Here is a 59875-nt window from a genome sequence, read left to right as displayed (position 1 = left end):
AGGAGCTGGCCTGGAGCTCTCCTCCCTCCTTAGCAGGTGGTACGCTGCCAGCTCCCCTTTCCTGGGAACGCTGCCCCTCGTCCGGCTGGGTCTCGATCCAGTCAACCCTCTGTGGGTTTGGTCTGCTCAGTCTGTCCCTGAGCCTGAGGCACTGGGCCCGTATGTGACCTCTTTGGCCACAGTGATAGCAGCCCATGTCCCGTGGGCCCCCACGAGCGGGTCGGATGGACCTGATGCTGGATGTTCCCCTTTGGTGGGGGTTCTCCGTATTTCCCCGCTGGGAGGTCCCATGGTGACTCTCTCTCTGCGTTGTGGTGGGACTGTTCCTTTGGGACTCCTCCCGGTTATCCCCTGCCCGGCTGTTCACAAACTAGTCGGCCAGCTGGCCTGCGTGCTGCAGGTTCTCCGGCTTTTGGTCCATCAACCATCGCCTCAGGTCGGATGGGCACTGCTCATACACGTGCTCCAGTACGAATAGGTCAAGCAGGTCTTCTTTAGTTTGGGCCCCAGCTGTCCACTTGCGGGCATACGCCTGAGCCCGGTTGGCTAGTTGTAGGTATGTGACCTCGCGGGTTTTACGCTGACTCCGGAACCTTTTCCGGTACATCTCAGGAGTCAGCCCAAACTCGCGGAGCAGGGCCTTTTTGAACAGTTCGTAGTCCCCTGTCTCCGCCCCTTTCAGTCGGCTGTACACCTCCACGGCTGTGGAGTCCAGTGAGGGGATGAGAAACTGGAGCCTGTCTGCAGGGTCAACCTGGAGCAGCTCGCAGGTATTCTCAAAGGCCGTCAGGAAGGTATCCATGTCCTCCCCCTCCTTACGCGGGGCCAGGAAGCACTTATCAAAGTGCTCTGCAGCCTTGGGTCCCCCCTCACTCACTGCAGCCGGGGCCCCACTGCTCCTCAGTCTGGCCAGTTCCCGCTCCTGCTAATGTTGTTTCTCCTTCTCTTCCCGCTCCTGCTTCAGTTCTTGTTGCCTTAACTCGAGCTCTTTCAGTCTCAGCTCCCTGTCATATTCCAGTAGCATCCGCTCCCGGGACGGAGAGCTCCGCCGGGACGATCCCCTGCTGGCCGCCGGGGTCAGGGCGCCCTCGGTATTCGCTGGGCTTCCCCCACCCCTCCCCTAGGTATAGGTAGGCAGGGTCTCGGGATCTCCTCGGCGACAGTCTGACCCCTCCCAGCCAGGTCAGGCCCCGGGGCCCATGCTGCATCCGCCGGGCGGCTTCTCTCAGGGACAGGGCTCGGTTCATCCAAGCGATCCCTCTCCTCCAGCCGGGCAATGAGCTGTTCTTTGGTGAACCTCCCAACGCGCAGCCCCCTCTGCCTGCACAGCTCCACCAGGTCGCTCTTAAGGCGTTTAGCATCCATCCTCCTGCTGGCCACTCGCCGGCCTGTGCTCTCCGCTTTCCACCGTTCCAGGGGGAACCCGAGTGTGCCAGCCCTTCTTCAGGTCACCACCTCTCTGCCAGGGTCGAGCTGCAGACTCCTCCGCCCCGGGACCACTCGCTGCGATCCCCCCGGGGGACCCTGTTACTGCAAAAGTCCTTCTCGCTGGTCACACACTCCCAGGGGTAATAACCGTCTCTCTCTCACTCTTCAGCACGCCTGGTCCCCGTCAATCCCCCTTCGTTTTACTGCTCCCCAGTCACTTACTGCAGGAAGTGCCGTCCACGGAGTGCAGTATATCCCACCTCTGCCACCAGTTGTCACGGAGTGTGGGGGGGACACAAGGCCCTGCACCCCCGGCTTCCTGCGATTCACTATGACTCTCAGCCAGCCAGTAAAGCAGAAGGTTTATTTAGATGACAGGAATACAGTCCAAGACAGGTCTTGCGGGCACAGACAACAGGACCCCCTCAGTTAGGTCCATCTTGGGGTCCCAGGGCGCCCCAGCCCCCTTGGGAGGTCAGAGCCCCGTCTGCCTCCCAGCCATGTCACCAGCCAGCTCTGAACTCTCTCTCTAGCCTTTGTTCAGTTTCCCGGGGAAAGGTGTCACCTGGCCTCTAACCCCTTCCTGGGTTCTCATGTTACACGCTCAGGTATCCTCCGTCGGTCAGTCTCCCATTCCCCAATGCAGACCATCCTAGCCACACTCCCCTGTCAGCATTCACAGACCACAGTAAGAACAGTCCCAGTTCGTCACAGGAAGGGTTCGGAAAAGAGCTCCAGGGATGACTCAAGGGCTGGAAAAGCTGCCTTGTAGTGAGCGAGTCAAGAGGAATCTAATCCATTATCTACTTAGAGGCTATAATCAACCTCCAGTCTCCGGCGTTTCCCACTCCGAACACAAACATGCTTTGGTCTTTTCCTATTGACCAATACCAACTTGTCTAGTTCCCGGTCTCCCTTCAGTCTTTAATCTCATCAAACGCACTGTCTACAATCGCTGTCTGGAGCTCCTTTCTTCCAGGTCCATCTGAGACCATCTCCAACTCAGCTCCCATCTTGACATTCAACTGAAATCGTTCCTGTAAAGTCTCCAACAACCTCTTCCTATCACAGCTCAGAATCCATTCGCCAGCCTCATCCTCTGTGACCTGTCAGATGCCTTCGGTCAGGGCCGGCTCCAGCTTTTCTGCCTCCCCAAGCGGTGAAGCAGGAAAAAAAAATAATAAAGCCAATCGGCGGCAGCTCAATCGTGCCGCTTCATTCTTCGGCGGCAATTCGGTGGCGGGTCCTTCGCTCCTTTTCTTCCTCTTCGGTGGCAGCTCTAAGAGGAAGAGAGGAACTGCAGGACCCGCCGCCGAATTGCCGCAGAAGACCCGGACGCGCCGCCCTTTCCATTGGCTGCCCCAAGCATCTGCTTCCTGCGCTGGTGCCTGGAGCCGGCCCTGCCTTCGACATCATCAGATACGCTCTTCTGCTCTAACGGGTCACACGTTGGATGGGAGCCAGCCGACGGTACGATACAGAAGTGACACAGGCTGGGCTGTATTAACAGGAGCGTCACGCATACGACATGGAAGAGAATGGTTCTGCTCTACCCAGCACTGCGGAGGCCTCTGCTGCAGGACTGTGTCCAGGGTTGGGTGCCGCACCTTAGGAAAGATGTGCACAAACTGGAGGGAGTCCAGAGAGCAACACCAAATGATGAAAGGTTTGGAAAACCTGCCCTGTGAGGAAAGGTTAAACACCTGGGCATGTTTAGTCTCGAGTAAAGACGACTGAGGGGGGACCTGAAAATGGCCTTCAGATCTGTTCAGGGCTGTTACAAAGAGGCTTTGATCAATTGTTCTCCATCTCCACTGAAGGTAGGATGAGAAGTAATGGGCTTAACCTGCAACAAGGGAGATGGAGGTCAGGTATTAGGAAAAACTTCTTAACTCTTTGGGTAGTTAAACTCTGGAACAGGCTGTGTGGGGAACCCCCGTCACTGGAGGGTTTTAAGAAGAGGTTGGACAGACCCTAGTGTTCCTTGGTGCTGCCTCAGCGCAGGGTGATGGACCAGGTGGTCTCTCAAGGTTCCTTCCAGCCTGACATTTCTAAGATTTTACAAAAATCTTGTCCTCCCCTGGGCTCCGTCCTCTCCTGGTTCTCCTCCAACCTCTCCGATCGCTCCTTCAGCATGTCCTTTGGAGGGTCCTACTCAACTTCCCTCCAGCTTTGTGGGGGGAGGGAGGGGAAGGTTTCCAATGGACTCTGGCCTTGATCCCCTTCTCATTTTGATTTGGAAATGCTGCCATGATGCCTCATGGAAGTTGTAATGCAGTTTTCTCATGTCCCTATTCGCCTCTGTGGGTCAAACTCCCAGGGACACAGAGGCCCAGTGGTAGATTGCAACTCTTGTCAAGTCTGACACGCTTACTACACCTCACACATTGTTGTCATGATATGGACCCAATAGATACCATGTGACATAGGAGAGCTGATAACACATTGGTCACTAATATTCTTGTGTGACATATGTACGGAGTGTGTACAAAGAGTTAGGGATATGGGCTAGAATTATAGTCTTAAAATGTGTTTGGTAGGCAATGCCTAAGCCCCAGACAAGGGAAGGTGTGTTTGTTGGTCTGTCCAGCCTGGCCACCAGGCAGAGACGGTGAAACATCCAGTTACATAAAAGGTAAATGAAGCCATCAAGCTAACAAGGGGAGGAGGCAACGTCTTAGCTATCACGAGGGGGGGAGGAACCAGCATGAGGCCTTCACCAGAGAGGAGAAAAGGAGTTTTATCTAAGAATACATTCCAAAGGTTTACAGGTCTATAAAAACGGAGCTCTGAACCCCAAAGAATAAACAGCTGAGTGTATACAATAAAGTGTTTTGAGTAAGCTCTCTTATGAAAGCCTGTGGCACCCCACTGACCCTAGAGGAGAATGGGGACATGAGAATATCAATACAGACACGTCACGGGGATATTAACACCATGTGAGGGATTATGGTGACTCACTAACATTAGGCTTTACGGTCTGACCGAACAAAGGGAGAAACGGGTTTTCTCAGACACGAGGAGGGGGGCTGAGAGCCATTGAACCAAACTGTAACCCCTGGATATAATGGAAACCGCTTCAAGCCCGGGGGTGCTGCAGCCCCCAGCACCCCAGTTCCAGCACTTATGGACACGAGGGAAGGTAACATGGTGGAGTCAAAACGACGGAAGCCCCGTTTACACAGAACTCAGCCGAGGGTGGGAAGTCCGCAGGATGGGAAGGACAGCACGAGGTCCTAGTGCCTCTTAAAACAGGGTCAGTGAACCCTGAGAGATACAAGGGAAGACTGAGAAGCAGCCGTTGGGGCATCTTTCCCCTCGGAGGCCAAGGGAAAGCAGCACTCTGTATGTCTGTGGAAGTTCCTGACAGAGGGAGAGCCAGTCACGGCTGAATGGGGCGAATGTGCCGTGACCCAAGGCCGTAGCGTGGGAAGTCAGGCTTTGTAATGGCTGAACCGTATTTTTACTGTCGTCATCTGTAACCACTTAGGTTTTCAGTGAGTTCAAAGACAAGGGAAAAAGACCGTTCTCGTTTTGATTCTCTTTTTTGATGAACTAAACGTGTTTTACTTTAAATCTAACCCCACCCAGTGCGTCGAACTGAGAATCGAAGCGATTGGTAGCTCCAGTTAACATAACAAGCTGGGCTGGGCTTTGTCTCTGTAAAGGAGCAACGCACCAGATAATACCCCTCTGAGCTGTCCGGGGGGGGGCAGGGCACCTCAGGGCAGATGGGTTTGGGAAGGAAGATTTGGGAGGGGGTGTTGGGGTCACCCTGTGAGTAGTCACCCAGGCTGGTGGAGACCAGGGTGGGGCTGTTGTGTTGTAGGCAGGCTGCTGACTGGGGGCTGCACATCACAGATTCAGGGTACTGCACGCTTGGTTGCTAGGATCTGGGCTGTGAGCCGCAGCCGCAGAGCATGAAGACACTCAGCATTACAGAGCAGGCAGTGACACGACCTCTCACTGGTCTGCTTGAACCCCAGCTCGTCACAGCTACATCTCCCAGAATGCACCATGGTCAGGCACTTCCACGATATACTGCTTTCACAATTCCACAGGCTTGGTGCTCTCGCACGGCTCTGTCACAGCCCATGGGAGGACCCCTTTGGTCTGTCAGCCCCCCTAGGGTCACACGCTGTCACTGGGGTCAGCCCCTCGGCTTCACCGCCTGCGGGGACCGACCCTCAGAGCCCTCAGCCCCCCTGGGTCACGCCGTGAGCTCCCTGCAGCGAGTCCACCCGGATTGGACCCTGGAGTCTTAAACCCCCAAAAGGAGCAATCCACTTTAAACAAGTTGGAGTGCAGTGACTGCCATCCCGCGGGGTAATGCAAGGGGGTTATTAGGTGTCTGGAACTCAGCGTAGAGGGTCCTTCGCTAACACAGAGATGGGAAAGTTACAGCAAAGTCCAGCTGGGTCGGTCCAGAGCCCAGAAGAATGAGGGGGGATTTGATAGCAGCCTTCAACTACCTGAAGGGGGTTCCAAAGAGGATGAATCTAGACTGTTCTCAGTGGTACCAGATGACAGAACAAGGAGCAATGGTCTCAAGTTGCAGTTGGGGAGGTCTAGGTTGGATATCAGGAAACACTATTTCAGGAGGAGGGTGGTGAAGCACTGGAATGGGTTCCCTAGGGAGGTGGTGGAATCTGCTTCCTTAGAGGTTTTTAAGGCCCGGCTTGACAAAGCCCTGGCTGGGATGATTTAGTTGGGGGTTGGTCCTGCTTTGAGCAGGGGGTTGGACTAGATACCTCCTGAGGTCCCTTCCAGCCCTGAGATTCTAGGATTCTCTGACCCCTCTCTAGTCCCAGTCCAGAAGCTTCCCTCCAGCTTTCAGCCACCCACATGTAACAAGCCCTAGGGCCCCTCCTTAGTTCTTATTTCTGGGAAACCTGGTCACCGCCGCCTCCTCCTCAGCCCTTTGTTCTCCAGCTCCTCACCGGCTGGCTTCCTGCCGAGAGTCAGTGAGTTGCTAGGAACCAAAGGTCTGGGTAATCGGAGCGGCCATTGTCTCTGCCGGGCTCTCCATGGGTCCAGGCCCCAGACAGCCTGGCGTCAGTCACACCTGGCTCTCTGCAGAGTATACAACCGCCCCTCCCCCCAGTTAACCCTGCCTCTCATAGGGGAAACTGAGGCACACAGTGCTCATCCAGAATACTATGAAAAATCCCCCCCCCACAACTGCCTCTGCTCTCCAAGGGGGAACCACAGTGCTTCATGGGAAATGTAGTTGTCCCAAGGAGCCTGATCTATAGCGGAGAACTGAAGCTAGAGGCACCTGAACTACAGCTCCCATGAGCTATGCGGCTGCACTTCCAAATCAAAACAGTTTGGTTTGTGGTGAAGTATTTTGGTTTTTGAATGTCTGTGGAACTGAAAAGGTCCATGGACACCCTCCCCCCCCCCCCACCCGTTTTTCAACCAGCAATAATGTCGCCCCCTTTTGCATCCCTACACTGGCTCCTCTTTCTCCAGCCCATCAAACACACACACACTACCTGTATTCACTCTCATGGCGTGACCCTCGCTCCCTATCGCCTCATACGCTGTCATGATGTCAGCTCCCGCCTTTGCTGCCCAGGGCCATCAGCCTCCATCGCCCACTTGTTATGTTCCAACAAGCCCCGTCATGCCTGCCTCCCCCGTGCTCAGGCGGAGCGCCCTGTGTCAGCGGCAGAACAGCCCCGTCCTCCTTCAGATCCGCCTCAAGACTCTCCTTCGCCAGGAGGCTTCACAATCTAGACCTCGCTCAGGCTGTGCCAATATCACCACCTGGCACAGCACTGCCACCCTCCCGAGATCAACCATCACAAGTGGGACCCCTTCAGAGATTCAAAATCACGAGACAGACCAAAATACTGAGATCCATAAACCCTCCAGTCCTGTCTTTTCATCTGGCTTTTGCCTTTGCCACTCCTCTGCCAGCCGGGGGGAGACGTTCAGGTTGAAATGCCAACTGCCCATGCCCACAGCCGTGCCCGTCTCTCCCCCCGGCCAGCTGGCACCTCCGCTTACCCTCTCCCAGGCCGGAGCCAGGGGAGCTGCCGGCCGTCTCCCAGCACTGGCCGGCCTTCCCCTCCCGCTTAGTCCTGTGATAAGAGCCGGGCTGGACGGTAACTAGCTGGGAACCGCCAGCCTCCTGCCGCAGCACCACGGCCCTGGCCATGGCCCTCAGGGCACCGGGCGGGCGAGTCACACACACGGCACAGGAGGTAACGTGCCCCTCAGCGCCAGTGCCACAGAAGAGCTGCCGTGGGGCTGGGCTGGCCTTTGGCAAGAAGCAACGTTCCCCGACACCCGCTGCTAAGCGGCACCTCCCACTTTGTGCCCTACCCCACTGCTCCAGGCCCCCTTCCCCTCCATCCTGCCCCCACTGCTCCGGGCCCCCTGCCCCTCCATCCTGCCCCCACTGCTCCGGGCCCCCTGCCCATCCATCCTGCCCCCACTGCTCCGGGCCCCTACTCCTCTCCTCCTCTCCCCAACCCCTGTGCTGCCCCCAGTGCTCTGGATCTCCCCTCCTCACCCTACCCTTGCTCCAGACCCCCCTTCCCCTCCATCCTGCCCCCACTGCTCCGGGCCCCTACTCCTCTCCTCCTCTCCCCAACCCCTGTGCTGCCCCCAGTGCTCTGGATCTCCCCTCCCCACCCTACCCTTGCTCCAGACCCCCCTTCCCCTCCATCTTGCCCCCACTGCTCCACACCCCCCTCTACTCCTCTCCCTTCCCTGCCCCAGCCTGTCCCCCTTTCTCCAGACCTCCTAGTAGTGCAGAGAGAGCCTGGAGCACTGGGCCTGGGGCAAGGCCTGAGGCCTGAACCAAAGTCAGCAAAAGCCAGGCCCTGCCATAAAGCAAACGCCTGCTCACAAGGTTACTGTCCGGCACATGAACTTGGCAAAGGCTTGGAGAGCATGGCTAGAACACAGGCACTCCCGGTATAGTAGGATTTTATGTTTTTTTGTATAACTTAGGATAAAGGATAATAATATAGTATGTATTAAATGTATTGATGTATGATATGATTTGATTGCATTCTGCCGGTCACTCTGACTGGATAGCAGGAAGGAACAACCCTGGGTCATTGGAAAAAATGCATCAGACAGGCTGCTGTGTCTGAACTGATGTTAAGGCAGGAACAGACCAGAACAGTCCTTATGGCTGATTATGGGCACCTTTTGTTTTAGGATAAGTTTTCATTACAGTGGACCATATGAACTGGAACCATAAACTCACTGAATGTTAAACCTCACCAGATGCGGGTCAATCAATCCTCATCATCAATCATACTCCACACCTGAACATAGCCATTCTAGGAACATACCCTCATATCTTAATGTCTGCACTTTGACCCGTTAACCTTTTACCCCCAATCGGGGATATTGCAGATTATTATATTCCTTATGCCACCTGCTCTTAAACCGAATTTCGCACCCCTTGATAATCTATATGTTATTCCCTGATAACCAGAAACTCCTATGCTTAAACTCTGTACCGTTCACTTTTTTTAAACATCAGCTTAATAAAATTTTTGCTATAGGTCTTGTTTCTTATCTGCATTGCAAACAAAGTTGTGTAAGGTTCTTTTGTAATCCCTTTAGTAACCACATAACCCGTTCTAAAATGTAATCCTGTCCAAAATTCTCTGTACAATTGTTTGGGGTGAGTAAAGGATGTGTGCATGGTTAAGGATGAGTGTGAAAGCCATCCCAAATGTCCAGATGGTCAAGAAGAAGTGAGAGACGTGGAGAGACAGCAGGAAACATCCATTGATGCTAAACGAGTTAGCAGCATCGACAACCTCAGAGTTGAGGCATAAACCCCCGAAGGCGAGACAACAAAGAAGAGATAACAGCGGAAAACCTCAAGATTAATGCCACGTAAGGACTAACGATCACAGAATGACACTGCAAAATCCATAAACTAAGGTGGGAATTGACAAGTATAAAGCTGGGGTGTTTTGCCACAGAACTCTGGGTTCAGTCCTGCAAAGCCTCGGAGCATCGGCTCGCGACCGACAGAGCCCAGCTCCTCAGTCGTGCTCAGTCTAACTGGCCATTAGATTGACCCGAGGTACGACAGACTGGGAACTATAATCTGCAGGATGTGTGTGTGTGATTGAATGCATATGCTAACTGCTGTATTTTCAATAAACGCAGTGTCTTGCCTTTCCCCCTGAAAAAGATCCCATGTGCTTCTTATAAGTGTAACACCGGGAAGTCCTAGGCACTGGGTAGTCCCGTAACCACATTCCAGGGAGCTGGCCCAGGGCCACCCCAGCACAGCGGTACGGCATAGACCCAGTCCGGGGAGCTGGCCCAGGAACACACTGACCCCAAGATGCAAGGACGAGGGGACAGGATGATGGATGGGGATGTTTTGTTCAAAGCAGCAGGTGCAGGGTCGGTAACTAACCAGGGCAGGAGCAGGACACGTAACTAGAAGGAGAAGTCACTGGAGGGGCCCTTGTGTCCAGCCGAGGGGGCAGCAGAAAGTCCCGCTGCTGGCTGAGCTGGGCCATTGTGGCGGGCACACGTGTGTTGTGTACCTGTAACCATGGAGCCAGGGTGCCAGGACTGAGCTTTGTGCAATAGGCCTGTCCGAGCGCCTTCGCCACTGACCCGAGTCTGGTCCGTCTGGGTAGTGCTAGCGGGGCTCTGCTGAGCCAGCAATCTGCGCGGGGCTGGGCCAGTGCGTGGAGAGAACACACACGCCAATGACAACACCCCTCCCTCCCCTCCTCTCCCCCTCCCCTGCACTGCCCTGGACCCCCTCCCCTCTCCTCCCCCTCCCCTGCACTGCCCTGGATCCCCTCCCCTCTCCCTCTCCTGCACTGCCCTGGACCCCCTCCCCTCTCCTCCCCCTCCCTGCACTGCCCTGGATCCCCTCTCCTCCCCCTCCCCTGCACTGCCATGGACCCCCTCTCCTCCCCCTCCCCTGCACTGCCCTGGACCCCCTCCCCTCTCCTCCCCCTCCCCTGCACTGCCCTGGACCCCCTCCCCTCTCCTCCCCCTCCCCTGCACTGCCTCCACTGCTCCAGACCCCCTCCCCTCGGTACCCCTGCACTGCCCCCACTGCTCCAGACCCCCTCTCCTCCCCCTCCCCTGCACTGCCCCCACTGCTCCAGACCCCCTCCCCTCAGTACCCCCTGCACTGCCCCCACTGCTCTGGACCCCCTCTCCTCCCCCTCCCCTGCACTGCCCCCACTGCTCCAGACCCCCTCCCCTTGCTACCCCCTGCACTGCCCCCACTGCTCCGGACCCCTCCCCAGGCCTGGGGTCACTGGCTGAGGGTCTCTGGGCTGCATGGTGCAGGGGGAAGGCTGGGTTACCAGAATGGTCCCTTCTGGCTTCATCTATGGCATCTTTTGCCCGACCACAGTTCCCGAGAGCCAACTCCTCAGGGCCAGCTGCAGCCGGTGCACTCAGAGCCACAGCCCTGGGATTTTAGGGTGCCACATTTAATATGCGAGTGGGAACAGAGGCGCCCCGGGAAATACTGCCAGCTCTTTGATGTGTTCCATGCCCCTAGAGGAAGGTGAAAATCCCTTGGACACGGTACAAGGTCTCTGGCCCCATTGCATGCTGCTCCCAGATGCAAGGTTGCAATCCACCAGGTGTCTACATGGAAAGACAGGTCGGGGGGGGGGGGTTGGGAGCTTTCCTGCTTCCTCTCTTCCAAACCCCTCCCCTCTTGCCCAGCTGCGGCCCATACACAAGTGCACCCGGGCACCCAGCATCGCTGCTTGGGGTCTAGGAAGAGCCCCAGCAAGGAATGGGGAGTTGGACCCAAACTCAAAGCTTTAGACCCAAGGTGACAAAAGCCGCCCTGCCTGGAAGAGCGGCCAGTGCGGGAGTGAAATAGACGAGAGGCGCTTGCGACAGACACGAGGGCAGCAGGTAACATGGAGGCAGTTGTGAGCTAAGGGGGGAGGGGGGTGGCAGCTCCCTCTCGGGGTCTGCCCTGGCTGCAGTACCTGAGCTCTTCCCACTGGCAACAGAAGTCCCTGGTGGAGTCTTTGGCTCATCCCCCTTGGACTTAGCCAGAAATACCCAGCAAGGCAGGTGGGCAGGGTGAGACTCAGCTCCCCCGATCCCTAGTGACGAGCTGGGGGAGGACGCCAGGAGCAGCCTGTGTTCACACACACTCGCCTACTCTGCCTAGGGGCGCAGCACGTGGGGCTGCCTCACCAGACTGGTCCGTTTGGGTGCAAATCACACGGATATTGAGTGCCGGGGTAATGCAGCGTTGGGATCCTCACCGTACAGTGATGGGACTGGCTCTCCCTGGAGCCCTCACATGCCACCCGCTAGTGAATTATTCTGCATGCAACTGAGCCCAGGGATCCCTGTGGGACAAAGTGGGAATTTTCTGTACCATTTGATGATGCGTGTGTGTGCCTCGGTTTCCCCTATATTTAGGGTGATCAGACAGCAAGTGTGAAAAATCGGGACAGGGGGTGGGGGGTAATAGGAGCCTATATAAGAGAAAGACCCAAAAATCAGGACTGTCCCTATAAAATCGGGACATCTGGTCACCCGACCTATATTTCACAGGTTACCCAGTGGGGAAGGGGGAAGGACTGTTTGCTCTCAGGGCAGGCTAAGAGACCTGGCTATGAATGTCATTGGGCTGTCTGAGCCGGGATGGGCCACCGGAAAGGACTGGCCCAGCTGACCCCATATCAGTGGAGGACTCGAGAAGACAATGGCAAAGCCAATCACCGGGACACTGACGCCTGTCACCCCAGGTGGGGGAGGGTGAGGGGTTTCCCCACCTCTGCAGGGAGGCTGAGCTCCCCGGGGGGGAATGATTTCAGGACAGCATTTGTCCCAGATTCCCTGCGACGCTGCTCAGCCCCCCCGCCACGAGGCCTCGCCCCCTGCTCCTCTGCTGCCCGCTAAGGCCCTGCCCCTGGCCAGGCCATGCTAAGAGCCACCCAGGGAACCCAGGCTGCTGTGGGTAGCCCCAAACCCTCCGCCTGCCCTGAGCAGCATGTCCCGGCGGTGGGGACACAGGCTGGGGGCTGCTCGCGGGCGCCCCACCCTCCCACCCACGGCTTGGCTCTGGCTTCCAGCCTGGGATCAGGGCCTGGGGGGAAGAGGAGGAGCAGGGGTGTTAACTATCAGCTCTGTGTTCTTGGGAACCAGGGCGCAGCACCCAGCCTGGCTGACTCACAAAAGACCTTCCCCCGCCCTCTGCTTGAACCAAAGCTGATTAGCAGAAAGACTCACAAAAGGCCTTTGCTAGCAGGACCAAGTACTGATTTTGCCCCAGATCCCCAAGTGGCCCCCTCAAGGATTGAACTCACAACCCTGGGTTTAGCAGGGCAATGCTCAACCCACTGAGCTAGCCCTCCCCCATGGTTATTATCAGGCAATAAATAACTTTCATGGCTAAGCTGGTTGCTTCTCTCTCTCCCACTCCACCCCCGTGGGTGTTTTTTGGTTTCCTCATTTGCTCTGCAGCGACGCTCCTTGTACCGAAGCTAAAGATCCCTGCAGCGCCCCAAAATCCCATGGGGTTTGCTCATCACGTGGGTTACTGCCCGAACAATTGTAACGTGACAGTGGGGACAGGGACGTGCTGAACCTGGGACATACGAGGGTGGCAGAGTGGAAGTGCGGCTCGACCCAGACTACTGAGTCCAGGGACATATAAGGGGTCACCTTGGGAGTGCTGATTGACCTGGTCCACCCAGTGTCTGTGTGTGTGTGTTCATCCGGGTCTGGGGCTGGAGGAACCCAACCCTGGGGGACCTAGGTCCTGCAGGATCGCTCCATTGGGAGGGGACTTGCAGAAGGGAGAAGTAGAGCTCCGTATGAGAACACAAGTGACACAAGCAGTCCATTGATAGAATTACAGCCCCCCCTCCCCAAGAATAACCCTAATAAATGAGTGTACCCCAAAGTAACGGGCAAATCTGGTAACAGGGGGTGGGACCAAAGAGAGGAACCAGGGTCTCGTTTTCCCCCCACAAACTTCTACTGAGGTTCCAGCACTTCTGATATCACCCCTGCAGCCGACCCTCTGCCCAACCTGTCACCAAAGGGGGCGTGTGGGGTCCCTCCCAAAAGTGAGGAACTCGCTGGTCGTCATGGCGATTGCATGGGGAAACTGTAGCGTTACCTGACACAGAACACCGGGTTCCAAGTCTCCGGGAGGTGAAACGTCACATGGGGTGGGGTGGTCTCGGGCTGGCTCAGTCGCCATGGAGAACAGCGGAGATCTGTCAGCACAGCCCCATGGTTACAGCCTGACGAGACGCCGGCGAGAGCGCTGCCAGAGAGGAACGGCGCCAAGGACGGAGTCTGGACAGGGCCCAGCAGGGCTGAGCTGAAGTTGATGAAATGCCCCACTCATGAAAAGGGACAAAAGCCTGGGACTGAGAGAGAAGACTGGCTGGCATCCATTCCGGCAGAGATCCTCTGCCAGCCGTGGGGGATTCAGCCCCACATTCTGCCAGGCCTTTCCCCGCCGAGGCACTATGCCCCTTTGCAGGTTCCTCCTGCTGCCTGCCGGCTCTGATAGCTGAATTCGGTGTCTTCAGTGAGTATTTTAAATACTAAACTTTACTAAAGAAATGAGAGTAAACCCATAAGCACTGGAGCGCTGGGGGTCAGGCAGAGTCAGTGGGACAACCACAACCAGCCAGATGGCTAAAGAATTGGTAACAAGATACAAAAGATGTACATTATCAATGGACCAATCGATGCAGAGAAACAGGTGACCAGCTCAAAATCTGTTGCCGGGAAAGGTAAGAAACTGGTGCTAGGTAGGGTTGCCAACTTTCTAATGGCACAAAACCAAACCCCGGTCCCGCCCCTTCTCCGAGGGTCCACCCCCACTCACTCTGTCCCCCTTCCCTCTGGCGCTTGCCCTCCCCCACCCTCACTCACTTTCACTGGGCTGGAGCGGGGGTTGGGGTGTGGGCTCCAGCTGGGGGTGCGAGTTCTGGGGTGGGGCCGGGGGATGAGGGGTTTGGGGTGAAGGAGGGGGCTCAGGGCTGGGACAGACTGTTGGGAGGGGGATGAGGACTCCGGCTGGGAGTGTGGGCTCCAGGAGGGAGTTTGAGTGGGGACACCATCCTGAGGCAGGGGATTGGGGTGTGGGCTCCGGTTTGCGTGGAGGAGGGGACACCATCCTGGGGCAGGGGGTTGGGGTGTGGGCTCCGGTTTGCGTGGAGGAGGGGACACCATCCTGGGGCAGGGGGTTGGGCGTGGTGCAGGCTCCGGGAGGGAGTTTGGGTGGAGGAGGGGACACCATCCTGGGGCAGGGGGTTGGGGTGTGGGAGTGGGTTCAGGGTGCAGGGTCCCAGCAGCATTTACCACAGCTCCCAAGAAGCAGCCACCAGGTCCCTGCAGCCCCTAGGTGCATGGGCAGCCAGGGAGGCTCCATGCGCTGCCCTGCTGCCCACAGGCGCCGTCCCCGCAGCTCCCATTGGTCACGGTTCATGGCCAATGGGACCTGCAGGGGCGGTGGCAGCACGTGAAGCCTCCTTGGCCACCCATGTGCCTAGGGGCTGCAAGGACCTGGCGGCTGCTTCCAGGATCTGCGCAAAGTTAGGGCAGGCAGGGAGGCTCCCTTAGCCTGGGCCCCCGCTGTGCCACCGACTGGACCTCTAATGAGCCGGTCCAAGCCGCCAGGCGTTGCGCTCGAAAACCGGACACCTGGTCACCCTAGTGCTAGGCGGAGGACTAGCAACCTTCACCTGAGTCCCAATCACACCAGGAGCTGTCGTGCGCTCCTCAGGCCAGGAGGCCTTTCTGTACATGTGCAGAGCCACAAAGGTCCCCCCCAGACACCTTGATTGACAGCCCCTAGGCCGCCCTGTGCTGTTAGCTCAGCCTCCGTTCCACAGCCGTGTTTGCTGTTAGAGCCAGCGCCTAGGCCTGTCTTAGGTTGTCCCTGTCTTTCCAGGGATCTTACCCGTCTTTGGCTCCTGCGTCCTCAAGGGGTTTCCCAGCTGGGAATGTGTCACAGGAGGGTCCTGTCTACAATCCGCCCCACAAATTCATTTCAAGTCCCTTTTAATAAGCCCATTTCAGTTTCCAACTTGTCCTGGACTAATCCTAAGGTAGCGTTTTCCTGGGGCCACGCCACAGGGCTACCCCCAGTCACACCCAGTTTGTATCTACCCAGCACGGTGCGACGTGACATTTAGCAGCCAAGTAGCAGTAGGCGAGCTCCCCAGTCATAGCTCCCACCGACTGTGGGACCTGCTTTTTGGATGACCTCAACTGTTTTTATAAATCTCCTCTTAACAATTTCCAGTTTGACTCTAATGGCTCCCGCTTGTTTTTCCAATGGAGTGAGAATTTGTCTGGTTGTGGTTATTACACAATAGTAAAGTTTGTAAATGTGTAATAATAAAATACATGAACCTATACAGCTCCCAGCGCGGAGAGCTCCTGGAGCGCCGCCCCCGGCAGCGCACACTGGGAGCGACTGGCCCTTCGCTCCAGGATTGAGGGAGCTTCACAGTCTCCTGTAGCTCGGCGGCGCCTCTGTGGGGTGGGAGACCCCGGTTCAACTCTTCCCTCCCCTCTGGCAGCGAGCAGGGATTGACCCAAGGGCTCCCACCCTCCCCTAACCACTGGGGACAAAGCTCTAAGGTGTGTGGCACCGGCAGCTCCTCCTCCGCCTGGATTCTGAATGGGACCCCATCCGGTCAGTGCCAGCCCTGCACGCCTGTTGGGTCGGGCCCTGCACGCACCATGGGCGCTGCTCTTCCCTGGGTTGTGGCTCACGCTAGTGCTTGGCTGGGTATGTGTCCAGGTGCCCAGAGGGCAGCAGCCATGCCCGGGGCAGAGTCAGAGGCGCTAGGAGAACTTTTACCCTGAACACTGAGGTGCCGGGTGTGCTTAGGCGCCCACAGGTGTCAGTCGGTGTTTTGTGGATCCCTGTCACAGGGAGATGCAGTGTTACTGCCGGCGCCGGCACCCCCAGGCCTACAGCTCCATGACCCGGATCATTCTGGTGAGCCGGGCACCTCGCCAGAGATTCACTGCAGAAGTTAGGGGCATGTAACAGGGTGGGCACCCCCCATCACAAGCACCCCCTTAGTCGAGTGCATGTGCCTGCCACTCCTTGGTTTCTTCAGCGGGTCCTCAGCAAGTCAGCCCTCCAGCCGAGTCACACACTGTCTGTAGATAGAACAGAACAAACCCCTTCCAGGGTAAATAGCCTTTACCTTGTCCTGGCGCTGGTATGGGGCTTCCTCTCTGGGGAGGCGATCTTCCTGCAGCCCTCTGTGAGCCCAGTCCTGGCTCACTCCCTGCAGCCAGCCAGGAGCTCCTTCTTAGCTCCCCCAGCCCCTGTCCGCACTGAGCTGTTCGCAATCCTGTTGCTCTCTCAGCTGGCTGAGAGCACAGTCCTCCCTCTTCCAGCTCCAGGGGGCAACTGACTGACTTTGCTGCTGCTGCTGCTTCTTATATGGCCCTCCTGGCCCCTGATTGGCCACTCCTGCAGCCCCTCTGATTGGCTGCTTCCCCTGCAGCCACTCTAGGCCACTTGGAGGACTTATCTTCTGCTCCTCTCTGAGACGGGGTGTGGCAGGACTCTGAGACCTCCAGGAGGGGGCCTCTGGGCCTAGTCCACCCTGTCACAGGGAGGCTGCCCCTCGAGAAAGGGATGACGGGGTGTGCAGGGGGTGGCTGCCCTGTGGGGATAGGGATGCGGGAGTTGATTCTTCCCACACCCCTGGGGGGGGGTAATGCCCCAATGAGCCCCATTACAGGGGCCCAGGTAGGATGTAGCCCCCAGTTCTCTGCCCTCCCAGGGACCCGTCTCCTCTCACCCTTTTGTTAAGTGTTGGGGAGGGGCGTGGCCCAGCTGTGGAACCCAGAGGACCCTCCATAGGGCTGGGAGGGCTGGGCAATGGCCCTGCAGGACCCAGGGACACACTGGCCTGGGCCTGAGCTTGCATCTGCAGGCAGGCTTCAGCTCCCACTGTGGGGAGGAGCCAGTGCCCCCTGCCCCTGATCTGTGGGGCCCAGGTGCAGCTGGAATAGGGGGTGACAAGGGGGCACCCAGGGCTCCAGAAAAGGGGCCTCTGACCTGACATGGGGGCCTGGATGTGACTGTGGACAGTAGGGGCCTGACCTGACCCAATGGGGTGGGCCTCTGGGGTATTGAGGGGGTCCAGTGCTGGGGCGCGGCCCAGGCCCAAACCCCACAACCAGTGCTGCCTGGCCTTGCCCCCCCTCCCCATCTCCTAGCCGGACTGCAAGGTTGTGCATCTCTGGGGTGGTGGGGGGCAGAGCCCTGGGTGGGGAGAGGAGCTCTGGTTGTCAGGGGGATAGTTGCTGTGGGGGAACTGGTTGCTGGGGCAGTGGGGGGGTGATGTTACACTCCATATGATTTTATGAAAAGATGCTAATGAGTGTAAATATAATGTAACTGGAATATGCTTCATGCAAAAGGTCTCTTGTAAGGTATCATTACAAAGCTTATAATCTCCTGAGTGTGTTCATCCTATTTGTATAAATGTACCACTCTTGAAACTAGAACTATGAACTCTAATTCTGAGGGTCTATTGTAATTATGCAAAGTGTGGGCCATTAATGGTGATTTGGAATCTTGATGGCTCCCATCAACTAGGACAATTGGTTGTAAATGGCTCTGTTTACTTGCAAGCCTTCCTGTGAGTCAGGCCAGGGAGAATGGAGGCTAGGGTCTCACCACGGCCGGCTCCAGGCAGGGGCGGCACGTCCAGGTATTCGGCGGCAATTCGGCGGATGGTCCCTCACTCCGCCTGGGAGCGAAGGACCTCCTGCCGAATTGCCGCCGCAGATCGCGATTGCGGCTTTTTTTGTTGTTGTTTTTTGTTGTTGCTGCTTGGGGCGGCAAAACCCTGGAGCCGGCCCTGGGTCTCATAGGACATGTGACCATGTCACCTGGTACTGGAATCCATCTTAAACCTGGTGCTTTTCCAGTTAGACGGAGGGATGGGGATCCAGAGAGACAAAGGGTTCCCGCCTTGGGCCAAAGCTATATAAGGGGGCGGAACAGAACAAAGGAGGTTCCAGTCATGAGAAATCCCCTAGTTACCACCTGAGCTGGAGCTAACAAGGTCTGTACAAGGGGAAAGGATTGGGTGCAGACTAGGAAGGATTCTAGTCTGTGAAAGAAGCTTATTGGAAAATCTGAGGGTGAGATTTTATCTGTAATCAGTTTCTTAATGTATTCGGCTTAGACCTGCGTGTTTCGTTTAATTTTGCTTAGTAACTTACTTTGTTCTGTCTGTTATTACTTGAAACCACTTAAATCCTACTTTTTATACTTAATAAAATCACTTTTTGCTTATTAATTAACCCAGAGTAAGTAATTAATTCCTGGGGGAGCAAACAGCATATCTCTCTCTCAGTGTTATAGAGGGCAGACAATTTATGACTTTACCCTGTATAAGCTGTATACAGAGTAAAATGGATGTATTTGGGGTTTGGATCCCATTGGGAGCTGGGTGTCTGGGTGCTAGAGACAGAAGCACTTCTTAAGCTGTTTTCAGTTAAGTTTGCAGCTTTGGGGACGTGGTTCAGACCTGGGTTTGTGTGTGCAGTAGGTTTGTGTCTCTGGCTCAACAAGACAGGGCACTGAAGTCCCAAGCTGGCAGGGAAAATGGGCTCAGAGGTATTCTCAGCACATCGGGGGCAGTCCTAAGGGGGTCTCTGTAACAGAACCCATCACAGGGGGATGGTTGCGGGGTCAGGTTGCTGGGAGATGGGGAGCATACAGTAAGTGCTGCCTGACCAAAGCTGCTGCTCCCCCATTATGGCCCCCTCCCCCATTTGTCAAACATGTAACCCCCTGGGCTCCTGTCCCCCCACAGCTCCAGCACCTCAGAGCCCAGCACATGAGGGGAGTTGGACTGCAGGGGGGCTGGGCAATTGGTAGGTCTGACCCCACCCACTGCCTGACCCCCAATACCTTGTCTGTCCTGCTCACCTTCCTCTGTTTGCCCCCCACATTCTCCCCACATACCCTGCCCGTCCCCCTGTGACCAGGGTCCCAAGGGGGCCACACTGAGGGCTTGTCTACACTATCGCGTGGGGTTGAGCTAAGATAAGGAACTTCAGCTACATGAATAGCGTAGCTGAAGCCAACCTACTTAGATCTACTTACCGCGGTGTCTTCACTGCGGTAAGTCAACAGCTGATGCTCTCACGTCGACTCCGCTTGCGCTCCTTGTTCTGGTGGAGTACCAGAGTCGAAGGGAGAGCGCTCAGTGCTCAATTTATTATGTCTATACTAGATGCAATAAATTGACCCCCGCTGGATCAATCGGTGCCCACCGATCCGGCAGGTAGTGTAGACAAGCCCTGAGATTACACAATCAGGGCAAACTGTAAAGAATGGGGCAGACGAACCCCAAACTGGTGGGTTATTCTAATACTTAGATTCACCCAGCCAGCAACAAAACAGCTTCTACAATATCTTACTGGTGATCCAGGAGCCAGCACACACTTCCCCTAGAGCGACCCAGCCTTGGGTTCCCCCCCAGCCATGTCAGATAGGATGAGGATTGCTGAAAATCTTATTCATCATATAAAAAGTTCTACCAATCCCAAAGAGTCGGACACATCACCTCCCAGGTTAATGACTAGTTCAGATCTTATCCAAATACACGCTACAGCCAGTTCTTGTTAACAACACTAACATTTATTGAAGAAAAGAGAGTCTTGGTTCAAAGATCATTCTACATACAGGCAAGAATCGAGTTCTTAGCAAAGCTGGTGAGCTCAGAGGTGCACAGAGTCCTTTCCGAACTAGACCATAGGTTCAGCCCAATGTCCAATATCAGGGGGAACCAGACTGGAGCTGGGGACCTCAGTCTTGCGAGGCGTAAGCAGATCTGAGACCCAGGATCAGGGCCCCCGAGTTCTTTTCATAGTTCTCTGGCAGGCTATTCACGCCCTTGACAGAAGGCAGTCCTTGGGCGAAGCCTTGTGGCTTTGAAGTAGAATTACCTATTTCCTATGTATGCAGCGGTGACCAGTTGCATTCACCAGCACAAAGTAATTCTCCAGTGAGCAGTTCATTGACAGTTTACTACAAACTTCAAAGAGAAACGTAGACCATGAAATGATTACACCCAACTGTTCCCTTTTTGATCCCTGACTCAATAGAATATTGTGACAGACAGGAACCGTCTGTTCGCCTGGGTAACATCTAACACATACAATTAGTATTATCTCTAATTCTCTAGCAATACAGGTCTGCATTTCCACGCCCTAGTCTGTTCCCCACGGCTCTGTTGCTATTTATAAGGAATAGCCACAATTACCATTTACATACTTCTCTAACACGTCTTTAAAGGTTAAATTTGGGTCATTTCGTCTGCTAGTTACTTAACCCTTTCTGGCTCAATCTCACCCCCCTATATCCCCTGCCTGGCCCCCACCTCCCCTGCCCCAGACAGCCCGGTGTCAGTCACACCTGGATTTCTGCAAAGAGTAAACAACCTTTTCCCCTGTCGGGCCAAAAGGGGGGCTCGGATACACTCAATGAAGCCGCACCAGGTGTAGAAGTCTAACCGGTTTTATTGCCAAAGTATAATAAGCGTCCCAGCCTTCACGCGTTACTAAATACCTGCTTTCCAGCAAGCAAGCAAGAATCAATGCTTACGCCCCTTCTGCTACTGACAGTCCCAGACCAACCCGCCTGGTCCTTGAGGGCTCGTAGCAGGCGCTGCTCCAGCGTGGGGAGTTCCTGGGCACCCACAAGGTCCGCAGGTGAGACTGGTCGTCTAAAGCAATTCTCACGGCCGTTTTTATCCTCATCTCTTTCTCAGGGGGTGTTTTCAGCCACAAGCAGGCTCTGACAGGAAACACTACTGCTTTCTATTCCCACACGTAACACTCCTAGGCCCAGCTTCTCTCTTTACTTGTTTAGCCAGTCAGCGATCAAAGTCAGTTCACTACTAGCTCCACGCAGACCATCCTGTAATAACAGGCCAAGGTATCTGGTGGTCAGCCCCAACATCCCCCCCACCTAGTTAACCCTGCCCCACATAGGGGAAACTGAGGTGGCTCCACACCCCAGTGATCCCCCACAGGTCCCGAGCCCAGACCCATGGGTGCTGGGCCTCACCGGCCCGAGGGGGCGCAGTGGACAAGCATATCTCCTGTCCTGGGCCTCCTGGACAGCACAGACCAACCTCCCATAGGACCAGCGGAGCCCCTGGAGGCGACTCTAGCCCCACCCTAACTCTAGTCCTTTGGTCCAGCCAGCGCCAGCCAGCCAAGGGCTTCGCAGACTGTCCGAGTCGGGGGAAGTGGCACAGGGAGGGCCCTGCCCAACCCCACCATAACGAGGACTCTCCATCGACCTTTTGCCCCGGACACCGGGGTTCACACTCGCTGCTGTCACTGCGGCGCAGGGTTCAGGAGCAGCCGTAGCCCCACAGCCAGGTGGTCCAAGCAGCTGGCCAGCTGGGTGATGAAGGAAAATTTCTCCACTTCCTGTCCGTATAAATCATTGTTGCAACCAAGGTCCTATAGTTGCACCAAATCTTGTACAAAGGAGGTCAAGTAAGGTGTCTAAGAAAAGGTTGAAATTTGCTGGTTATGATTATGCTGTCTGTATGTGTGTATCATTTTTGTATTTGAAGTTATGAATATTGGCTCTGTACTTGTATCTCAGTGTGTTTGATTCTAAGTAGCACCAGTGAAGCAGTTGGCTATCTTATTGAGAAGGGACAATTCAGATTAAGTGCCCAATCAAGAAACACTTAACTGACAATGGACCTTGGGAGATGCCAATCCACATCTGAGGAGCCTTCTTGGGAAAGTTCAAGGTAGCATGTGAGCAATGGCTGCTCTCCCTGTAAAGAACCGAGTCATGCATGGACATGTGACTTGCCCATGTGACTCCAAACTCCACCTGGCTGCTGTGATGTTCCACAAGAAGAACAAAGGGGTCCTTCCACATGGCAGAGGATATAAAAGGCCCTGGAAACCCCTCCATTTTGTTTTCAGTCCTGCTTCTGACCTCTGGAGGGACTTTGCTACAAACTGAAGCTCTGAACAAAGGACTGATGACCCATCCCAGCTGGGGATGTTCCAGAGATTTGATTTGAACCTGCAGTTTATTCCATCACTGCCTAGGGTTACCATATGTCCGGATTTTCCCGGACATGTCCGGCTTTTGGGGGCTCAAATCCCCGTCCGGGGGGAAATCCCCAAAAGCCGGGCATGTCCGGGAAAATCGGGAGGGAGGGCTGGGCCGGGGTCGCGGTGCCGGGCGCGCGGTGCCGGGCCGGGGTCCAGGGGCGCAGTGCCGGGCCGGGAGCCGGGCCGGGAGCCGGGCCGGAGCCGCGGGGTCGGGCCGCCGAGGGGGTGCGCGGGGCCGGGGGGTCGAGCCGGGCCGCCGGGGGGGTGCGCTGGGCCGCTGGGCCGGGGCCGCGGGGGTGCGCTGGGCCGGGAGCCGGGGGGGTGCGCTGGGCCGGGAGGTCGGGCCGGGAGCCGGGCCGCTGGGGGGGTGCGCTGGGCCGCGGGGCCGGGAGCCGGGGGGGTGCGTTGGGCCGCGGGGCCGGGAGCCGGGGGGTCGGGCCGGGAGCCGGGCTGCCGGGAGGGTGCGCTGGGCCGTGGGGTCGGGCCGCCGGGGGGGTGCGCTGGGCCGCGGGGCCGGGAGCTGGAGGGTTGGGCCGGGAGCCGGGCCGCCGGGGGGGTGCGCTGGGCCGCGGGGTCGGGCCGCCGGGGGGGTGCGCTGGGCCGCCGGGGCCAGGAGCCGGGGGGTCGGGCCGGGAGCCGGGCCGCCGGGGGGGGGTGCGTTGGGCCGCGGGGCCGGGAGCCGGGGGGTCGGGCCGGGAGCCAGGCCGCCGGGGGGGTGCGCTGGGCCGCGGGGCCGGGCCGCCGGGGGGGTGCGCTGGGCCGCGGGGTCGGGCCGCCGGGGGGGTGCGCTGGGCCGCCGGGGCCGGGAGCCGGGGGGTCGGGCCGGGAGCCGGGCCGCCGGGGGGGGGTGCGTTGGGCCGCGGGGCGGGAGCCGGGGGGTCGGGCCGGGAGCCGGGCCGCCGGGGGGGTGCGCTGGGCCGCCGGGGGCCGGCCGGCAGTGCTGGGCGGGCCGGGGGTGGTCGGCCGGGGGCCAGGGCCGGCACCCCAGGGCCCGAGCCGACCCAGGCTGGCGCCGCCGGGGGGGCCAGCCTGGGCCGCACCTCCTCCCCCCACACCCTCCTTACCTGCCCAGGCTTCCCGCGAATTAAATGTTCGCGGGAAGCAGGGGAGGGGGCGGAGACTTTGGGGAGGGGGCGGAGTTGGGGCGGGGGAGGGGGCGGGGCTGGGGGCGGGGCCAGGGCCCCGTGGAGTGTCCTCCTTTTGGAGGCACAAAATATGGTAACCCTAGGGAAAGAGACACGGTACGGGGCGGGCGGGGAGGCTCCGGGGTGAAGCAGCGGAGGAGTGGGGACGGGGTGCAGAGGGGAGGCTCCGAGTGGAAGGCGAATTACTGGCCTGGGGTGAGCGGGGAGGACGGGATGTGGAGAGCGGGGAGGCCCGGCCGGGATGGTGGGGGGGAGGCCCGCCGGCGGGCTCTGGTGCTTGTGCGATGCGGGGCTCCGGCCGCAAATTGTAAATTTCATGGCTCTGAGTAGCATGGAGCTGTGAAATTGACAAGACAACCAACAGCCCATGTAAGTAATGCAGTGTCTATATTGACACTGCATCACCCTAACTACACCAACATAAGCCCTACGCTTCTCATGGAGGTGAAGTTATGATGTTGGTGTTGTAGGGCGCTTACATCAGCATGAGCAAGACTGTAGTGTGTACAATAGTTGCCCTATGTCAATCTAACTGTGTAGTGTAGACCAGGCCTAAGATGTCTTTTCTGGAAGATTGAGTGGATAACTAATGAACTGGGGAGATCATATTCACAGATACCATGCAGGCTAGCAAAGTCAAGAATATATTGTTTATTTTTTATAAGAAACTATATAAAATCCTTATTTCAGTGTGTAAATTAAGCTTTTCAGTGTCATGCGTCTGACGAAGTGGGTATTCACCCACAAAAGCTTATGCTCCAATACATCTGTTAGTCTATAAGGTGCCATAGGACTCTTTGTCGCTTTTTACAGATCAAGACTAACACGGCTACCCCTCTGTTACTTTTCAGTGTGTAAGTATTCAAGTGGTTTATATGCATATAGAGGCTGAAGGGAGTAAACTTTTTACTTTATTGACATGTATTGGAGATGCATCAGGAGTATCACCCTGGACTGTAACTGTTGAGAGAGGCCTGGTAACTTGAAATATGTTCTTGTAATCTGTATTCAACTGTCAGCCTGAACCCTAGCTTCTGCCTTATTGCATCCTTCATGTTGCACATCTCTTTAAACCTCCTTAGAAAGAAACACAATATATATTGCATCATTTCAAAGGGAAGTACTGGTTCCCTCTGACAGCCAAGTCTGAGAGAAACGGGCAGCATTTAAAATGAAGTTTACTTTACGGGCCTGAACTGGAAACTGTTTTAAGCGTCCCAGTTTATTTTCTTGGGAATTTAAGAAGAGAAACAAGTGGTGTTGTGGAGGTGGAGGGTTGCTACTGCCTCCACTCCCCAATGAACTCCTTTCCAAGTTGTAATGCTACAACTACTTTTAGCTTTCACTTTTAATTGGAAAAACAAAGCTAGGTGTTCTTCTTTTAATTGTAAACCGAGTTGTAATTGGCTGCTGGACCACAAACTGCTGCTGAAAGGTTAGCATTTATAAACTTTTCTCTACTGATTCGTTTTATTCTTCTGCTAGTGTATGTTTCCTAGTTGAAGAATACTTTGCATAACCCCTTAATTCTTCTCCATTCCAAAGTAATTGTTTTATAGTTTAAAAATGAAACAAAAACATCGTAAGTAAATGAGATAATAAAATAACTCAGAAAGATTTCTCTAATAACAATAAGAGACATTAGGGTATGAATTAGTTTGCCTCATAATACACATGAGCTCACCAGCTTGTAAAAGTATATGTTTGTGTATTTTCAGTAGATGTTCTAAACAATCTCACATTTTCTGTTCTGAGGACCAATTCAATTCTTATTAAGTCAGTGGAAAGACTCAGATTGACTTCAATGGGAGTTGAATCAGTCCTGATTAGTTGCTATGTAACACTGACAGACTCCAGTTGTCGTCGGGCGGGATCAAACCTGGGATCTCTGGGGCTAAATGCATCAGCCAAAAGTCATGTGGCTGTTAGCAGACCCATTAATCTTTTTCTCTAAGTGGTCTCAGTTAGGGTTACCATACGTCCGGATTTTCCCGGACATGTCCGGCTTTTGGGGGCTCAAATCCCCGTCCGGGGGGAAATCCCCAAAAGCCGGGCATGTCCGGGAAAATCGGGAGGGCTGGGTGGTGCTCGGCCGGCGGTGCGGGGCCGGCGCGGGGCCGGGAACCAGGGGCGCAGGGCCGGGAACCAGGGGCGCGGGGCCGGGAACCAGGGGCGCGGGGCCGGGAACTAGGGGCGCGGGGCCGGACGGGGAGCCGGGGGCGCGGGGCCGGGCCAGGGTCCGGGCTGGGAGCCGGTCAGCCGGGCCCGCGGGGAGCCGGTCAGCTGGTCCCGCGGGGAGCCGGTCCGGCGGGGAGCCGGGCCCGCGGGGAGCCGGTCAGCCGGGCCCGCGGGGAGCCGGGCCGGCGGGGAGCCGGTCAGCCGGGCCCGCGGGGAGCCGGGCCGGCGGGGAGCCCGGGGGTGCGCCGGGCCGCCGGGGGCCGGCAGTGCTGGGCGGGCCGGGGGTGGTCGGCCGGGGCCGGCACCCCAGGGCCCGAGCCGACCCAGGCTGGAGCCGCCGGGGGCCAGCCTGGGCCGCGCCTCCTCTCCCCACACCCCCCTTACCTGCTTCAGGCTTCCCGCGAACATTTCAGGGGAGGGGGCGGAGACTTTGGGGAGGGGGCGGGGTTGGGGCGGGGGTATGGGCGGGGCTGGGGGCGGGGCCGTGGGCCGTGGAGTGTCCTCCATTTGGAGGCACAGAATATGGTAACCCTATCACTGCTACAAGCCTGAACCAAGAACTTTGCCATTACTGTATGGAATTGATTCCATTTAACCAACTTTAACTCTCATCTATATTTCTTTCTTTTTATGAATAAACCTTTAGATTTTAAATTCTAAAGGATTGGCCACAGCGTGATTTGTGGGTAAGATCTGACTTGTATTTTGACCTGGGTCTGGGGCTTGGTCCTTTGGGATTGGGAGAACCTTTTTTCTTTTACTGGGGTATTGGTTTTCATAACCAGTCATCCCCACAAGAAGTGGCTGCTGGTGGTGATACTGAGGAACTGGAGTGTCTGGGGGAATTGCTTGTGTAACTTATGGTTAGCCAGTGGGGTAAACTGAAGTCCTCTCTGGCTGGTTTGGTGCCTTAGTTTGTAATGGACCCCCAGCTTTGGGCTGTAACTGCCCTGTTCTAAGCAATTTGTCCTGAATTGATACTCTCAGTTGTCCCGCCAGAGACCACCCCGGACACCGGGGTTCACACTCGCTGCTGTCACTGCGGCGCAGGGTTCAGGAGCAGCCGCAGCCCCACAGCCAGGTGGTCCGAGCAGCCGGCCAGCTGGGTGATGAAGGAAAACTTCTCCACCTCCTGGGCAAAGCAAGAGGACAGCAGTGTCAGGAGCACAGCAGGTTCCCCCTTCCCCCGGAGAATGCAGAGGGGGGGGGTGTCCCCTGAGACTACAGATCCCAGCATGCAATGCACCAGGTCTGGCTGAACCAGAGCAGTGCAGGCTGGGACTTGTAGTCTCCATGGGCTGCAGCCTCCCCTCAATCAACGCTGAGCACTGACACAGCTCGCTACCCATTCCCGGGCACGGCCAGGCCAGGCTCCTTCCCCCGCTGCAGGGCAGGGAACAGCCCAGAGCAGGGCCGAGGTCCCAGCCAGCATCTCGCAGCACATCAGGGTCAGAGCCAGCAGAGAACCCAGGCCCCCCGGCTTGGACCCTTCCAGGGAGCCCCAGACCGTGCTGAGTAGCTCTTTGAAGCCCCTGCCCCTGAGCAGTGATTGAGTGAGGCCAGCCCCCTGCCGCCTGGCCCCACGGCACCGTACCACGAGCCCCCGGAGCGTGGGAGCTGCTGAGAGCCCCCGAAGGAGCCGACGTAGCGAGTGCGGCTGCCAGCCCCAGCCACCTCCCCAGCACGGCCCCCGTGGCTCTACCAGCCCCCTGCAGCTGGCCCCTGAGCTGGGTCTCAGCTGAACCCCCTGCTCTGGGCCCAGCGTCCCTGGCTGGGAGCTTTCCTGCACCTGGGCTTGGGGCCTGCCCTTCACTCCGTGGGGCCCAGGCTGGCGGGGCCCTGGGGCCCCTCTGGGCACTCACCGTTGTCAGGCTGATGGGGGCGGGGTGCTCGCGGTACAGGATGTAGTCGATGCGGCGCCCTTTCCAGGGGCTCCCTGCTGCCGAGGGGTCGGGGCGGCCGTCCCGCAGGATGGGACCCGCCAGGTACGTCCGCCTGCCTTCCTCTTGCTCCAGGGTCCTGCGGGGTGCACGGGGAGCCATCAGCAGGGTGGGCGGAGGGGGCCAAGTGGCGGGGGAGGAGGAACGGGGCTCTGCGTAGGGGGCTAGTCACACATGGGCTGCATGGCAAGGGAGGGCCATGCAGAGGGTAGCCCCTAGTGTCCCATTAACCTGTGTGGGGGTGGGGGCAGAGCCTGCCTTGACCTAGGGCTGTAAACCCCTCTGCCCCCACCGTGCTCCGGAACCTGCAGAACCCCCGGACGTTTCCCCCTCCCGCAGCGCCCGGAACCCGCAGGGCCCCTGGACGACTCCTCCCTCGCTCCGGAACCCGCGGGTGCAGCCGTTACCTTTTCAGCTTCTCTGGGGTCGACACGGCCTCCTCGTGGATCTCCAGGTAGTTCAGCAGGGTGCCTGCAGGGACGTGAGCAGCAGTTAGAGCCTCCCCTTCTCTGCCATTCCCCCCACCCCAAAATCTTCCTTCACCCACGGGTACCTCAGCAGAGATCTGGGGGGGCGGCGGGGAGCAGGGCTGGGACAGCAGGGGCTCTGGGTCGGGAGGGGAATGGGCAGAGCTGGGGGGCAGGCCTAGGCTAGCAGGGCCTCTGAACCCCTGATCCCCGCTGTCTCACCCTGAGCTCCCAAAGGCTGGGCCCCTGGGAGGATTTGGATCTAGATGTTTATCTGCAGCCCCAGATAGGGTCCCGGCGCCGCGGAACTGAGACAGAGAGGGCAGCAAGGCTGCGCCGGGCGCTGGGCCGGCCAGACACGTACCTATGGGCCAGGGCTGGTCCTGCCTGGGCCCCATTCGGCATGGGTCTTGGTACTGGCGGAAGATGTCATGGGTCTGCTCCAACTCGTCCCCTGGAAAGAGCCGGCAGAGTGAATGGGCCCATCTGCCCTCCCCCCTCCCTTCCAGGTCACCCTCTCCCCCTCTGCTCCTTGTGTGATGGAAATTTTCTGTCATATTTTTATGATTCTGATACGTGCCTCAGTTTCCCTCTATACTTTGCTGCTCCTAGAAGAGTGCAGGAGACACAGGTGTGCCTGGATTCACTGCAGGGAGCCACAGAGCAAGACAGGATCACTGGGGCCTGACAAGCCAGCCCAGGAGTGTCGGAGGCCACGGGCCTGCTGTGGGGAAGTGTGTGAACCCTTGGGGTGCGGCACGCTGGAGGGGTCACTCCCAAGGGATGGGTTACAGGCTGGGCATGGAGCAGACCCTGTCACTCCGCAACACCTGGTCACCCCGCCAGGCTGCTTTCCTCCTCCCCAAATCCCCATGAGCTCCCTGCCCATTACCATGGGTTTCCCCCCCACCTCCCATGGGCCTCCCCTGGGCCAGGCCCCACCTGAGGAGCAGTTGTCGAAGTTGAAGTCCCCGCAGAACACGTCGAAGGCGACGACGTCCCCGTGCTGCGCGTGGGTGTCCTGGAAGAGCTGCACCCAGGAGAGCCCCATGGTGAGCTGGTCACAGCGGATCTGTGCATGGGCTGGGGGGGGACAGGGCTCGGTTACTGGCTGCACCCCAAATCCAACCCCTGCAGAGCTCCCCCTCAGGGACTGAGCAGCAACAGAGCCAGGAGCCCCAGGGCAGGAAGCAAGCACCCCCCACCCACCACTCATGGCGTCCCCTCCGCTGCCACTGGAGACCCTGGAGTCAGGGGAGCCTTGGCCCCTGGCTGGAGGGTCGGCGTTGGGAGCTCAGCCCAGCCCAGCCCAGGGGACCAGCTGCCCCCCCTCGCTCGCAGGGGGCCCTGTGGGGCAGGGCTAGGAAGGCAAGCAAAGGGAGCTGCGGCTGAATCAGGGAACCGAGTACCCAGGTGCCAACGCAGCACCAGCACCAAGCCCGCTCCAGGGAGAGGCAGGGAGAGGTCTGAGGCTGAGTTGTTTCCAGGAGCAGAATGGGGAAGGGGGGGCCTGAGGGTCCGTGTAACACTCCATACCTCGGGGGAACCCCCTGCACCCCTGTGTTCATCATAATATGATTGTGTGGTGTCCAGCGCAAAGTTTGTCATGTCGGGTGTCTGCGGAAGGCTCATGATGCACTGAGCAGTGTTGTTATAGTGATGTTATGAGCTGTAATTTCATGTATATAGTTACGAGGCTGAAAATGTGTCCTCATGGCTTAAAACAAGCCCAGGCAAAACTCTCCAGGAGCAGAGGGGCAGTTCACACCTCATCAGGGCATGTATGGGACAACCCAGCCCAGCCTCACAGGAACAAAGGACACTGGCCTAGGGAGCAACAAAGGATCTGTTGGACTCTCCAGTGAGTCACCCTCCTCCCCTTGGTCAGTTAGGGACTGCGATGAGGAAATGCTCACCTGACTCTGAAGAGGGGGAGGGGCAAAGCCAAGAGGGAAGAAAGAATATGATAAAAGGGAGAGACGTTTGCCACGCTCTTCCTCTCTCTCCCACCTCCATCTACAGACATCACCACCAAGAGACTGAAGCGCTGATCAAAGGGGAGAGCCTGGCTGAAGGGCAACCAGCCAGCCTGTGGTGAGAAGCATCTAAGTTTGTAAGGACATTGAAAGTGTTACAATCAGCTTAGAATGTGTTTTGCTTTTATTTCATTTGACCAAATCTGCTTGTTATACTTTGACTTATAATCACTTAAAATCTATCTGTGTAGTTAATACATTTGTTTGTTTATTCTCCCTGAAGCAGTGCCTTTGGTTTGAAGTGTGTCAGAGACTCCCCTTGGGATAACAAGCCTGCTACAGATCAATTCCTTTGTTAAATTGATGAACTCATATAAGCTTGCAGCATCCAGTGGGCATAACTGGACACTGCAAGTCAGAGGTTCCTAGGGTTGTGTCTGGGACCGGAGATATTGGCTAGAGTCACTTAGTTGCACAATCCAAACAGCAGCTTCCATGCCAGAGGCGGTGCGTGTACAGCCCAGGAGTGGGGGTTCTCACAGCAGAGAAGGGGAAGGCTGGCTCCCAGAGTCGAGGGTTGGAGTGACCTAGCAGATCATCGGTCCGGATAACACCAGGGGAATGTCACAATCCGGACGGCTGTTTTCTCCCTCCCCAGTCCCCGTGGGCGAGAGCCCCTGACTCACCTCCGTAACACATACTGTGACCCGCTGGAGCGTGCAGGTGTGTGCAGTTCAGGTAGCCCACAATCCTCTGCCCTTGTGCTGACCCCAGCTGCACCTAGCACATGCACATGGAAACGTTGCCAGTTACAAACTGGAGGGCCACCGACAGGGTCGGGCCCCACACAGCACAGGCCCCATTGCGGGGAGGGGTGGGGGTGCAGGTGTCTGGCCAGGGCGATAGTCAGAGCTGCAGGGAAGGAGGGTCAGTTTCAGCCGTCAGAGCAGGGCATGGCTGGGAGCTGGGAGGAGATGACCCCCCCGCGGTTCATGGACCCACGTGTCCGTCACCCCACGGGTGCCCTGGACTCAGCCCTTATTGTCTGGCTGGGGTCCCAGCACCTTATGGGGTGGGAGCCTGGCTCCCGGGGCACATCTAGACAGCCTGCGGCAGGGAGCCCCCAGCGCAGGGTGGGCTCGTCCCCGGGGTCAGAGCCGAGCTCCAGCCCCAGCCATGTCCACACGGCTGGTTGTGAGCGCTCACACGAGCCTGCTAGCCCCAGGCTGCCCCGCCGGGAGGCTGCTGCAGGGCTGGGCGGACACACCCTGGGTGACTGTTCCCAGCACTGGGAGGAGGCAGCGCCCTGGACAAACAGAGCAGTTTCCATCCCACGCTGGGGTCACTGCTGGAGCAGGCGTTTCCAGGCCTGGCTAAGGGGGAGCGAGCGGCCGGGGCGGCAGCGGGGTCAGGTGCCCAGGGGCCCGTTGTCAGAGGCTGAGCCCCCTGCAGCCATCCTGCTGGCTCCCAGCCCCGCTGCCGTGGGCTCTCACTGCTCTCCTGGCAGGGCCGTTCCCGAAGCACCTGCTCCCCGCCAGGCCCTGTCCCTGCCTGGGCTGCAGACACCCACTCTCCTGGAGCCGTCCAGCTCCGGCCACAGGCACTGCCCGAGGGGCGTCCCCCCCACCGGCTGAACAAGAGCATCGGGGGGCCCTGCCCCCGCCACCCACTGCTGGGAGCCCCAGCTCACAGCCCCCTGTCTGGGGATCCTGGGATTTGGGGCAGACGCAGGCAGCTGCTGCTTGTGGGACAGCTGGAAACCAGCTGTTTGCTCCTTCCTGTGGATGGGGCTAGGCTGAGGGGGCGGGGCATCGTCCCTCCTCTGCCCATGGGGCGCAGGGGGCCCCAGGGTAACCAATCCCCTGCATGCAGGGGTCACCGACTGAATGGTGCACGTGTGAACACGGGGGCTCAGACTCAGGGCCTCCCCACAGCTGGGAGGCCAGGACACACGGGGAAAAGGGAGAGGGCCCAGGGTCGCTCGGGGACTCCAGGGCGGAGCCGGGAAGAGACCCCAGGAATCCTGACTTCCAGTCCCCTGCTGTGACCCGCTCCGCCACCCAGGCCCCGCTCTGCCCAAGCAGGCCCAGCGCCCTGCAGAGAGCGGTGGCATGTGCGCGGATGCAGCACTGCGCTGAGCAGGGCAGGGAGCAAATGCCCCAGGCCGCCCTGCAGCGCCTCCTTCAGGCTGGCAGGGGAGAGGCCACACCAGGCCCAAGGTGGTAGAGGGTCCTAGTACCCCGCAGCTGGAGCAGCTCCTCACCTGCACGGAGAGCAGCCCCTTGGCAGACAGCGCGTCCTCACGGATACCGTTGGGGTAGCAGCGGTACTGGGCGGCCAGCACGGGGTAGCGGCTGGCCAGGAAGAGCCCGCTGTTTAAGACCTTGAGAGTACAACAGCCCTGCAGCCCATAGGCGCCCACGTCGTACACGATGTGCTCGTAGAAGGGGCTCAGCAGCTGGCACAGGCGGGCGCCCGCCCGCTGGTCAAACACCTCCTGCAGGCACATGAAGTCCACGTCCGGCGGGAAGGGCACCGAGATCTCCCCGGGCCCAGCCCCTCCGTCCCCGTCGAACTGGCGGCTCCTGGGGCTGGCGAAGCTGGCGCTGGCCTCCCCCTGCGTCAGGCGCTGGCCGATGTGGGCCACGCGCTGTTTGATCTGTCCCAGGTTGCTGTTCTTGGCCAGGCCATTGGGCAGGAGGCACACGTTGGCGCTGACAAAGCTGAAGGCCTGGCCGGTGCCCGGCAGCTCCCAGCCCGCTGGCTGGCGCGAGAGCATGTTGTGTTTGTAGGCGAAGGGCCTGCGGGCAGCCTGAAGGGGGAGCCACAGCAGCAGGCCCAGGAGGGCGACGGGCATGGAGAGGATGAGCAGCAGCAGCAGCAAGGGGATGGTGACCAGCGCCCGCAGGGGGCAGCACTGACGCTGGCGCCGCTCCGCCGTGGTCTCCCTGAGGTCCAGGAGGCCGTCAGTGGCCCAGTAGCTGGGGAACAGCAGGTGCTGGCCCAGGCTGTACAGGCCTCTCAGGAGCCGGTTCGGGAACGGAGACTCCCGCAGGACCATGCTGCACGGCACCAGGGGCGGGGGAGCCCGGGCGTTCCTGCTCCACCTGCTTCCCGGGGGCTCCGGTCAGACCTCGCCACGCCCCGGGGGTCCCAATGCACGGCCCCGGGGTCCTGCAGGGCTGGGAGGAGCGGCTGATCCCGGACGGCTTTGCCTCCAGGTAGGTGCTGAAGGGAAAGAACGGACAGGAAAGTTTCAGACATGGCAAGTTTCACTCGCTGGCTGTGAGACTCTCTCAGACTAGCTCCCTTTCACACACACTCCTAAGCTTCTCGCACTCACTTTGAGTAAATAGAGAAAGATTTAAAATAGTTTTGAAGGAGACAGTGTTTGTAGGTTATCCGCAAACCATGTTGCATGCATGGGTGGCGTGTGAACCGCCGGCTGAGGGAGGCTAGTTCCCGGCTTGGCCCACCCCTTCTGCCTGTCCTGAGATCCCAGCCCCTTCCTCCACCAGAGCCACCTCCCCATTCCTGCCCCAGCCCTGGGCTACCCGAGTGCCTCCTGTCCTGGAGCCCCAGCTGGTTGGGCGGTGCACTGGGTGGCGTGAGCACCAGCTCCAGCTGCCCGGACTCTCTGGCCGCAGACCGGCCCTCTAGCCCCAGCCGACCACAGAGGAAGAGTGCCGATGGGAAGCAGGAGGTGGGTCTGGGGGCGGAGCATGGGCCGGGCCACACAGGGCTGTGATACCCACTGCCCATGATTGCATGGAAGCTGGAAGAGCAAGGGGGGACATTAGTCCTTTTGCAAAACAAAAGTTCTTTTGCGCAGCCAGAGCATTCCCAGTAATGGGAATCTGAGAAGACCAGTAGAGCAGTGGTCTCCAACGTGGGGTGCAGTTTGGCCGGGAGTCCCAGTGGCTTTTATTTATTTATTTATTTATTGCTTAGACAGTTCAGCCGGGAGCAGGGGGTGCGTGCTCAAAATTTTTTTACTGATGGGGTGCGTGATCAAAAAAGTTTGGAAACCACTGCACTAGAGCTTTTGACGTTGCTAAGCTATCCCCACCCAGCATGCAGAAGAAGAGAGAGTGTTCAGTCTTGTTGGAAAGAATAAGACGCCATTCAGCTCATGCGTCGGACTGGATGGGGTACTGTCCTCTATTACCCAAGTGAAGCTGGCAAATCCTGAGCCATGTTTCAAGTTTGAGCCACAAAACGAAGTTATAAAAACAGGGCAATATACTAAAGCACATGAATAAAATGTGAAACCAAATTAGATATTAAAAGAAATGTGGAATCTGAATCCTTTATCTAGGGTTTATTAGCTTCAAATTAATTAAATTCAATCTTATTACTTTATTTTTACATTCATTTAATGTATTGTTTAGTTGTGTTTCATTTTAATTATTTAATTTTAGGGCTGTCAAGTGATTAAAAAAATTAATCGTGATCAATCATCGCACTGTTAAACTACTAGAATACTATTTATTTAAATATTGTTGGGTGTTTTCTACATTTTCAAATATATTTAAGTGTTTCATATGCAATATTAAGCAGTGCATATTTTAAAACAAACTAGTAAGTGCTTGTTGGATTAAAAACCTGGACTATTGGATGTCGTCAAGGACCAAAGATGAGAGTCCCTGTCTTAAGCAATGACCTGACATGCTGTGATAATATGCCCCATATTCTTCATAGAGATATGCTTACGACATGAATATGGCATAACTAAGATATGTTTTACGCAAGATGGGTCATGTGGTGTCATTGGAAAGGTTCTGATTTACTGAATGTGATTGTCCAATTTGTATGCATGTTTCATTTCTGTATCTGATGTTAGGAATATTGACTGTGTAATAATTACAATTGTGTTTTCACTTGGGGAACGCCCACCGGACAGTAGGCAAACAGCCTGAATGGGCCATTAGGAAGGACAATAAGACTTTAAAGATACTAATCTCCCTCCTTCCTGAGAAGTTTCCTGGGACACTGCTTTGACACTGCAGGGTCAGGTGATCATGTCACCTGGTACAGGACATCTTGAACTGCTTATACTTTTCCAGGGGAAGGGGGTGGGGGTAAACTGGGAAACAAAGGATTCCTGCCATATACAAATCCCATTTAAGGTTGGGGAGTGAGTTCATCTTGGCTCGACTGCTGAAAACACCACAAGAAATAAAGGAACTAAGCTGGGGAAGGCAGGGGCTGCGCCCAGGCGAGAAAGGTCAGCCTGTGAAAGGAATCCCTGGAGATTTAAGCTGCAAGCAGGGCAGTTTACCTTCAAGAAACCCTGCAACCTGCTTGAACCATTAAGGGTGAGAAATTATTATTTGCAGCCAGTATTCCTTAGTGAATTGAGCTTAGTCTGTGTGTTTTGTTTTATTTGCTCAGTAATCTGCCTTGATCTGTTTGCTATCCCTTATAATCACTTAAAATTTACCTTTTGTAGTTAATAAACTTGTTTTTTATTTATTCTAAACCCAGTTTGTGCAATTCATAACTGGGGGGGGGGGGAAGCTGTGCATATCTTCCTGCACATTGAGGGAGGGGGCAAATGTTATGAGCTTACGTTGTATAGATCACTATACAACGTAAGACAATTTAATTTGGGGGTTACACTCCAGAGTGCTGGGCAATTCCCTGAGCCCTCCCACACAGAGCTGATCGCAGACTGTGTGTGATTCTACAGTTGGGTGTCTCCCTACCTGGGTGCGCTGGAAGGGGGCTTGAGAGCCTGTCACAGCAGCACAGAGTGAGGGGAACCCAGGCTGATGGGACAGGAGGGCTCAGTGGGACCCCAGCACATCAGGTGGCACCCCGGAATGGGGGTCCAACCCATTACACACCCCACCAGGAAAGTCTCACTCTTTGGCCTTGAATCTCACTCTTTGAAGCTGTAAATCACATAAGAACATAAGAACAGCCGCACTGGGTCAGACCAAAGGTCCATCTAGCCCAGGATCCTGTTGTTGGTATATATATAGATATAAGTTTGCAGATGACACTAAACTGGGAGGAGTGGTAGATACCCTGGAGGGTAGGGACAGGATACAGAGGGACCTAGACAAATTGGAGGATTGGGCCAAAAGAAACCTGATGAGGTTCAACAAGGACAAGTGCAGAGTCCTGCACTTAGGACGGAAGAATCCCATGCACTGTTACAGACTAGGGACTGAATGGCTAGGCAGCAGTTCTGCAGAAAAGGACCTAGGGATTACAGTGGACGAGAAGATGGATATGAGTCAACAGTGTGCTCTTGCTGCCAAGAAGGCTAAAGGCATTTTGGGCTGTATAAGTAGAGGCATTGCCAGCAGATCGAGGGACGTGATCGTTCCCCTCTATTCGACATTGGTGAGGCCTCATCTGGAGTAGTGTGTCCAGTTTTGGGCCCCACACTACAAGAAGGATGTGGAAAAATTGGAAAGAGTCCAGCGGAGGGCAACAAAAATGATTAGGGGGCTAGAGCACATGACTTATGAAGAGAGGCTGAGGGAACTGGGATTGTTTAGTCTTCAGAAGAGAAGAATGAGGGGGGATTTGATAGCTGCTTTCAACTACCTGAAAGGGGGTTCCAAAGAGGATGGATCTAGACTGTTCTCAGTGGTACCTGATGACAGAACAAGGAGTAATGGTCTCAAGTTGCAATTGGGGAGGTTTAGGTTAGATATTAGGAAAAACTTTTTCACTAGGAGGGTGGTGAAGCACTGGAATGGGTTACCTAGGGAGGTGGTGGAATCTCCTTCCTTAGAGGTTTTTAAGGTCAGGCTTGACAAAGCCCTGGCTGGGATGATTTAGTTGGGAATTGGTCCTGCTTTGAGCAGGGGGTTGGACTAGATGACCTCCTGAGGTCCCTTCCAACCCTGATATTCTATGATTCTATGATTCTATGATATATATCTCCCAACATTCCCCCCTCTTGATACGTGATTAATGCCATTAATTATTGCATCACTTTATAAGTTCCAAGCAATTCAATTTTATATATCACTTGCTCCAAAACTTCCTGTCGTTTTCTTATTTGGCAGTATGAACATAGCATAATAAAGGTTAACAAAATCATTAATGCAAATAATATCACAGTAGGATGTAGTGTTCAAATTAGAAGAGCTGTGACACTGGGAGACCATCCTTTAAAAACATCATACCAATTTGAAATTGCCAATTCTTCTTCTTTCCCCAATTTTAATATTTGACCCTTGTGGATCAAAATGTTTATTTTCCCCAGCTGAGCAGACTTAGATACATCTTTTGGTTATTGCCTGATTTTTTTGCTTTCATCAATCAGTTTTTCCCATTGTTCCCAATGTATCCCCATATCAAAGGACCAGTCCACACCTTTTCATTCCCAAACAATTTCCTTTTTTTAAAAATGGAGAACTCGGTAAATAATTCCATTAATAATGACCTCTGTTACATTACATTTACATGACGCAATTGGGCCTTTTTCTGTTATCCTTCCCCAAAACACATGTTTTCCAGTGGTTACCACACAAATACACCCATTGCCTAAATCAAACACTCTTGTGCCATTAGAGGCTAAATATTGCATGGTACATTGTCAGCTTGAATGGTTCAAATGACATCCCTCTAGGGACCAAGTTAGCTGTGGGCACACTCATTTGCTTCGTCCCCACTCTTCACAATGGTTTGTTAAATCTACTAATTTATAATCCCCTTCTTCTTGAATCAAGGGTCTGCCACTTATTTCTATTTGCCATAACTCTCCATTCATATTTTTTGGCAACACCCAGGCCATTGCTGCTTTTGTTTGCTTCCCTGTGTTTGATCCCAATTAAACTCCATATGTTTCTTCCATCCTGTCATTCGTTGATTCCATATATGAGGATCTTTGAACCATTCAAAAGGCTATTGCCCATGACTTAACAGATTAACCATTCTCTCTATGTATTGTATCCCATAAATTTGCATCTGTACGTGTCGTATTGCTAGTACAGTTTTATTGTCAATCTCAGACACACCAAATAGAGACATTTTCAAGGCTTGGGCTTGTTTCAATTGGAGTTCCACTCTTCATATTCCTTGTTCCGACAACGCATGCGTCTGTGTAGCCCCCAAAATCTTACCCAAAGCTGACATTTTCCCTTGTAATGTCTCAATATCAAACGAGTTTAAAACTCCAGCCCCAGCACCAATACTCCCTACGATATATTCCCCTATACCTCTCTTATTTCATATAGTCCCGTCTCCCCATTGTTGTTGCCACGCTTGTAATAGAGGCAAGGCGTATGGCACACACTCCGGATGTTGTGCACTTATGTTTACTTGTGCTCCTTCCAACCAGATTGTTTAATCCACAAAAGTTGGGGCTTCGATTACTTCTCCCCTCCTATATGGGTGCTTGTCTGCCATGATTCTTGGTGCAATCTTGTTTACTAGTATCTTTTTAATAAATAAAAAACCCAACCATATCCCTGAAAATATATCCCCCCAAAACCATATTTCCACCCTTTCTGAATGATAAGAATCCTCAATATTGAAGCCATGGCCCTTATTCCACTGGAATAAGGTCTGATGCTTCCGGCTGGATGATTCCAAATACACTCACCTCGTCTATCTTTGCTCGAGCTCCAGTATTCATTTTTTTTCTTCCTAAAATATAATGCACACGACACAATTCTTCTACTAAGCACAAAATGCAAAGCAAAGCAAGCATAAGCAATAAACCAATTAGAAAAATTGTAGCACCGTATCCACACTCCAAATCCAAGGTCCGTACAGGATAATCTCCGTCGCAATTGGGCATTCCGTTCCCTCTGTCAGATAAACTAAAAGAAAAAGAAGGGAACATTATTTAATCTTTAGGCCATAACTTTAATTGTGATGTGTGGACCCACTTTCCCTTTTCCCCCTTGTTAATCTGCACTACAGGCGGTGAAATTTTATTCATGATGGAAAATGGTCCAGCCCAGTTAGAATCCAGGACATGATTTTTCAATGTTCATTTCAAAAACATTACTCTCTCTCCAATTTTCCATAATTTACTGTCCTGAGCCGCATGAAAATCCACATAGTCTCTGGCTTTTTCAATGGCGTCAGTCAGTTTAAATTCCATTTTCTTAAGTTCTATTGGTAATTCCCTTGCCCATTAGATAACTGATACCTCCTCTTCTTCTGGGTATAATAAAGGGCTCCACAATCTCATAGGCCTTCCAAAGAGAATTTGATAAGACTGGTAGGCAGTACCCAATCGATCACTACTTTGGATGGCCGCCAACACCATTGGCAATTTATCATCTCAATCTTTGCCAGTTTCTTGCACTACTTTACATAAAGCTTGTTTAATAGTTTGATTCATCCTTTCTACTGTCTCTGACGATTGAGGACGATAGGGGATATGTAGTTGTTGCTTTATTCCTAAGGCTTTTAATAAACTTTTAATTACTCCTCCTACAAAATGTAGCCCATTATCTGAATCAAATACTTTTGGAGTTCCATATCTACTAAACACTACTTTCCACAACTTTTTGGCAGTGGTCTCTGCAGTATGATTTCTGGTGGGAATCGCCTCCACCCACCCAGAAAAGGAATCTACTATCACTAATAAATATTGATTCCCCCTTTGGGTCTTAGGCAATTTATCGATATATTCTACTCCATGGCCCCACAATTCTTTGGTGCAACAAAGGTGGTCTATTCCCATCTGCTGCACACCTTATGCAATTTTTAAGAAAGTTTTCTTTGTCCTCTTACACCTTAGGCCATATTCCAATTTGTTTTACTTTAAAGAGAGTATTCTCTATTCCTTGGTGGGCCATAGAGTGACCCAGGTTAATAATCTCCTCTCTTTGAAGTTTGTCTGGTACCCACTTTACCTGTCCTGGTTTCTTATTCACAGCATGGCCCCTTGTATATTCCCGTCCCCATCTTTCCTCAGATTTAACCTCCTCTTTTATGTCTGAAGCTCTAGTAACTCCCTTTGCTGCTAATTTAGTTAAAGCCTCTGCCTTATCGTTCTAATATTTGTCATGCCCATCTCGCTTTTCATGACCTTTAATATGTCTTATTCTTAATTTTCCTGAGTGTTTTTTCAACTAATCATAGATAGATTTCCAATTCTCCTTTTGGACCAAATTTTTCCCCTCAGCTGTTTCCCAATGATTCTTTTTCCAAATCCCAATCCAGTATAACAGTCCTTGTACCACAAAGTCTGAATCCATATAGACATAAAGACAGTCTGAAACATTATTTTTCTGTTTAAGCAGATCACTAAGAGCTCTGACCTCTGCTCCCTGAGCTGAAGTCAAACTCTCAGAACCAGAAATCGTTTCCCCATCAATTTGTACATCTGCATATCCCGTATATTGCTTATGTAACCCTTCTGCCCCTCTGAGTTGGCAGCAACAAGGGCCGGGTTCAGTATCTAGGGGTTCCGTTTCAATAACGCAATGCAACACTGGCTTGAGCCCCCACCCAGTGACCTGGGACAATTACATACCACCCCTCGGGTGCCTCTAGGAGGCAATACTTCCCCTCTCGCAAGCACGGAGTCTGTAGTAGCAAAAAGCCTTTTAATAAAGGAGGGAAACAATGTGGCATTATGAGTCTTGCGTCTGATGAAGTGGGCATTCACCCACGAAAGCTTATGCTCCAATACTTCTGTTAGTCTTAAAGGTGCCACAGGACCTCTGTTGCTTTTTATAAAATTCCAGATGTGTTTCTTTAGATAGTTAAACCCTCCTAACATCACCCTCAACGCATGAGAATCCTGTGGCCTTGGTAAATTCATTAATGATTTCACCTTTTGTTGATCTACCTGAATTCCTTGTTCCCCTAGGGTCACCCCCAAATAATTCATTCTCCTCTGCACTAGTTGGGCTCTCTCTTTATTAGCCTTGAAACCCGTTTCCTGGATGAGTCTCAACACCTTTTTAGTCTGCTCAGTCACCTCCTCTTCAGTGTCCCCCCACATGAATATGTCATCTACATATGAGGTGAAATTCTCTCAATCCTCTTTGGATAAGCGATCTAGCATTCGCACCACATGTTGGTGCACAATAGCCAGAGCGCAAGAATTTTTAATGAATCTGTAAACTCCAGGGTTGTACCGTATGACTGGAGAATTGCTAACATAGTTCCTATTTTTAAGAAAGGAAAAAAAAGTGATCCAAGTAACTATAGGCCTGTTAGTTTGACATCTGTAGTATGCAAGGTCTTGGAAAAATTTTTGAAGGAGAAAGTAGTTAAGGACATTGAGGTCAATGGTAATTGGGACAAAATACAACCTGGTTTTACAAAAGGTAGATCGTGCCAAACCAACCCGATCTCCTTCTTTGAGAAGGTAACAGATTTTTTAGACAAAGGAAATGCAGTGAAGCTAATTTACCTCAATTTCAGTAAGGCATTTGATACGGTTCCACATGGGGAATTATTAGCTAAACTGGAAAAGATGGGGATTAATATGAAAATTGAAAGGTGGATAAGGAACTGGTTAAAGGGGAGACTACAACGGGTCATACTGAAAGGTGAACTGTCAGGCTGGAAGGAGGTCACTAGTGGAGTTCCTCAGGGATCGGTTTTGGGACCAATGTTATTAAATCTTTTTATTACTGACCTTGGCACAAAAAGTGGGAATGTGCTAATAAAGTTTGTGGATGACACAAAGCTGGGAGGTATTGCCAATACAGAGAACGACTGGGATATCATACAGGAAGATCTGGATTACCTTGTAAACTGGAGTAATAGTAATAGGATGAAATTTAATAGTGAAAAGTGCAAGGTCATGCATTTAGGGGTTAACAACAAGAATTTTTGTTACAAGCTGGGGACGCATCAGTTGGAAGTAAAGGAGAAGGACCTTGGAGTATTGGTTGATCACAGGATGACTATGAGCCGCCAATGTGATATGGCCGCAAAAAAAGCTAATGCGGTCTTGGGATGCATCAGGCGAGGTATTTCCACTAGAGATAAGGAGGTGTTAGTACCATTATACAAGGCACTGGTGAGACCTCATCTGGAATATTGTGTGCAGTTCTGGTCTCCCATGTTTAAGAAGGATGAATTCAAACTGGAACAGGTACACAGAAGGGCTACTAGGATGATCCGAGGAATGGAAAACCTGTCTTATGAAAGGAGACTCAAAGAGCTTGGCTTGTTTAGCCTAACCAAAAGAAGGCTGAGGGGAGATATGATTGCTCTTTATAAATATATCAGAGGGATAAATATCAGGCAGGGAGAGAAATTATTTAAGCTTAGTACCAATGTGGACACAAGAACAAATGGATATAAAGTGGATTTTAGGAAGTTTAGACTTGAAATTAGACGAAGGTTTCTAACCATCAGAGGAGTGAAGTTCTGGCAACAGCCTTCCAAGGGGAGTAGTGGGGGCAAAAGACATATCTGGCTTCAAGACTAAGCTTGATAAGTTTATGGAGGGGATGGTATGATGGGATAGCCTCATTTTGGCAATTAATTCATCTTTGATTATTAGCAGGTAAATATGCCCAATGGCCTGTGATGGGATGTTAGATGGGATGGGATCTGAGTTACTACAGAGAATTCTTTCCCGGGTGCTGGCTGGTGAGTCTCGCCCACATGCTCAGGGTTTAACTGATCACCATATTTGGGGTCAGGAAGGAATTTTCCTCCAGGGCAGATTGGCAGAAGCCCTGGAGGTTTTTCGCCTTCCTCTGCAGCATGGGGCATGGGTCACTTGCTGGAAGATTCTCTGCACCTTATAAAATAATTAATGGAGATATCCAATCTCCTAGAACTGGAAGCAACCTTGAAAGGTCATTGAGTCCAGCCCCCTGCCTTCACTAGCAGGACCAAGTACTGATTTTGCCCCAGATTCCTAAGTGGCCCCCTCAAGGATTGAACTCACAACACTGGGTTTAGCAGGCCAATGCTCAAACCACTGAGCTAGCCCTCTCCCCGTGAGGGCAGCAGTCAGGCTGCCTTCAGCGGCATGCCTGCAGGAGGTCTGCCGGTCCCACGGTTTTGGCGGCATTCGGCGGCGGGTACACCAAAAGTGCGGGACCGGCGGATCTCCCACAGGCATGCAGCGAAAGGCTGTCTCACTGCCGTGCTTGGGGTGGCAAATTACATAGAGCCGCCCCTGCTAGGGTGCCTCTTCCACCCCTTTACTTCTCTTCTTAAACAGTGTTTTAAACATTATTACACAAACACCACATGGTATCTCCCCACATGTTTTCTTTCCTCACAAATTTCACAAATAAGGAGTCACCCTTATTAGTCTTAAATAAGGACTCCCCCAACACTGTAAGACGCCATCTTGAAATCCGGCATGCCTTAATATCTCTCTCAGCCACCACATGTTAGACCTGCAGTAGAGGTCTCCCTACGGAATGGGGAGCAGGCAGATACTGGACACAGTGTTGCTTTATAATACTCTAAATGCTCTTTATTGATTACAAAACAAACCTTACTCACTCCACATTCACACCCCAAACATACTATACCAGAGTCCAAAGATCAGAATGGTCCCGATGGCCAGTTGAGGTTCCTTCCATCAGGAAAAGAAAGCATTCTTCCACTCTACTCTGCGCTGGTTTAGGCCTTTCCATGCATCCGATGAAGTGGGTTGAAGCCCACGAAAGCTTATGCCAAAATAAATTTGTTAGTCTCTAAGGTGCCACAAGTACTCCTGTTCTTTTTGCGGATACAGACTAACACGGCTGCTACTCTGAAAACTGGAGTATTGTGTCCAGTTCTGGGCACCACATTTCAAGAAAGATGTGGAGAAATTGAAGAGGGTCCAGAGAAGAGCAACAAGAATGATTAAAGGTCTTGAGAACATGACCTATGAAGGAAGGCGGAAAGAATTGGGTTTGTTTAGTTTGGAAAAGAGAAGATTGAGAGGGGACATGATAGCAGTTTTCAGGAATCTAAAAGGGTGTCATAAGGAGGAGGGAGAAAACTTGTTCACCTTAGCCTCTAAGGATAGAACAAGAAGCAATGGGCTTAAACTGCAGCAAGGGAGGTCTAGGTTGGACATTAGAAAAAAGTTCCTAATTGTCAGGGTGGTTAAACACTGGAATAAATTGCCTAGGGAGGTTGTGGAATCTCCATCTCTGGAGATATTTAAGAGTAGGTTAGATAAATGTCTATCAGGGATGGTCTAGACAGTATTTGGTCCTGCCATGTGGGCAGGGGACTGGACTCAATGACCTCTCGAGGTCCCTTCCAGTCCTAGAATCTATGAATCTATAAGATCATAAAATGCGGGGGGCACACGGGACTCTGGATCAATGAACTACTTTGATTTGCAGAAATCATAGGCATCCATTTATAGTCCATTCCATCGCATCATCTGTTCTTTGCCTTTGTTTACTAGGCCTTCCATGAGAGGACCTTCCCTCTTATCCCATGACCGCTTACTTTACTTAAGAGCCTTTGGTGAGGGACCTCGTCAAAGGCTTTCTGAAAATCTAAGTACACTCTATCCACAGGATCACCCCTATCTGCATGCTTGTTGACCCACACCCTGCCTAAAGAATTCTAGGCGATTGGTGAGGCATGATTTCCTTTTAAAAAAACTATGTCGACTCTTCCCCAACAAATCATGTTTATCTATGTGTCTGATAATTCTGTTCTTTACTATAGTTTCAACCAGTTTCCCCGGTACTGAAGTCAGGCTTACCTGCCTGTAATTGCCGGGATCACCTCTGGAGTCTTTTTAAACAATTGGCGTCACAGTAGCTATCCTCCAGTCATCTGGTTCAGAAGCTGATTTAAATGATGGGTTACAGACTACAGTTAGTAGTTCTGCAATTTCACATTTGAGTTCCTTCAGAACTCTCGGGTGAATACCATCTGGTCCTGGTGACTTATTACTGTTTAGTTTAGCAGTTTGTTCCACAATCTCCTTTAATGACACCTCAATCTGGGACAGTTCCTCAGATTTGTCACCTAAAAAGAATGGCTCAGGTTTGGGAATCTCCCTAACATCCTCAGCCGTGCAAAGATTCATTTAGTTTCACTGCAATTGCTTAATCTTCCCCGAGTGCTCCTTTAGCATCACGATTGTCCAGTGGCCCCATTGATTGTTTAGCAGGCTTCCTGCTTCTAATTTTCTTTTAAAAATTTTGCTGTTACTTTTTGAGTCTTTGGCTAGCTGTTCTTCAAATTCTTTTTTGGCCTTCCTAATTATATTTTTACACTTCACTTGCCAGAGTTTATGCTCCTTTCTATTTTCCCCACTAGGATTTAACTTCCACTTTTTTACAGATGCCTTTTTGCCTCTACCCACGTCTTGTATTTTGTGGTTTAGCCACAGTGGCACTTCTTTGGTTCTCTTACTATGTTTTTTAATTTGGGGGTATACAGTTAAGTTGAGCTGCAATTATGGTGCCTTTAAAAAGTTCCCATGCAGCTTGCAGGGATTTCACTTTTTGCGCTGTACCTTTTAATTTCTGTCACACTAATTTCCTCATTTTTGTGTAGTTCCCCTTTCTGAAATTCAATGCCACAGTGTTGGGCTGCTGTGGAGTTTCCCCATCACAGGGATGTTAAATTTAATTATATTATGGTCACTATTACCAACCGGTCCAGCTATATTCACCTCTTGGACCAGATCCTGTGCTCCATTTAGGATTATATCAAGAATTGCCTCTCCTCTTGTGGGTTCCAGGACCAGCTGCTCCAAGAAGCAGTCATTTAAGGTGTCAAGAAACCTTATCTCTGCATCCTGTCCTGAGGTGACATGTACCCAGTCAATATGGGGATAGTTGAAACCCCCCATTATTATTATGGAGTTTTTAATTTTTATAGCCTCGCTAATCTCCCTGAGCATTTCACAGTCACTAGCACCATCCTGGTCAGGTGGTCGGTAATATATCCCTACCGCTATATTCTTATTACACGAGCATGGAATTACCATCCATAGAGATTCGATGGGACAGTTTGGTTCATTTAAGATTTTTACTTCATTTGATTCTACGCTTTCTTTCACATATAATGCCACTCCCCCACCAGCACATCCTGTTCTGTCCTTTTGAGATATTCTGTACGCTGATATTACTGTGTCCCATTGATTGTCCTCGATCCACCAATCTCATTCCATCTCGCTCTTAAGAAAAGCCAACCCTGGGGATCTCTGCAAGTGGGACCCCTTCAGAGAGTAAAAATCACGAGACAGACTTCCAAAATCCTGAGATCCATAAACCCTCCAGTCCTGTCTTTTCATCTGGCTTTTGCCTTTGCCACTCCTCTGCCAGCCGGGGGGAGACGTTCAGGTTGAAATGCCAACTGCCCATGCCCACAGCCGTGCCCGTCTCTCCCCCCGGCCAGCTGGCACCTCCGCTTACCCTCTCCCAGGCCGGAGCCAGGGGAGCTGCCGGCCGTCTCCCAGCACTGGCCGGCCTTCCCCTCCCGCTTAGTCCTGTGATAAGAGCCGGGCTGGACGGTAACTAGCTGGGAACCGCCAGCCTCCTGCCGCAGCACCACGGCCCTGGCCACGGCCCTCAGGGCACCGGGCGGGCAAGTCACACACACGGCACAGGAGGTAACGTGCCCCTCAGCGCCAGTGCCACAGAAGAGCTGTCGTGGGGCTGGGCTGGCCTTTGGCAAGAAGCAACGTTCCCCGACACCCGCTGCTAAGCGGCACCTCCCACTTTGTGCCCTACCCCACTGATTTGGGACCCCCGCCCTGCACCCACTGCTCTGGGCCCCCTGCCCCTTCCCTCTGTCCTACCCCCACTGCTCCGTTCCCCCCACCCCTTCCCCTGCCCTGCCCCCACTGCTCCAGGGGCCCCTCCCCACCCCACCCTTTCCCCACTGCTCCGGGCCCCTCGCCCCTCCCCTCTGTCCTACCCACTGCTCTGCCCCCCCCGCTCCTCCTGCTCTGCCCCCACTGTTCTTGGGGCCCCTCCCCTGCCCTGCCCCCACTGCTTTGGGCCCCCTGCTCCTCCCCTCCCCTCTCCCTGCCCTGCCCCCACTGCTTTGGGCCCACCACCACTTTCCCTCCCCCATCCCTGCCCCCCCTTCTCCAGACTCCCCTCCCCTCTGCCCCTGTCCTGCCCCCACTGCTCTAGGCCCCACACCTCTTCCTTCCCCTCCCCCTGCCATGCCCCCACTGCTCTAGGCCTCCGCCCCTCACCCCATCCTGCCCCCACTGCTCCAAGCCCCCATCCACTCCCCTCTCCCCCACACTGCTCTGGACCCCCAGCCTTCCCTCCCCCCATCCTGCCCCCACTGCTCCAGACCTCCCTCCACTACACTCTGCATCCCCTGTGGAAGGGGACTGTTGCCCCCTTACTAACACTCAGTGGGGGGGGGTTGGTTGGCTAGCTCCCAGCACTAAAAGGGGAGGGGTCGATGGGAAATCAGGACCTGAGACTGACCGTCCCCGGGACCAATGGAGAGAGGCCAATGCTCCAGGTCAGCCTGATTGACAGGGCGGGCAGCTAATCAGGGAGTCAGGTGGCCAGGGGGGTCCTGCCCTCCATGTGAGCTGGAATGGCCTGAGTCAGACGGAGTGGGGCCGAGCTAAGGAGAGAGCAGGGGCCCGAGCTGGGCTGGGGGCAGAGCTGCAGCCCCAGAGCCAGAGGGGCCAGAGAAGAGCCCAGGGAGCTGGAGCTGGGGCTGGGGCTGGAGCCGTCCGGAGCTGGGTGCGGGGAGCAGCTGGGGAGAGTGAGGGGGACCCTGGGCAGAGGACCCAGCGCAGGGAGACGCCCCCCAGCCAAGAGGCTCTGCAGGCCAGACTTGGAGGGGGGATCATAACCCCGACCGGGCGGGGGCGACGCTGAGAAAAAGGGTCCTGCCACCTAGAGCCTGAGAGCGTGTGGCCACCGCCCGAGCGAGTGTCCGACCCGCAGCGTCTCTGCAGCACAGACAGGACCTGAGAAGGAGCCTGGGACCTACAAGGAACAGCCTGTGACCTGCCCTGACGCTCCAGAGACTCTGGTTGTTATGTTCCCGGCCACAGAGCGGGGTGATGTGTTTCCTTCAACCTTTCCCATTTTTCCTTATTCTTTTCTTTAGATTAATTGTTAATTAAATAACTTGTATTTGTTTTAAATTGTATGAAATGATCAGTGGGTCAGGGAGGTGCCCAGTGCAGAGAGGGTACCCCGGAGTGGGGACACCCTAGCCCCTGTCCTGGGTGACCACAGCAGGGTTGGGGGTCGAGCCCCCCAGGAATCCTGGGCCCAGCCTTGTCGGGGTTACAAGGACTCTGCCAGACAGGAGAGTGGAAGGGGAGTCCTCAAGGGCAGGGAGGCGTCTGGGTACAGGGAGTGGGAGCGAGGACTCGGATCCTTTCACTAGCCCACTTCACCGGGGTAGTGCAGAAGCCAGGAAAGTTCCCCACAATAGCGGGACCATTCCCCCGCTTACACCTGCACTGACCCCAGTGCTCCACACCCTTCTCTGTACTTTTCCAATTCCAATGTATCTTTTTTGAGATGGGGCAACCACATCTGCACACAGTATTCAAGATGTGGGCGTACCCTGGATTTATATAGAGGCAACATGATATTTTCTGTCTTATTATCTATCCCTTTCTTAATGATTCCCAACATTCTGTTTGCTTTTTTGACGCCGCTGCACATTGAGTGGATGTTTTCAGAGAACTATCCACAATGACTCCAAGATCTCTTTCTTGAGTGGTAACAGCTAATTTAGACCCCATCATCTTATATGTATAGTTGGGATTATGTTTTCCAATGTGCATTACTTTGCATTTATCAACATTGAATTTCATCTGCCATTATGTTGCCCAGTCACCCAGTTTTGTGAGATCCTTTTGTAGCTCTTCACAGTCTACTTTGGACTTAACTATCTTGAGTAATTTTGTATAATCTGCCTAAGGAGATATTTAAGAGTAGGTTAGATAAATGTCTATAGGGATGGTCTAGACAGTATTTGGTCCTGCCACGAGGGCAGGGGACTAGGCTTGATGACCTCTTGAGGTCCCTTCCACCCCTTGAATCTATGAATCTGCAAATTTTGCCACCTCACTGTTTATACCTTTTTCCAGATCATCTATGAATATGCTGAACAGCACTGGCCCCTGTATAGACCCCTGGGGGACACCACTATTTACCAATCTCCATTCTGAAAACTGACCATTTATTCCTACCCTTTGTTTCCTGCTTTTTAACCAGTCCATGAGAGGACCTTCCCTCTTATCCGATGACAGCTTACTTTGCTTAAGAGCCTTTGGTGAGGGATCTTGTCAAAGGCTTTCTCAAAGGCCAAGTACACTATATCCACTGGATCACCCTCGTCCACATACTTGTCGACCCCCTCAAAGAATTCTAGTAGACTGGTGAGGCATGATTTCCCTTTACAAAAGCCATGTTGACTCTTCCCCCAACAAATCATATTCATCTATGTGTCTGATCATTCTGTTCTTTACTATAGTTTTAACCAATTTGCCCAGTACTGAAGTCAGGTTTACCAGCCTGTAATTGCCAGGATCAGTTCTGGAGACTTTTTTAAAAAATCGACATCTGTCACAGAGTCGCAGGCTGGGTGCTCTGGAACTGCTCTGAATGAAGGCAGGCAGGACTCTGGTGCAGCGTCTCCCCTCTGGGCGCACTTTCATCAGGGCAAGAAGCCTCCTCGGCTTCTGCGCTTCCTGGGTCTGACCTCAGAGCGTTTAGCCCCCTGTTTGCCCCATGAGCTCCCTGTAGCGAGTCCCCCTGGCTGGGGCACCTGGGGAAGCCTTGCACACCCCCAAAGGGCCCTGCCCCCCACTCTGCCATCAGCATCACTCTTAGTCAGCATGTAAAACAGAAGTTTTATTAGTCACCAGGAGCAAAGCATAGAACAGAGCTTGTTAGCGCAGAAAGCAGGAACATTCAGCAAAGTCCCTCCTGGGATGGCGGATCCTGAGCCCCGAACCCTGGGCTCTCCCCTCTTCAGTCCCCCAGCCGCTGACTGCCCAGCCTCCAGCAGCCCAGCCGCCGACACCCCCATTGCCCCTTCTCCATCCACTGTCTCTTTCCCAGGAAAACAGGTAATCTGGCCTCCACCTCTCTCCTTGTTCCAACTTGGTGCAGCTGGCTGGCTCCTGGTTGAGGGTCCCGGGCCATCAGTTGCCAGGTTACAGAGTGTCCGTTCATTATCTGTGTGCAGGCAGCCACCCGCACCTGCCCACTAGGGTCTCCGCAAAAATCACCCACCCTTGTCCCACCACCTTGTGTAATACACAGGGAAAAGTGAGGCACACATGAAAACATAAAGGAAAAACCTCCCACTTGGTCACAACGTCACATTAGCTATTCTCCAGTTGTCTGGTACGAGGCTGATTTAAATGAGAGGTTACAGATCACAGTATGTAAAAGCATGAATTAGACACAAATCCTTGATCGCAAGTTAAAGAGCATTTAAAACTACATTAGCATGCAGTTTAAATGATTCTAAGTGATGTGCTCTGCCCCGGGGATCAGTCTGTGACAGATCCTGACAGCAGTTCTTAACAATACTTTGTTTTAAATAGGAAAATTACATTACACACACACACACACACACACACACACACACACACTCTCTCTAACCCTATACTATACTTACATTAACCTATAGGTAAAGGTAACAAGCTTACACTATCTGTCGATTCCAGTGCTTTTGCTACTCTCGCTGTTGCTTGATTCTGCGACTCCTGAGCTGGGTTCGCTCACGCTCAGCATCTTCTCCTGCTCTGCTGCCCGGGCAGCGTCTCCTCTTGCTTCTCCAGCAGCGCTTCTTGCTGTGCTTGTCTGTCTTTTATACTGTGCTACTGGAACTTCCTTTTATAGGGCTATTCTTACCCTCCACTGAGCATGCTCACTAGCACACTTGCCCTCATCTTCGATAACCGTGCAAGCAGCCCGAAGTTGGCTCAAGCCAACTGGGCTGAGGCTGCCTGACCTTTGTGTCACCCCTTCCTGCACAGGCCGTACATGAGCTCATGCGGGACGTGCTCCCTTGCACTGTTTTCTTACTTCAAAACGACTAGTGCCTCTGACCCTGCGGCTCGTGCTCCAGGCCTTTCACTACGGGGCTATACCTCATTGTATGTCATTTTTACTACCGAGCATGCTTGGTACGTGACGGGCAGTTTCTCCATGGTAAAGTGACTCCTGATTAGTCAAAAGGGAAACCGGAGACACTAAGTGGAGTCGGGAATTTCTCCCCTCTCCTCCCCTCCCCATCGTTCCTGTCCTGCCTCCCCCTGCTCCATTCCCCTTTCCCAGGGTCTCTGCTGCTCCTCACAGCCCCGCGCCCTCTCTAGGCCCCAATCGATGGAGTGGCACCATTTTGCCTGTGATGGTGGCTTCAGTCTCACTGAACACAGTGGGAGGTGGCAGCCATCTTTGTTAAGGGCATGTAACGATGCTGCTTCCGGCAGGACCCAACTGAGAGTGCCAGTTCAGGACCAATTGCTTAAAACAGGGCAGTTACAGCCCAAGGCTGGGGTTTTTCCACCTCTAAGGCAAACCAAACCAGCCAGACTAAGAGGACTTTGGTCTCACCCCACTGGTTAACCACAAGTCACACAAGCAATTCCCTTAGACGCTCCAGTTTCCCAGTATCACCACCAGTGCCACTCGTTATGGGGACAAATGGTTATGAAAACCAATATCCCAGTAAAAGAAAAAGGTTCTCCTGATCCCAAAGGACCAAGCCCCAGACCCAGGTCAATATACAAATCAGATCTTACCCACAAATCGCGCTGTTGCCAATACTTTAGAATCTAAAATCTAAAGGTTTATTCATAAAAGGAAAAAGATAGAGATGACAGCTAGAATTGGTTAAATGGAATCAATTCCATACAGTAATGGCAAAGTTCTTAGTTCAGGCTTGTAGCAGTGAGAGAATAAACTGCAGGTTCAAATCAAGTCTCTGGAACATCCCCAGCTGGGATGGGTCAGTCAGTCCTTTGTGTAGAGCTTCCATTCGTAGCAAAGTCCCTCCAGAGGTATGAAGCAGGATTGAAGACCAGATGGAGATGAGGCATCAGCCTTATATAGTCTTTTCCAGGTGTAAGAACCTCTTTGTCCTTATTGTGGAAAATTACAGCAAAATGGAGTCTGGAGTCACATGGGCAAGTCCCTGCATACTTTGCTGAGTCACAAGGCGTATTTGCCTTCTCTCAATGGGTCCATTGTATAGCTGATGGTCCTTAATGGGCCATCAAGCAGGCTAGGCAGAGCTAACACGAACTTGTCTGGGATGTTTCCCAGCAACATAGCATAAGTTTGAAATACAGACAGTCTAGAGCCAATATTCATAACTTCAACTACAAAATTGATACACACATATAGACAGCATAATCATAACCAGCAAACCATAACCTTGTCTTATATGACACCTTATATGACCCCCTTTATACAAGATTTGGTGCCACTACAGGACCTTGGTTGCCACCATGTTCTATATGGTCCCAGTTCAAGTCAATAACGTGACAGGGCACCTCCCTTCCCCTTGCAGAGGGAGTGCAGGGAAGTGGCAGCCACCTTGCCGATGTCGGCCCCATGGACAGCAATGGGAGAGGGCGGCCATTCTGGTTAAGGGAAAAGTCACCAGTTGTTTTTATGAGACTGGTAAAAAAAACCAAAATTGCAAGAGTTGCAATGAAACCATGAGCGTCGGCAGCACGGCCTTTCATGCTGCCTGGCAGCGTCCCATGTCTCCTTGCTCCCCGTCAGTCTGTCTGTCTGTCTGTACCCAGTGGGCTCTTGTCATATCCAGATTGACTGATGGACTCATAGACTTTAAGGTCAGAAGGGACCACTATGATCATCTAGTCTGATTTCCTGCACAATGCAGGCCACAGAATCTCACCCACCCACTCCTGTATCAAACCCCTGACCTATGCCTGAGTTATTGAAGTCCTCAAATCATGGTTTAAAGACTTCAAGGTGCAGAGAATCTTCCAGCAAGGGTCTGCAGAGTGCCAGGCAAAAGAGGAACATTGCTGCTCAGACTTGCTTCTCTTTTTGACAAAACATGGCTCGTTCTCATGGGCAGACATTCCACTTTGCCCTTTTCCAGGGGTCCCTGCTGTAGAACGGTGTTTGTGTATGGGACCAGACAGCACTATGCCAGTGCCTGGAAACCAGGTGCAAGACTAGAGCAAGGCAACAACTCAGAGAGGATAGGATGCTCTTTGTTCTACACGTTTTAGAAGGCTGGGAAGAGCAAGGAGGGAGAGGAATTGCTTAGACTGGCTCATGGTGCAGAAAAAGGAGCAACAGTAGGGAATTGTGTAGGGCAACATTTAGACAAGCAGGAAAAAGTGTCCTAACAGTGGGGCAGGGCCTGTCTCTTTGTTCTGTTTGGACAGCACCTAGCATGGTGGGGGCTGGGCCATGGCTGGGGCCCCTTGGGCGATGGTAATGCAGATAATACATCAGCATCGTCACCCCACACGTCGCTAATTGAAGAGAGGGTGAAGAGGTGATTTACTCATGGGCTCCAAGGCCCAGATCCTCCAAGGTATTTAGGCTCCTAGTTGTCTTTGAAATCTACGGGAGTTAGGAGCCAAAATCCCTTTGTGCCTCTGGGCCTCAATATCTCCAAGGGGTTAAGATTTCTGCAAGCCGAGGCTAGCAGAACCCAGCAGGAAAAGGCGGGTGGGAGCTGAAGTCAGTGAAGGTCACCGTGGAAATAAGGAACAGGAGGCCTGGGCTGGATGGTGGGGTCACTGGCTGCATGGTGCAGGGGGCAGGCTGGGTTACCAGAATGGTCCCTTCTGGCTTCATCTATGGCATCTTTTGCCCGACCACAGTTCCCGAGAGCCAACTCCTCAGGGCCAGCTGCAGCCGGTGCACTCAGAGCCACAGCCCTGGGATTTTAGGGTGCCACATTTAATATGCGAGTGGGAACAGAGGCGCCCCGGGGAATACTGCCAGATCTTTGATGTGTTCCACGCCCCTAGATGAAGGTGAAAATCCCTTGGACACGGTACAAGGTCTCTGGCCCCATTGCATGCTGCTCCCAGATGCCAGGTTGCAATCCACCAGGTGTCTACATGGAAAGACAGGTCTGGGGGGGTTTGGGAGCTTTCCTGCTTCCTCTCTTCCAAACCCCTCCCCTCTGGCCTAGCCCAGTTACTCAAATACACCCCCCCGCTCTGGAGAGTAAACCCAAAATTATACCGTCTTGTGCTGCGCAGCGAACTGTACAGCGTAAGCTCATGAAATTCGCCCCCTCCCTCAGTGTGGAGAGAGAGATGCAACAGCTTGCTGCCCTAAGTATGATTTCCACACTGGTTTTAGACAAAACAAAAACAAGTTTATTAACTACAAAAGCTAGATTTTAAGTGATTATAAGCGATAGGAAACAGATCAACGCAAATTACCGTAGTGAATAAACAAAACTGCAAACTGAAATTACCCCACTAGATAGGTAGCATATGAATTAGCAAATTCTCACCTCTCTTATCCCCATATGGTCCTGCACTGCCCTCAGCCATCCCCTCCCCTTGCCCATGGGTCCCTGCCCCCTCCCCATGTGTCCCAGCACCTCCACTCCCATTCAGCCCCTGCCCCAGTCTGTCCCCCGACTAGCCCATCTGAACCCCAGTCTGTGTCCTCCAGCAGCCCCATGTGCCCCCAGATCCCATGCCTCCAGACCTGGCCCCATGCGTATTGAGAGGAAGGCAGCGTCTTTCTATTCCATATCTGCAGCTGAGGCAGCTCCCATCCCAGACAGCTGCTCTATTCGGGTGGCCCCTGGTGGGCAAGAGGCATCACTGCAGCACCTTTCTGGTGTATTTTCTGGAGGAAAAAATCCTGCCCGGCCCAGGAATTCTGCGTGTGCGCACTGGCGCAGAATTCCCCCAGGAGTCCAAATACCGAATAAGACATGTACGCGGGGTCTGGATGACCTTGCTTCTGATACCTAGTGATGAGATGGAGGAAGGACTTCAGGAGCAGACCATGTTTTCAGAGACACGCCTACTCTGCCTAGGAGCATGGCAGGGGGTGCTGCTTTGCCAGACTGATCCGTTTGGGTTCGTTTTGTGTGCAAATCACTCTAGTATTGAGTGCCGGGGTAATGCAGTGATGGGATCCTTACTGTACAGTGATGGGACTGGCTCTCCCTGGAGCCCTCACATGCCACCCGCTAGTGAATTATTCTGCATGCAACTGAGCCCAGGGATCCCTGTGGGACAAAGCGGGAATTTTCTGTACTATTTGATGATGCGTGTGTGTGCCTCGGTTTCCCCTATATTTCACAGATTACCCAGTGGGGAAGGGAGAAGGACTGTTTGCTCTCAGGGCAGGCTAAGAGACCTGGCTATGAATGTCGCTGGGCTGTCTGAGCTGGGATGGGCCACCGGAAAGGACTGGCCCAGCTGACCCCATATTAATGGAGGACTCGAGAAGACAATGGCAAAGACAATCACCGGACGCTGACCCCTGGCACCCAAAATGGGGTGGGGTGGGGAGGGGTTTCCCCACCTCTGCAGGGAGGCTGAGCAAAGACCCCCCCAGCTCGAGAACAAAGGACTGTGAGGAGTGAGGTGGGGGGGAGGTGCTGGCTGCTGGAAGGAGCCTGGCCTCTCCCCTGGGAACTGCCCAAGGAGGTCGGACGGACAGACAGGCAGAGCTGGAACAACGGGGCTCCCAGCTGGGCTGTGGGCTCTGGGCTGACCCCACCGGTCTGGGCTTTAACCCGCGTTTCCCTGGGCTCCCCTGAGCACGTCCCCTGCCGTGAGCAGCTAGCTAACAACCCGCTGTGACAGCGCGGAGTGTCCCTGGGAATGCTGGGCGAGGGGCACTAGCCCCTGCTGCGTGGCCGGGTCTCCCCGGGGTCTGGCTCGGTTGGACTCACTGGGCAGAGCTGAGGGGGGGGCAGGAGGGCTGGAGCCCCCAGAGGTCAGGCTGAGCAGGGAGAGAGGCCCCCGGGGGTCTGGCTCATTGAAGGGCTCCTCCCAGACCGCTCTCAAGCTGGGGCCTAGCATCGATCCTGTGGATCCGTGACATCCTGTAAAACTCTATGTACCCCCTGTGCTCTCTGCCAGCTGGCACCAGGCGTTTCCTGGGTCACACACCCCAGCGCTCTTCCATCGCTAACCTCCGCCTGTCCCCTCGCAGGGCCCTGCCCAGCCCCCAAGCCATGGAGCACAGCCTTCTTCCCTGCAGGCCGCCTGGTGCCATCCTCCTTGAAAACACTGGGAGCGGGCAGCAGCCATCCTTACTCTGGGCAGCTTCCCATCCACAGGCAGGGACGGTAGTTAAATTGCAGATGCTGGGAGTTGGCTTCCGCCCCATTTGGAGCCATGGAAGATGGCTGCCAATTTGAATAAGGGAAAATTTGGTGAGTTTCTTCCCTATCACCATAGCAACTCCCCTCAGATGCTGTCATGGATCCATGGGCCTGGTGCTCTCACACAGCTCTGGAACAGCCCCTCGGAGGACCCTTTCAGTGTGTTAGCCCCATGAGTCTGTCACTGGGGTCAGCCCTCCAGCTTCACCGCCAGCGCGGACCGGCCCTTGGAGCCTTCAGCCCCCTGGGTCATGCTGTGAGCCCCCTGCAGCGAGTCCAGCTGGATTGGACCCCACAGGGAGACTTGTACCCCAAAGGAATCAATGCACATCCGGCTTCCAGACGCTGCAGTGACTCTCAGCCCGCGGGGTAACAGCAGGGGGTTATTAGGTGTCTGGAACAAAGCGTTGGGAGTCGTTAGTTAACATGGAGAATGGAAAGTTACAGCAAAGTCCAGCTGGGTCAGTCCAGAGCTCTCGCCCCCCCTGTGTAGTCCCAGACCAGGAACATCTACTGCCTCCAGCAGCCCACACTTAACCCCACCTGGCCCCTCCCCCGTTCTTTGTCCTCCAGCTGGTCACACGGGGCTGACTTCCTAAGGCATCCAGAGTCGTTTGTTGCTAGGAGTCAAATATCCAGGCAATTGGAGTGATCCTTGTCTTCTTGGACCCTCCATGTGTATGAGGCCCCAGGCCTCAAGCAGCTAAACATCGGTCACACCTGGGTCTCTGCAAGGAGTAAACCACCTCTTCCCCCACCTAACTAACCAGGCACCACCTAGGGGAAACTGAGGCACACACAATATTCATACCAAATATCGTGAAAGAGTCCCACTTCATCACACATGCCAGATGCCTCTGCCCCAGACCCCTCGCCCCATCCCTGACACTCACACGCAGCTTCCCCCAGCCTTTACTGTACCCCCTGCCCGCAGGGCCTGTGACAGTGGGGATCAGCACCCAGATAGCCGGGGATGGAGACTCAGTGCAGAGGACCGAGGAAGCTGCAGCCCGGGTCTGGAGGCCCTGGGAAAGGGCAGGCTGGCGCTTAGACTGGTCGTCACCCGTGAGTGCAGTGCCTGGCCTAACAGGGCCCTGGGCAGGGACTCTCGTGGTTGCTTGTAACCCAGACAGACCGAAGTAGGTTTAGCAGCCCTGCGTCCGGCCCTCTGCCCAACCCTTCACCAACGGGGCTGTGTGGGGTCCCTGCTCAAAGTGAGGAACTCGCTGGCTGTCACAGCGATTGTGGGATGTTTGTACAGGAAAACTGTAGCGTTACGTGACACAGAACACTGGATTCCAAACCTCCGGGAGGTGATACGTCACTTGGGGTGGGGCGGTCTGGGGCTGGCTCTATCGCCGCTGAGATCTGTCGACCCAGCCCTGTGGTTACAGCCTGACCAGATGCAGGCGTGACGCTGCCAGAGAGAAACGGAGCCCAAGGAAGAACTTGGAACAGGGGCCCATTAGGACTGAGCTCAACTTGATGAAACGCCCTGCTCATGAAAAGAGAGAAAAGCCTGGTGTGATGCTGTATAAAACGGACTAGCTACAGTAACACGGGCACCATTGTTACCAAGGGGCATTGAGTCTTGTACACTGTGTGTCGGGTACGGTATCAATGGAAAAGTTACAGTCGGTCAGGTATGAGTATCCTGGTGAAATCCACGTATCATCATTGTCCCGGCAGTTTTGCACCTTGGCGATGTATCTGCATCTCAGACCTGTGCTGTGAGCCTGGGTGACACCCCAAGTGGGCTGACATCAGGGCTAGTCAGCTGTAAGGATACTCCACTCTCACCATGGGCTCGTCCCACCCAACAGGGCTTCCTCGGACAGCAAGGAGCCAATGGCCACCCCTGTGATTCAGCAGGACGTGGGGGCACGTGCAGGGCCGGCGCAACCCATTAGGCGACCTAGGCAGTTACCTAGGGCGCTGCAATTTAATTTTTTTTATAATTATTAATGGAGAGATCCCATCTCCTAGAACTGGAAGGGACCTTAAAAGGTCATCGAGTCCAGCCCCCTGCCTTCACTAGCAGGACCAAGTACTGATTTTGCCCCAGATCCCCAAGTGGCCCCCTCAAGGATTGAGCTCACAACCCTGGGTTGAGCAGGCCAATGCTCAAACCACTGAGCTATCCCTCCACCAATTTGGGGGATGGTGACCGCGGCGGCATTTCAGGGTGGAACCTTCTGCCCCAAAGGGCGGCAGAAAAGCTGGCAGCGCTCCTGGGCCTGTGATCTGCTCATGTGACCCTGGACTGCATCTTGGGCAAGTAACTTCCCATGCACATGGCAGAGCATTTAAAGGGCCCTGAGACATCTGCACTGGGCGCTCAGCGTAGCAAGGTGGGGGTGTGTCAATTGCCAGCCTGCCGAGGGAAAGAGCAGGGCGTTTGGAGCCCAGAGCAAGGTGCTGCCGGTAGCTTTGAGACAACATCCCCCTGTGAGCACAGACAAGAGCCCTCCCACGGCGAGCAGGTGGTGGGGAGTCACCCTGCACACCTTGGTTAACCCGGAATGTGTCACACACCTGCACCGAGCTAAACAATAATACATCAGCCAAAGGGAAGAGGCGAGTGGGAGCAGCACCCAGCTCCTCTGCAGGGGCAGCACACAAACCGCAGGCTGCCCAGGGCCTGCACTGGCCACAGGGGAGAAATGGGGCAGTGGGCACGCTCCACAGCAGCCTGCCCTGTGGAGTGTGAATGTGGGGCACCCCGGTCCTCTCTAGGGGCACTTGAGGCCCCACATGCTTCCTCACCAGCTGGGAGACCATTTTCTCCAGCCACCTGCTGGTGGCTGGGCCCTGAGCTGTGCACAGGGCATTCCTCCTCTGTACGGCCCGTACGCAGCCCTGCGCTGTGCCCTGGGGCAGCCCTGTTCTCTGGGCAGCAGTGCTGCTCAGATGTGATCCCTGCCCAAGACGCTTGCCAGGCCAACCAAGCCCAGACACCCAGTCTTGGCACAGGTGCCAGGCCCTGCTACTGCAAACCCACTGCTGGCTAGATTGTCCCTGCAACGCTCTGCCTCCGAAGGGCCGGCTTTGACTGGAGAGCGGCAGAGGGCTGCAGGTGCCTGGGCGGGATCTCGTCTCTGCCCAAACCCTGTGGAGGGGACATGCTATGAAGAAAACACAGGGTACAGCTCCCTCAGCACTCCCCATCCCCCCATTTGCACCCCCGGCCAGCACCCCTTTGCATCCCGCACACGGGGAGCCAGGGAGGGCAGGGTACGCTAGGAAGCGAGGTGGTGTCCGGCAGGCAAGGACAGGCCCTGCTCGGAGGAGGGAGCCTGGCACCCACCCACTCGCAGGCTAAGGGCAGGTACCTCCGGCACTGCCCTCCCTGGGCTTTCTCCCCAAGCAGCGGGGTAGGCGAAGTGCCCGGCCTGGCTCCAGACCCCTGTGGGACTGAGCAGCCGTCACGGCAGCGTGTGCCAGGCAGG

General features: G+C 54.1%; 1 protein-coding gene across 1 annotated transcript; it reads right to left on the bottom strand.

The window, feature by feature from the left end:
• Nucleotides 1–26864: 26864 nt before the first annotated feature.
• On the bottom strand, nucleotides 26865–39019 carry LOC128831227 (sphingomyelin phosphodiesterase 5-like). Its single transcript, XM_054017519.1, has 8 exons — nucleotides 38949–39019; nucleotides 32503–33467; nucleotides 30926–31019; nucleotides 29206–29346; nucleotides 28628–28717; nucleotides 28204–28267; nucleotides 27719–27875; nucleotides 26865–26988 (listed from the first exon to the last, which is right to left on the bottom strand). The coding sequence occupies exons 2-8, from the start codon at nucleotides 33298–33300 to the stop codon at nucleotides 26893–26895; spliced, it is 1440 nt and encodes a 479-aa protein (XP_053873494.1). The 5' UTR covers nucleotides 33301–33467; nucleotides 38949–39019; the 3' UTR covers nucleotides 26865–26892.
• Between the last annotated feature and the right edge of the window lie 20856 nt (nucleotides 39020–59875).

This window comes from Malaclemys terrapin, chromosome 2, assembly GCF_027887155.1.
Source record: "Malaclemys terrapin pileata isolate rMalTer1 chromosome 2, rMalTer1.hap1, whole genome shotgun sequence".
Lineage (NCBI taxonomy): Eukaryota > Metazoa > Chordata > Testudines > Emydidae > Malaclemys > Malaclemys terrapin.
Note: the sequence above shows the minus strand (reverse complement) of the source record. Positions and strands in the feature narration are given on the sequence as shown.

Coding starts and splice junctions, on each gene's coding strand:
- LOC128831227 (XM_054017519.1), bottom strand. CDS start 33,300: ATGGTCCTGCGGGAGTCTCCGTTCCCGAACCGGCTCCTGAGAGGCCTG. Junction 28,268..28,627: donor GGACCAGCCCTGGCCCATAG/GTACGTGTCTGG, acceptor ACGTCCCTGCAG/GCACCCTGCTGAACTACCTG. Junction 27,876..28,203: donor ACCCCAGAGAAGCTGAAAAG/GTAACGGCTGCA, acceptor TGCACCCCGCAG/GACCCTGGAGCAAGAGGAAG.